At 39.2% G+C, this 72,089-nt stretch overlaps 1 protein-coding gene across 1 annotated transcript; it reads right to left on the bottom strand.

Annotated features, from left to right (window-relative positions):
* Positions 1–16,757: 16,757 nt before the first annotated feature.
* On the bottom strand, positions 16,758–57,140 carry TRHR (thyrotropin releasing hormone receptor). Its single transcript, XM_060128160.1, has 2 exons — positions 56,352–57,140; positions 16,758–17,165 (listed from the first exon to the last, which is right to left on the bottom strand). The coding sequence occupies exons 1-2, from the start codon at positions 57,138–57,140 to the stop codon at positions 16,758–16,760; spliced, it is 1,197 nt and encodes a 398-aa protein (XP_059984143.1).
* Positions 57,141–72,089: the final 14,949 nt, after the last annotated feature.

The raw sequence follows: 72,089 nt of genomic DNA, 5'->3' as shown, positions 1-72,089 counted from the left end.
TTGCTTCCAGCCTTTCTGAAAATCCTCTTGGAGCCACTTGTACTGTCAGTGTCTCCAAGTGGATCTGGCAGATGAATTAATGCCTCATTGGACAGCACGATCCCTTAACCTCCTTTATAAAAATGACAATTTATTTTGACATGAGTGTCCGTCTGGTGGATCTAGGGCAAGGGCTCTCCGTTTTCCCAAGGTGATCAGGGATCATCTTGTGAATCAGTTAAGGTAGAGTAACACTCGTAATCTACCGATGATTGATGGTTAAGTGGGAATAAGGGTTCAGTGTCTTAGAATCTAAGTCCTGTCCTTTATTGATTCCTACACCACTTATCCATTCTTTCCTGAAATCTTAGCAATTTTTCTGTTCATTAACATTCTTTGACATTTTCATGCTTGTTCATATTTTGTGCTTTGCCCATAACGTTCCCTTTTCCTGAAAAATGTATTTTTCAGTTTTTTTCTCTATCTCAAGATTTTACCTATTTTAAGGACCTTTCTTAAATGCTTCCTCCTTTGTAATGGCTGTCCTGATATCTTCAGGAAGAATTTACCATTTATTATATGTGATTCCAAATACTTTGCAGATCGCTAGGTTAAAAAGCTTATTTCAGTGTAGCTGTGCATGTGTCAATTCACAACTGAGGACGGGGGTGGCCTTGACCTTGCACAGTGCACACTGTAGGTGCTCAATAAAAAATTATTACTTAGTAAATGAGCTTTCATTATATAATTCACTGACTCCAGGTGGCATGGGTCGATGACTCGGAGAATGTGTAATCTAAGCTAACTCTCGGGAACTAACACTTGCAGACAGCTTGTATCTGAAGGATTTATAAACTCAAATCATTGCCTCAGATCGCAAAGTCTGATTTAAAAAAACTGGCCTTTGCAGTTCAACAGGCTATGCTCTAATCAGATCATATTCATTCTTCCATTCGGTGAAATGGATTTTTAGCTTGAACAATCATTTATTCAATTCTCTGCAGAGTACAGCTTAGACTTAGATATATGCAGGTTATTCTGTCATTCAGGTTTAATTCTGTTTTTGATGCTGGAGGCTGCTGACATAGTGGAGTCCCGGATGGAAACCTAGGCTGCGCACCCACAGGGGGTTCAGGACCAGGTGCATCCAGCCTTGTCTGAATGGCTGACAGTGGGGAGTCACCAGCAACTGATTTTCTGGAGGTTATTTGAAAGCCCCATTGTGAGGAGCTCACCCACAAAGAAGGAAAAGTTACAGAATGAAATCTTGGTGTGAATACAATGTGGCATTTTGAATTTAGGAGTGTGATTTATGGCTCAACCCTCTTAGCATCAATTAAGTTATCTGTGAACTCAGACCAGAACCATTTTTCTTTTCCATGCTACTTGCATACTGATGACAGAAATAACTGTAGACCTTTAGAAAGTTGCTCTTCCAAGTTGCTCAAAATAAAGAGGAACCCCTGCAATTTCCGAAATGTGTCCAAGTTGCTCAAAATAAAGAGAAACCCCCGCAATTTGCAAAATGTGTAAGCTACTCCCAGGTGGTTCTTGGTCCATAGTTTCTCTTTCCTACAGCCTCTTCCTCAGGAAAACAATCTCCCCACATGACTACTAAACCCAGGGCTGCTGGCTGACGGCCCTTCAACACACCTTCTTCCTTCCTGCCCAAATCCTGATTTTGCTCAGCTATCTATCCCTGCACCACACAGCGCACATGAGTAAGAGGAAACTGACACCATCTCCGGTACCAGGTGTGGATAATAATTAGCCTAAAGGAATCATCACATGGAATTCTCCTGGCAACTACTACTGATGCAGGAGTGGGCTTCTGACTTTAGTTGGCTCAATTAGATTAAAGTGAAAGACATATTCCTTCCTTGACAGCAGTGATTTCTCTCTCTCCCCCCCTTCCCCCTCCTTCTTCCCCTCCCTCCCTCTCCCCTTCCTTCTAGATGTGAACAAGAGACCACATGGCTATAGTCACTGCTGGCAGCCATCTTAGGACCAAAACAAGAAGGACCATTAGGATAAAGCAAACACTCTACAGACAGCAGAGCAGAAAGACAGAAAAATCTGGGTCTCTGATATTGTAGCTTGAGCCCATGAATCAAATCACCCTGCAGTTTACTGCCATACTTCGTGTTATGCGAAATAATACAGTTCCTTATTGTTTAAGCCTAGACGAGTCATGGCTTCTGTTACTGCAGTTGAAACCATACCAACAGATATATTATGAAAATAGCTAATTATGAAACTGCGAACACAAAATTTTGTGTTGTACTCAAACAAAACTTAAAGTCAACCTGACTCATTTAGTGATTTACATAATTGTTATCACACTGCATAATAATTAGATATAAATTATAAACAATGCACACAAATGACTAATTTCCCAGGGAGACGGTGGGAGAAGGTGACATGGAGCAATGAAAAGCTTACCTTATTCAGAACTATGGATGGAAATGTTCTACCCCACTTACTTCTAAGAAAAGGAGCTCCACATACATTTGTGATCAATAATCAGCTCCCAATTGGAAAGGGACTATGGCTTATTGAGTACTTACTGGAAGACGAGCAGTCTCCTGGGTGCTTTTTATATAGTTGGAGTCATGCAGTCATTGAGAGCAGTAGATGTGGAAGAGTGGCTTAGAACTTGTTCCATTGGGGCATGTGCTGGATGCAGCCAATTTTGAATTGAAAGAGCAGATGGGGTATACATCTTCTCTACTCTGCTTCACCCAAATTCCACACTTGGATTCCCAAGATGACTGTTCTCTTAGCGAAATCAATCTTTCCCAGAGCACAGCCACTTTGCCCCAAGGGGCTGGTTCCAGAGGAACTTCTGATATCAGCCACATACAGTGTCAGAATCAGCCCTCCCACATAAAACTCTTAGGCCCCAGTGTTAAGGCTGGATCAACAGCTGAAATAGCTACCCTTTTTGGTCAAGGTAAATTTATTTCAGGTGTTGCATTGCTTGTCGATGAAACCTGACTGGCGCAATCCCAGAAAGCCCCATCGGGTCTCACCAAGTTCTGTTCTCAGGAACAGTGTTGGATCTGTGGTCCCTTATTCCCCAGAAGTCCTCTGGGCTCCTAGGTAACGCTTTTGAGATCCTGACTTGATCAAGTTTAAAAAGCACTAATCTAAGAGTGCCTGCTTTCCTACACTTGAACAACCACGGGGGCTGCACAAGTGATTCAGCACTTTATAAAGGACTGTTAACATTTATATAAAACAACACATATTCAAATTATACACATGTGTATGTATGTAAAATCAGATCATTACACAAATGTTCCATATCTTTTTAAAGGTCTCATGGAATTCCATCTATAAGAATACCATAATTTACCAAATCAATCTTCTAACGTTGAACTTTTAGATTGTTTCTCTTTTTTCTCTTCTATAAATATTTCCTCACAACACCAAATGCGTAAGTTTAAACGTTCCTGGTAACATTTTAAAAGAACTATTCAAACTGACCTTGGGGAAATCCAGAATCATTGTAAATGAATATGGGGACTATTGTGGAACGTGTCACTAAGTCTACCAGAGAGATTACGAGCCAGAACCACATAGCTGCTGCTTTTCAGGGCAAACGCTACCCGCGTAATGGACCCTAATTCCTCTTCTTTGACCGTTTCCTTGCTGTGTCCTGTTGGGCCCTATTTGCCTCCCCCATCTACTTCCTCAGCTTTTCGTGTTTCCTCTGCTCTCCCCCCAGGTGACTCCTGACCAAGGCCTTGCTCCGATTCCGCCAGCCAGGCACTGGGGTGCTTCAGGGAGCCCAGTCCACGGCTCTCTGCTTTCTTCCTCAGCCTTTTTTGGAACTGACAGCTTACCCCAGCCCAGCCCTCTGTGACCACACGACGGTTTTAAATTGTTCTGAGTAAGGCAGGAGTTATGGGAAGGCTGAAGAGCAGTGCTGAGGCCGGGAAGTTGAAAACTTAGGGAAAACCCGCCATTGGGCTGCACCCACCGGCCCTGCAGGGCCTGTACTTGCCCAGCTTTAAGACCCAAGAAGGGGCCTGGAACCAGCAACAGAGACATCAGTGGTTTAATACGTGGGGGAAACTTACGTGTCTGAAGCAAGGTCCTGGAGCGACACCCCACCGTGTGCAGCTGACTGCGGACAGGACATGGCGGCATTCTTTGCGTTCTTCGCCGAAGATTGCTAGTTATAGGGGGAATTGACAGCAGGTGGGCTCATTAGTTACCAGGGAAACCAGCAGAGGGGTACGCCCCTTCCGGCCCCTTTGATGAGAACAATCACCAGCTGGGGCCTGGGGCAAGGACTAGGCAAGTCAGTCAAGTGCCTAGGGCTTAGGTGAAGCAGTCACTGGTCGAGAAGGGGATTACAGAGAGCGAGAGAACAGCCATGTTGAGTGGCCTGACCATACACCCACTTTCAGAGCACAGATCCCACTCTTTCCCTAGGTGCCTTTTAGCGATGATATTTGATATTCTACTTTATTTCATTTTTGCCCCAGGCTAATGTTTCAACGACTGCACCTGAGCTGCAAGTTTCATTTATTTTTATCTTCTGTTGGTAAGCATCTGGACCCTACATTTTGAGAGGCACTGGCTTCTGACTCTATTAGTCCTTCTAGCCCTCCTTAGAGCTCCTGGAGACCCAGGTGCTTCCCCTGCCTCTGCTCTCGCGGTAATGAAGAGGCTGTGCTGCTCAGTCATTTAGTCATTCATTCATATTCATAGAAAAGCATAAAGACAGTTTGCTTAATTACACGGCTTGATGCTGCCATGTGTCTCCCAATTTTCCGTGTGTGGTTTCATCAGTGTAACAGTCACTCTCCATGAATTTAAGACCTTTAATTGCTGGGGAAATTTCTCCAGGAGAAGTAAGGTGCAAAGAGGGAAATTGACTTCCAGGATTCCATTTAAAGGATGCTTATTTGACTCTGGTATTATTGAGGCTGAGATTTGCATGTACAAACCAAAATTAAACTTCTGGTTTGCATTCTTCATTTGCTAATGAAAGTTTGTATTTACCTGCAGGTGAAGATTTAGACCTCACTCTCTCCTGAGATCACTGTGAAAGAAGGGAATGAATAATTGGATGGTCTCTAAAACATGGAGAGAAAAATGCAGGTTTTCACCATAAAATTGAATTACGGGAATCTATCAGTTAATGTTTACAGGTTGCGAGGAAGTAGAGTGTAGCCTCTGTGACTTTCCTCCGAATGCACTGAACAAATCCAGCCGTTCTAGGTTTGTTGGGTAGAATGCTTTGCGATCTCAGTGCAGAGTCTATAGGATTTCAAAACAACAGCTGGGGGGACTTCCCTGGAGGCCTGGATTATTCTCCATTACCATAATGATCAAAACATTTTTTTTCTTTTAAAAACTCTATATAAGCCTCAGCATATAAAATGTCCTAAAACAAAATAATCCTTTCAGTTATTCTGTTATAAACTGTATGGGTCACTACTTGTGATCCCAAATTAAAATCTGTCCTGTTACTTGGGATAGATTTTTTTTATAATAATACACACACACACACACACACACACACACACACACACAAACACATACACAAGATTTTAATAATTTTTATTGGTTTCTGGGACATTTTTCATTCCTACTTTGGTGGTTAATCAGAATTTTAAAACCCGTAACTAAGAGGTTCTTTCTCTTCCCAATAAACACTTGTATTTAAAATATTTAAAACATTGATGATCAAATTCTTCAAACATGTGCCTGCTTTGCTCTGGGAAATACACAATCAACAGTTGGGGCAGCATGTGTTTCTGCTCATCCCATTCCTGAAAAGACACTGAAATTCCCCTTCATGTGAATAGTAATCACAATGTTCAAGTGAGAACATAGGAGCTTAATGTTGGTCAGGTCTGCCTGGTCTTTGAGTCTCTTCAGTCTCCGTTGTAGGGCTGGGGTCACTTGACCTCACTTTGAAAGCTCATTCCAGGCTCTCAAAGAAGTTGTGACTTCAGCTGGGTCTATGTAAACACTTACAGCTCGTGACTGTACTGCTCCACACAGCACCAAGTCACCCACACTTCAGCATGGCTCTGATTATTTACATTGATATTTGTCCAGTTAGATCTCTGAATATCATTAATTTCTTTCAAGTGCTCTCCTTGTCTAAGTCAATAAACAATTATGATGAACTTCCCAGTATCAAGTATATGTAGTGTAAGATGTATGCTACCAGTCATGGTGTTGGCACGTTGTAGATGCTTACTACCCATTTGTTGCCTTAAATTGAATTATGTAGATGCCATTTTTCCTAATAGACTGGACTCCCTCTCTGTTTCCACAGATGGATGGACCCTCACCTCAACTTCCTTCTCACAGTGCCTGCTAAATGCAGGAAGCAGTTTTAGTGCTGGGTTCCAATCTCTTTGGGTCTCCTAAGTGCCACTCTATTGATTATGTCATACCAGTAATAAGACATGGTCATATTAATTTTCATAAAATCCCAAACATATGTAACTGATATAAGAAATTAAAGGACAGCAATTCGTACTCATCGTATCCATTGCCATTTCCGATCAGTGAGCAGAAGTACAGTGTGAGGTATAACCTAGAAGTACAGTGTGAGGTATAACCTAGGAGAACAATATGAAATGTGGGTAAACTTAGCAAATGCTCAATTTGAAAGAAGCTGTAGTTCACCATTTGGCTTGAGCTGGTTACCAATATGGAAACTGGGGGCTGGTCAGGCTGAAGACCTTCTAAAGAACCTTTTGAAGATGCTCAGAAAGATGAGCATCTTCCACCAGAAGATGAGAGGCTGGCGCTTTTGTCCACTGGTTTTCATCCCTCACTGTCTTAATGTATTAAGATAGTTTTTTAAATTAGTCAAATGGCAAAATTAGGCAAACCTTCTTAACAAAACCACTAGCAAAGCTCATAACTGTCAAACCATAATTCAAGTGCAGGGATTATTTTTGCAAGGAGCTCTTTGAATGTCTCTCACTTGAATCAGTTAGCTTCATATTTTGTTATATAGTAGTATAAACCAGAAAAGCCCCATCCTAACCCCAAATACACACAAACACACTGCCAGATTACAGAATATAGAGAAGCATAAAATAATTAAAAAACCAAACTGACCATAGACAGCCTTCTTCGTTTCATCCATATAACCATACGTTGACTAAAATATATCATGCATCTACTACATGACTTCACAGGTATTATAAAATGGACACTAGTTGACTTCAAGGAGTTTCTAATGACTCTGCCATTGCCAAGGTACCCTCAGAGAAACTCCATCATTGTTGATTAAAACAGTGTTTCAACTTTTACCTCACACTCCAGACCTTGAAAATCACGTCTTATGTCTTCAGCTATTATGGCAGGTGACATGGTTGTGGCAATTTCCAAGGTCTAAGAAAGACTAACTCTTAAACTGAAAAAAAAAACCTGAAAAAGAGGTGACAATAGCAACAATTAAAATACTTGTTTGTTTGTTTAGCTTCTTAGTACTATTAGCTATGACTGGACAGAGGTGTACAGAAACATCTTTAGACAGTATCCCAACAGTCGAAGGGAAGAAATATAATAACAACAACTAAAAGGAAATAAAACAAGGATTAATGAAAATAACTTTTCCAAGTATATTGTGTTGGATTTATTGAAAGAAGTTCTTTCAGAATTTAATAACTTCTAATATAGCACAAAATTTATGAATCACAGAAAAAAAAAGTTGTTTCTCTATACTACTCTATACTACCATAAAGGATCCTGTCATTTCAATTCATCTTTTTTCTTCTCAATCTCTCTTATGTAATTTATAAGTATTTAACTCAGCATATAATCATTGCATTTGTAAAATGGAGATAGAAACATCTAAGTATGACCTAGAATGTTTCCCTATGAGATCCAGAATTACCCAAGGACATTACTCCCTTGAAGTCTATGCTCAAGCTGAGTGGCTTCCCACAGCTTTGAAGAAAGTTGTGAGGCAGAAAAGCAGAGTCACCTCGGTTTGCTGGAGCTGCGAGGGAAGAAATGTGCATGGAACTGCCCACCACAGCTGTGCTGAAATCACGGAAGCCAAAGAGGAGACGTGATGCAAGTCTCCACAGGTGGCTGCTACCACTGGTTGATTTGCGTAGATTCACCTAATATTATCTCACCTTTTATAACAAATCTATCAGCAGAGGTCACAGTTTTGTGGAGTGGATGGAGTGATCACATTTGGTGGATTTTTATCTTATTTTATTTATTTATTTTTATTTCTTAATTTTTTGACAGCACCGCACAACTTGCAGGATCCTAGTTCCCCGACCAGGGATCGAACCAGGGTCCATGGCATTGGAGGCTCAGAGTCCTAACCACTGGACCTCCAGGGAATTCCCTGGTGGATTTTTATGTCAGAGGAAACAATATTAAATCATGAAGCTGAACATAGTTTAAGGTTAGTATAAATAAGTGGATGGTATTTGAGACTGAGGAGATCTAAGACTTTCAGTGTCCACATGCAACTTATACTCTTAGTAGTTATCTGTGGCATAAAATGCTTTCTGTCCATTAAATTTAACCATTTGCTAAACATATTCATTCACATCCATTAACAGATACTTTTGGTGGGTCCATTATGTGCCAGGTAGTGTGCTAGTTGTTGCACTTTACTGACCATGGTGCATGAAAACGTGTCTTCATTGATTTTTATAGCATTTTTAGGAGATTTGGGAAAGAGGAATATGCTATTTGGTAAAACCCCACTAAACTAATGACCTGGGATGGGGGCTGAGGAAAAGTGACATTGCTGAAGGTGCTACCCATCATGATATAAGAACAAATGTTTTGGAAGATAAATAGGGTTAGTGGTGGCAAGGTTGTTTTATTCTTGAATAAAGAGGATTCAAAGAATCCACTGTTGTTCACTCAATGCTGCAGTGCTTCAAATGTTATTTTTTATTTTTCTCATGTTCTCCAAGTATGAAAGAATAAGGTCATTCCAGCAAAGTTTGAGATTTACTTAAGCAAGCATTTTCTTTTACATGGCAAGATGAACTTTATCAAATAGAGTCTGTATACTAGAGCAGTGGCCCCAGGAATAAGCCAAATCCACTTCTACAAGAGCTGAACTTTACAGTCCACGTATTTTTGCCTTGCTTATTCCAGGTAAGTTGGAGATTACTTGGAACTACAAAGGTAATGGAGCAATCTGCTTTTCAATGATACACACAAGTATCTGGGTTTACTTTGCTATTGTTCAAAAAGGGACAGACACCTGAAACAATTACTTCAGTGCTGTCCACACTTCAGCCACTTGTTTAAACCTCATGATTTTTCGTCTTACCTAATATCAACATCAAGCGAACTCATTAACATCATTGACATCGTGAATTTGATGAGCTAGTCATATTTGCTCCAATACACATTAAAATGACTATTGAAATGGAAAACGTCTATCTCTGTGTTACTTATAATCATCTCAAAAAACCACACTGGTACATGTTGGGTGCCACTGGATTAAAATGATGTTCTTCTGACCAAGTGATTAAGAGTCAAGTTGCACCAAAATGAAATAATTTGGGAGACAAAGGAAACTAAAGAGCCAGTTCTTTCAGTTTGATGCTTTATTGCTCACAAAACACATATTGGTACAGTTTCCCACAGCAGAGCACATGATACTGTACTTTCTTAAAGAAGAGTCCTTGTCCCACAAGGACACAGTGATTAATTCCCAAGTGATGAAATGAGTCAGCATACAACTTTCTAAAACTGATAGAAGGAAGCCAACGCATTCAGGAGCACATCAAAAGCAACATGCAAGTCCACGGTGTCACAAGTAATCTGAAACTAATCACTACTCGCTTTTCAATACAAAGTTAATCTTAAAGCTTAAGTTCATGAAAGGCCTAGGTCCCTGAGCTAGCTCTGATTTCTATGGTTAACATAATTGGATAAATCCAGGGTTGTTAAGGACCCCTGGATAATATACACAGGTATAAATACTTTAAAATATACGGTGATGATAAGATATAGAAACAAAGATATACATGTATATGTATATATACACATATTTTCCACTTCGAAAATTAAGACTATAAGAGTACTTTTGGAATTATAATGCTTATAAGACACATAGTGTACTATATTTTCTATACATAATAAATGAAATATTTAGAAAGTAAATATAGCTGACCTATATGCTTTTTAACTCTATATTCCAGTGTATGGGTGTATATTTCCTCACCAAATATAAGCACAGGTGGGTTCTTGACTTCCTTTACTTTTTCTTTACTTGGAGTTTTATTGGTGGTGGCAAATATGAAAGGACTAGCTGCCTTCCTTAATCTCTCATGAAATGGACATACTTTGGACCCGTATCCATAATGTCCAGAGCCTTGCGCTAATGTTTATTTGTACCTCCCTGACCTCACTCGTCTTATTTCTCCCACATGTATTGTCTTTTCTTTATCTAAATCAAACGTATCCTTGAAAGAAGTCCTGTGTTCTCTACAACGTTATCCTTAATGACTCCAGGCACCAAAGATGTCCCTTTACCTCTGAAGAGTTCAATTGTTTGTAGTCTGAAATCACACAATTTGGCTTCCAATTATGCATTCTGTATTTCTTATGTTTCTGTGTTAATATGTTATCACGAGATTGTAATCTCCTTGAGGGCAGAGGCAATGCATTAGTCTTGAATTATTAAATTAGGATGTGGAAGTGCTACTGAAATTGTCAAGCACTACACATACGTAAGGAATTGTTCTGACCCTCATCTAGCACACTTAATGTAGTGCCTTTCACTGAGCTGGGAGAACTGTTTAGAAAAATAAAAACCAGATAGAACTAGTTATCTTATTGTGTAGAAAGATTTAGAGGCAAATTGGACATTAGCAGAAAATTAAAAAATATATTAGCTTGCAATTCATTGATTTATTCATACATTTACCAGATACTTAGGGACATCATCCAAGTTTAGATAATTTGTGGAATACAAAGATGAAATAGACTTACTCTCAAGGAGTTTTTCATGTAGTTTGTTTATTAAGAATTATGATATTAAAGAGCCTTGAAGGTCTACATTGGGGGCTATGACTCAGTGGTTTTCAAGGTATGGTCAGAGGACTCCAGGGATCAAAATTACCTAGTAAGAATCTTGGGGCAACGTCAAATAAAGTGCATTTTAAGATAAGCTTCCAGGGCTTCCATGGTGGCGCAGTGGTTGAGAGTTCACCTGCCGATGCAGGGGACGGGTTCGTGCCCCGGTCCGGGAGAGGCCACAACAGTGAGAGGCCCACGTACCGCAAAAGATAAGCTTCCGGATAATTCTTATGTATATTAAAGTGGGAGTGATTTATTATTCTTGGCTAAGGTGTAAACATTTAGTCTCCTTACTGGGGCATTTTGTGCCATTTCAGGAATACAGAAAATGTTCTTAATTGTCTTCTAAATTCAGACCTGTGGTTAAGTTCAATCTTATTCTACTGCCATGTTGTGTTTATTTTTCTGTTCTGGAAAGTCTCCATCTTTATCAATATCAGTTCATAACATTCTTGAGAAAGTTCATTCTCTCTTTCTTACAAGTCAGAGAACGACCATATGCACAAAAATTAAGTCCATTATTCTGTGAGGAATGAAATATTCACTTATGGGTGTTGCTTAGAGGCTTATTAAGTTGCAGGAACTCTAGCCAACTCCATTGTTTTTAATCCCATCCTTTTAACTTGTATAACATTCAAAATACTTTTATTTCCATTATTTCAGTTGAGAGCCTGTAGTACGGACTTGACCCAGATGCTCCTCCACGAGGATATACAGGTGATCATTGTGTGGATTTGCTGTTTATTGGCCATAAAACTGTCTTTTGTTCTCTTGCAGGATCCAGATTTGACAGTTCGGACAATGTGCTGTCCCAGCTGAACTATTTCATCCAGCTTAATTTTTCCAGACGTAATCTCTAAAATATAAACCAATCACCTCATGTTGGATTTGCCATAAATGTACTTGGTGTAGAATAATGTAAACAAGCCTGACAACACTGTCTACAAACATTCTTGGCAATTCTTTTCACAGAGATGACTCGAATATTAAAATCAGAACCATATAGATTTAGTTTATATCAGCATAGTCCATTTGGTTCTAACCGTCTCAGAAACAAAACTATTCCCCAGTGGGCACTCTCGTAAATGAGCTTTTCTGCTGAGTGACTTGAGATTACAGACTAAACATAAAAACAAAATATTACAGGGCTGTATCTGACCTTTCTCCCCCGTGTGATCAATGAAGTTAAAAATTAATCAATATTTCTAATTATAGTTCATAAAATAGAATCATAATACATGAACGATCTTAATTGCTTCTTTAAAACATTTCTGTTTCTAATTCATGTTCTGAATATTGCCAAAATGTTATATCTTGAGATGATATTATATTGATTTAGTTTTTCCTCATTGGATTGTGAAATCCTTAAGAATGGGGAGAGCCTTTTATTTTCTTAAATTTCTGCAATAGTTTTTCACATATGGAGTATTCTTTTATTGATTTCTCAGTGAAGCTCTGAAATGCCAGACTTCCACTTATCTGTGAGGGAAAAAACATTGAGCAGCTCAACTCTACACATGACTCCCCACCATGAAAATTGGGAGATAAACAGAAACTTTAGAAGCATCAGTTCTTCCACAATTTGAACATGATTTTATGAAACACACAAGTGTTCAGAGCAACTATATATATACATATATATACATATATATAGATATATATACATATATATATAGATATATACACACACATACATATCACATATATTTGAGAGTACACTTAAGATAGTTCATGTCCAGGTTTAGTCTTGAATAAAGTCACATAAAACTGGCTGCTCTGAGGAAAACCATGTTTGCGGAGGGAGAAGAGTTTGATAGGGGAGGTGGGGAAGGAGAGAAAAATATATTTATTACTACAGAGTGCTGTAAGACTTCTTCATGTGTATTACTCTAAAAACTTACATTCGCTCAGCCAAATCTTGGTTTTGATGGTTATTTGCTGTGGACAACTACAGATAAACAGAAAACACATTGCTAGAGATGTCCATACTCTGCTTTTTCCAAGGAGAACAAGTGACTCCAAATATTTTAAATAAATGTCCTTTTAGCCTGGATGGACTGGTTGTCTGTGGCTGTTCCACCATTCACATCCAGTTCCCTTACTCCATGATCAAATAGTCCAACCCCTTTGTGAGCTGCACTTGGGAGACATAAATAATGTTGCATATATTATTTATAGAATTCATAGAGCCATGGGTAAGCTATTTAAAATCTCCTTTTCCTCCCCAAAGTTAATCTTTTATCTCTTCTCTCATGTTTATAGATTTAACGTAGTTTGGAATGATGTAACTCTTATTCTTTAAGAGTAAGTCCATAACCATGTGGACTCAGCTTTACTATGACATACTGTCATTATTACTCCAACACATTCTTCTGAAAATGAAACAATTCAAGTATCTATTTAAGACTTAGTTACACTAACCTAAGTTTTATGGCTATAGTTTTCTTTGACTTAACTAGCTGTTTAGCACAAATCAGCCATGTGTTTGGGTATATTGTCAAGGTGTACTGTTCCGTGCATTTGGCCTGTTTAAGAGTGATTACAGAGTTTTCACTTTTCTCATTTCTCTTTAGCGTTTAGAATATTTGTGTTGGAGTGAAGCTCTAGAACTAAACTCATAATACTGATGGAGAAGTCTTAAGAGGAAATTTATGTCTGCTTGTTTTATTCATGATCTGTGCCCTTTACCTAATTACCTCAGGTCCAAGATCTAACCAAAGACACTCAGCAATTAATGAAATTGGAAGTAATAAAATAGCTCAAGGAATTTTATTAAGGGAGGCCTTAATAACATCACTCCGTCAGCAATTTTTAATCTATTTTTCATCTGATGGTTTGTTAACTTTTGATTATTTATGGCAATATTTTATGATTTAGTACAGTGTGATAAAGAATACCTTAAAAAGTTATATTTCTGCTGTGTAAACCCAAATATCTATTGGATATTGCATGGGAACATTTAATTTCATAATGGCATTTGCTTTAGAGTTGAAACGCTATGAACTGTGTTCTTTTGAATTTCCCACGTGGTCTAAAACTAACAGATTATTAGCAAATAACTTTTTAAACATTAAAACAAAAACTGAGCCCATATATTAAATTTCCAAAGGTGGGAAGAGTATATTGTGTTCTGTGTATAACATATAAAACTAATCATAATTTTTTTCAACATCTGATATTACCACTCTGCAAAGAATATTTTTTAAATTATTTAAGCCATCAGGTCACAAGAATTTTAATCAGCATGCTGGCTTATAAAAAGAAAAAAGAAAGACATTTCTTCATTTTCTTTCCCTAATATCTATACAGTTTAGGGAATTAATTCCTGATCCCTGGTCTTATCATAAGAAAATCACAGCTGTAGTGAGACTGTGATGAAGATAATGTTGACTAAGTACCTACCAGCATGCCTGAGACAGAGTAGATGCTCAATGATATCAGTTCTTTTCCATAATGAAAAAAATCTAATATATTCCAATCCCCATGGATAAGCAATTTACGCATCCATGTGTATGTACCTGTATGCACCTGCATACGTGCATGTGTGATTTGGGGTTGGGTCACTCTAGTGCTCTATCTATATGATCCCCAAATTAATATTTAATCCAGGATGAAAAGTCAGTTAAAATAGTTTTCTTAGTGTCGTGCATATAGACCTTTAGTGTATTTCCTGTAAGTGTTTGCTTGCATTTGTTTACGGAAACAGTGACAGGATAAGAATGTTTTCATGGAGTAGATGAGGGCAATTTTCACCAAAGCATGTTCGGGACTGAGGTTCTGGGTGGCAGAGTCTCCATGAAGCAGCATTTAAAAACTGAAGTCTGAAAAATAGAGTGATATATTCTTCGTAAAGAAGGTGTTTATGTGGGTAATTATCATTAGCAATTAGGTTTCAGGGAAAAATCCACAAGATAATTATATACCCTGGAAAGGGAAAATGCCAGTCTATGGGGCACTTAGAAGTACACAGTACTTTTTGACCCAGTCATTAAAAGTCAGACACAGACCTACTAGAGAACGGACTTGAAGATATGGGGAGGGGGAAGGGTGAGCTGTGACAAAGCGAGAGAGAGATATGGACATATATACACTACCAAACGTAAGGTAGATAGCTAGTGGGAAGCAGCCGCATAGCACAGGGAGATCAGCTCCGTGCTTTGTGACCGCCTGGAGGGGTGGGATAGGGAGGGTAGGAGGGAGATGCAAGAGGGAGGAGATATGGGAACATATGTATATGTATAACTGATTCACTTTGTTATAAAGCAGAAACTAACACACCATTGTAAAGCAATTATACCCCAATAAAGATGTTAAAAAAAAAAAGTCAGTTATTACTGAACTGACACCAAGGACGATTTTTACACTTGGCCAAATCTTAGTAGGTGAGTCGATTGAAAGGGATTAAAGTAGGACCTGACAGATTCACATTCACAACTCTCTAATAATCACTGGAATAGAAGAGCAGGCCTTAGTCATAACTATAAAGAGATATTAATAATGAGATGAAATTAGTTTTAGCTCTATTGGAAATAAAGCCAACAAAATTTTGCATTGCTTTGATTTAGAATCTGTAAACAAAATGTCACAAGCATTTGGAAAAAAAAAAAAAAGAGAGAGAGAACCTACAAATGACAAGCAGGCAGGAAGGAAAGACACTTGCAGACAAGTTGAAATCCATAGGCTACAATGCTCAGTGGGGAGTCTTCAGCTGGAAGTGTAATAGTCAGCCTTTGGCTGACTTAGAATAGCAAGTAAGCTTTTGAGAATGTTTCAGACTTTTAGCTAGATTCAGCTAGAAGGATTTGCTTGACATGGCTCAGTAGTTTATAGGATTTTCTTCTCAAATGCTCAAATAGGATTTTCTTCCTTAAAAGTCTCAGAGGAAGAAGTAAAACCTTATTTTGAATACTTGGTCTTGTCTTGGCTACTTTTCAATGTTAATTATATGTTAGTATGTATCTTCACAGTTATTCAATCTTGATATTTCTCCTGTCTCACCCGTCGTTCAGACGCCTTGCAGAGTACAGAGCTGGATTTATCTAAATATCAAATCTACATGTCTTCTCAGTGAGTAATTTTGGCTATTTTGGGGTTTGGCTATTTACATTAAAGTTGAATGGTGACTCACCATCTACACTTTGTAAGATATAAAAATCAACTCAGAATTTTATAAGCGTTATGACTTTTTTTTCATATGGTGAATATATTTGTCTGAAATCTCATTTTTACTCCTCAAATTTTTTTTCTATTTTCCCCTGTAGTTTCAAATATTCATGAAACTAGCACTGTATTTTATTAAAATGAAATGCTAAATGAAAACATTAAAAATTTTCATGTTGCCAAATTACCACATGTATAAATAATTTGGGAGGGGTGAGAAAATACATTTGATAAAGTTATTTTGAATAAGGTAAACTGATGTCTAGATTTTATCTAAACTTCACAGCCCCAGAAAATGAAGTCTCAAATTAAATGGAAAATTTCCACCATTTGGGTCTTCCAGAGATCTGCTCAGTTTTTCTATGATATACATTTTCTTGATACGAGAAGGAAGCTGTGAATCACTCTAATGGGTTAAAGTGTCTTGGGGCAGTAGGTTAGAGCACTGGTGAGGACTTTATCTGCTCTGTCCTCACATACCAGTATTGGCTGTTTCCTCTCTTGGGTTGATAACTGCACAGATTCTAATTTTCTTTATCATCCATTTTCTTCTACTTCATGAATCAACTTTGGCTAATGGTTATTTCAGAAGCCAAGCAGGTGTCATCAAAAGACACTTTCGTGGCAGACAAGTAAGTGTCAGTGACAGTGATGTCATCAAGCTCTGTGCTGAAATGATCTGACTCCTTGATGACGCTGTAATTGAGGGCCACACTGTAGTTAGCCGGCTTCTCCACCGGCTTCTGCTTACAGTTGCAGAGCTTTCTGAAGGCTGCACGGAATTTCTGGGACATGAGATTGTAAATCACTGGGTTGATGGCACTGTTGAGATAAATGCAAATTCTGCAAAAGAGCAAGAACCAATTTTCTTGGAAAGGGCTGGAGAGAAATGAGTTGACAACCACAAGAGTTCTGTAGGGCATCCATAAAAGGGCAAACAGAATGACAACCACTGCCAGCATCTTGGTGACCTGTGGAGAAACAGAAATGCAAAGCAAACACAAATTAAAACAAAACAGAACCGAAACATGAAAATAAAATGACTCCGCCTCTGCCCTCCTCCAGCATTTGGTTCCCAAGATGTAGTCTGAGACAAGGACTTAAGTGTAGGCAGTTTACAGTATTTGGGAGATGAACCCAGGAAGCAGGATTAAAGGCATAGAAGAGAGTGTGAGAGAGGAGGAAAAGCCAAAATACGGTGTGTTTTTGAGACAACTCCCACTGCGGGCAACTGTGGATCAAGTAATGCGTTTCGGGATCATCTGTCCAGAGACAGGGAAGCTGAGGCATTTATCTACTGGCTGCCATCTCCCCTTTGTTGAGAGGTGCCTTAGGGGCTTTAAATGCATGGTACTTCCAAGTTTCACCTACCTGGAAACTCCTAGGGGCTTTAGACAGAACCTTGAGGCAGAGAAGAGGAGAGACAGTCAGGGGACATTGGATACCTGTAGTGCAGTGTTCTCAGCAAGCAGGAACCATCCACAATAGCCATGAAATCATGGCTGAAACCACAGTCTGTCTCAGAGGATGTGACCCAGGGCACCAAAAGTGTCTGCGGTGAACACTAGGACACCTAGGGTCTAATTCCATCTTTACTCACCTTTCCTTCAACAGCAACACTTTACATATTTTAAAATAAGTTTTTAGTATCTATAGTCTCTTACAGAGTTTGACAAATTTCAGCTTCCTCAGCCCAGACTTTCTAGATGTTCTGAACTTGAAAACTACTGCAAATAGAAGGAACTGATACTTCCTCTTTCATCCTTCCCAACCTCTCAGCTGTTTTCCTAAAGCCCTCTCCACCAGCCTCTATCTTGTTCTGGCATTGAGAGAGATCCTGTTTTTACACAGGGCTTTTAAAAGTTCTTTAGTGTAGACATAAGGATTCCACAGCTAGATACTCTGTCATTAGTATCTACTATAAATTCAGCTCCTTGTACTTAATCCTGATAATAGAATCCATCTTGCTCTCCTGTGTTAGAATACCTTCCGTTCCCCTCCTAGCACTCCTTCTGATACTGGGGCTCTGTCCTACCCTTAACCATATCCTGTCCACCCCAGGAACTCCCCATGAATCCCACATCGTGGGGGTAATGCTACCCTCTTGCTGTTATTCTATAGTAACTGCCTTCTTCCGTGGCTCATATCATTTGCTGTAAGACTTCTCACTTAGGGACACACAGAGCCTTTATCGTTTTTTGAACCACTACTATCTTTTTTTGAACAACTCCTACAACTTCTTTGCAATGGCACCTATGAGCTGTCTATCCACCTACTCTCAAGCTACTGTGTTTGCTCTTCTTCCAGGGCCATTTGATCACTTTCTTGAAGTCCTTCCTACCCTCTAAGGATGTGCCCCACGCCCTCCAGCTCTACCTCACTCACCGTTCCCTGAGTGACCACCGTTCATTGTCCTTCTGACTCACCGCATGTAGGATAATTACATTTTATATTTGGCTTACTGGGGTAGCGAAGTTGTTCAGTGGGAAGATATGATTTTCACATTGGTTCATATAATACCAAGTAAAACATTTCAGAGATTCTTGACTTCTTTCAGAGATAAAGAGGACCTATTCAGACAAGAGGTTAATGGAAGCCTGCTTTTTCAAAGCTGACTTTTAAGATTATGAGTAAATACTTTAATTGATCCTAGGAAACTAAAGGCTTAATTCAGTGATAAATAGTCTTGAGCTTTGGAAGGAGCCATAGTAATTATCATCTTCATCGTCATCATCATCACTCACATCCCTGCCTGATGCCACTGCCTCGTACTCCAGGTTCTCTGATATCAGGTCACTGCTTCACATTTACCAACATCCTCTCACTCCTTGCCAAGGACTAAGCATCTTATATTTGAGCCCCTGGTTTGATTTAAAATTGGATTGCTAGCATCACATTTGAGTCTTTATAATGGCCCATCATAAAGATATGTAAACATAATCTTATTTAATGCTTTTAATAACTCCGTGTGTAAGCTAGTATTGGTTCCTTTTTGCCTATGAAGAAATTGAGGTTTAGAGGATATATGTGATTTGTCTAAAGACACATGGCTAGTAAGTGACAGCCATGATTCGAGCTAAGTCTGCTTAAGCCAAAGCCCATGCTCTTTCCTTTATACTTTGCTCTCCCTGTGAAAGTCTTTTGCATTTTCATTAATGATATTTCTACCATGTTACTCCCACATGGTTGCCAAAAACATTTAATCTATTCTAAGTATAATTTCAACATACCTATTGCCGCTTAATTTCTGAACTTAAAGGTTGAATTTTATCTGTTTATTTTCCCCTACTATTTTCAGATGAAACACTGAATTCACATATAATATCTACCTCTTTTAAATTAATGTAAGGGGGCAACTTTCATTGTCTCAAAGAAAAGCAATCTGTTTCTAGGTTAGTATCTCTGCCATGCGCTTCCACAGGCCCCCATGCATACATTGGCATCACTCCCCAAACTTTTTATTGCAATGAGTTATATTTGTGCACCTGTCCAATAGATGGTGAGCTTCTTCAGGACATGAGTAAAGTTTATTCATTTCTCTTTCCTCAGGTATTTAATACAGCATGTGACATAAGATAGCCCTCAATTAATGTTGAATAAATTCAGGCATGGAAAGAATTATTTCAAAATATGTAATCATGATCCTTTTCTTTTTTTTTTTTCATTCAGTGAACATTTATTAAGCACTTGCCATATCCTAGGGACTTTTCTAGATGTTGGGGATTCGAACAGTAAGGCTCTCTCCTCTTTTCATGTTGCTTATATCAATGCATTGTGAAGTCACTGACTTTATACATTAAAAATAAGCAGACTGTGATATATGCCTTGTGATATATATGAGTCCAGGGTTCTGAGGAAGGATTAACTTTCTCCACCTGCAGAGAAGGGGAGGCTTCATGAACCTGGTTCCCTTGGAGCTGACCCCTCTCCTGGAGGAGACACCATTCCTCGAGTATTCCTTTTCTGGGTTTTTAATACTCCAACATATTGTTAGAGGATTTTTGCAAACACTTAATTTTTTAATATTAAAAAATCCCTTTTAAATAGAAATTGGTTAATTAGTAAAATGAGTCCTTAATATACTTCAGCTTTTTGTTTGAAATATACATTTTTTAAAGGTTAAGGAGATGTTAAAATAAAACAAATGCAGTGATGTTTCTAAGACTGTCCCGGAGGAACATATGTCTCCAGTGGGATAATAGAGAATACATTCAATCTCACTCATAATTATTTTTAGTTAATTCCAAATATCTTTGATTGAGCTTAATCACTTTCTAAAATGTTCCCAAGTTTTTGGTGTGGCCATAGCTTGGATTTTAATAGTTCTTAATACAGGAGCAAATACCTAGAAAGGAAATGTCCTAGAGATTGTCTTCCATACCCAATTAATTTCACTGTTGGTTGCTGAAGTTTTATTTCTGTTGTGGTTCCAAATAAGTGACAAAAATGCAAATTTGAAAATATCGTTGGGCCATTGTTTTTAGGCATTGACATTTTTACTGGGGAAGTGCACAGGATACAAAATGAGTTGAAAGATTGCTTATTTACAGACGCCTCTGCCCCAGGACCTAAAGGTCTTTGAGAAACAGCATGAAACAATCTTCAGGGGAAAATGATCTTACCATATATATATGTATATAACCATATATTTTTGATTGGGAAGGAATTAATTTACTCATTTACTCTAGGAGATTCATTGGCATTCCTACTGTGTACCAGTCAATGTCCTGGCTGTTGAGGATTCGACAGTGACCCAGAGACACATTGCCAATAGCTTCATGTATCTTATAATCTGATACAATGTGACAAATGCTAGGACGGGAAAGTTTTGGTTCTATGAGAGCCCCCGATCTGGACTTGAGGTTGAGGACTGGTGAGTGAGGATTTGGTCTCAGTGGTAGTTAAGCCGAAGTCTGAAGATAAGGAGAGGCAGGACAAGTGTTACTGCAGAGACTGGGTGTGTGTGACAGTCTGGAGGCATGAGATAGTGGGGCATAGCATGAAGACCAGAAGTAATTTAGTGTGCAAGTTCTGCAGACCATGGAAAGAAGTGGAGCGATCTCTTTTCTCTAGGAAGCTTGTGGAAATCATAACAAAATCCATCATTTTCTGTGGGGTGCTTGGCATTCCTTCTGCTAGGACAGAAGGGGAGATGCAGCTGCCAAAGGGGATGTAGAGTGTTGAGTCCTAAAAGGGTCAGCTCCATGCAGCTAAAAAGTCAACGAAGAAGTAGGCAGCCATTTTTGCAGAGTATATTGAGGGCAAGGAAAAGAGGTCATAAAAATCAGTTGATTAAAACATAGTGTTCAGCTGGAGAAACTGCTTACAGGGATGGCTGAGAAGAGCAGGGTGGGAACAGGAGGGTCTAAGGTGGGCAGGCCCCGTCCTTGGCCACCATGGTGAAGGGTTATCTTTTTCGTGAGTATCAGCTGGAAACTTTAGAATCAAGCCCTACTATATATATTTTACTCTTTATGATATTGAATTATGTGGAATAAGTGCCATATAGTTCTCACAAGGGAGTTTAATTCAGTCCTCAAAACATCATTTTGTAATCTATGAAATCTCTAGATAAAGACCCTATTCAAGGATTTCTTTTCTTCCTTTAAAGTTTTTTTTAAAAAAGACATGAACTGGGTAGAAGTCTATCTGACCGTTAAGGTTGAGATTACACTTCCCTGAGTGGACACAAGCTCAGCTTTGCATACGTGTGCTGTCAGTAAAAAACCAGAGGCGAACTAGTTTCTCTATTCTAGGCTGCTGAGGAACCTCGTTTTACTAACTACTATCTCTAGTACTAGTACTACGACTTTTACTACAAGTTCTAAAACTATTAGCTAACATTTGTATATAACCTTTAAAAAGATAGTGTTAGATTTATAGAAAAGTTGCAAAGTTAATACAGAGAGTTTCCAAATACCCTACACCAAAGTCTCCCTATCACTAAGAACTTACGCTAGTATGGTGCATTTCTTTGTCACAATTAATGACTATTCTTACACAGAATTAGTTAACTCCATACTTTATTCAGATTTCATTAGTTTTTCTCTAGTGCCCTTTTTCTGTTCCAGGATCCTATCCAGGATACCACATTATATTTAGTCATTACATCGTCTCAGGTTCCTCTGGGCTGTGACAGTTTCTCTAACTTTCCTTACGTTTGATGGTCTTGATAGTTTTGAGGAGAACTGGTTAGGCATTTTATAGAATGTCTTTCAACTTGAGTTTGGATGATGTTTTCCTCATGGTTACAATGAAGTTATGGACTTTTTGGAGGAAGGCCACAGAGGTGAACTGCCATTTTCAACACAACATATCAGGGGCGCAGGATATCAACTTGACTTATGACTAATGATGTTAACCTTGTACATTGCTTTATTGAGATATAATTTACATATAATTAAGTTCACCCACTTAAAGTGTTCAATTCAGGTGTTTTTAGTATATCCACAGAGCTGTGCAACCATTACCACAATCTAATTTTAGGACATTTTCATCATCCTGAATAGAAACCCTATACCCATGAGCAGTCACTGTTCACCTTCCCCAGCCCTAGGCAACCACTAATGTACTTTATGTTTCCATAGATTTGCCTATCTGAATATCTCATATAATTGGGATCATGCAGTCTTTTGTGTATGACTAGTGTCTTTCACTTAGTGTAATGTTTTTAACGTTCATCCATGTCGCGGCTTATATCAGTACTTCATTTCTTTTAATTGCTGAATAACATTCCATCCTATGTATATACCACATTTTATTTATCCACTCATTTGGGTGGTTTCCACTTTTTGCCTATAATGATTAATACTGTTATGAACATTGGTGTACAAGTTTTTGTGTGCATGTATGTTTTTATTTTTCTTGGGTCTATAAGTAAGAGTGGAATTGCCAGGTTGCATATTGCTTTTTAAGTTACAAAGTATTCAAGAATATTAAACATTTAATATTTGATGTAATTCTGAAATAATTCTGATAATTATTACAATGATGCCTAGTAAAAAGTACTAACTGATTTTACAGATCAGGACTCAAGAAAGATAAAGAGTAAAAGACAAAACTAAAATAGTTGGGACAACCCTCTTAGGCTACTCTTGTAACTTGGAGAACAACTACAAGACAGAATAGCATGAATAAGAGGAAATGAGTAGTTTTGGAGAAAAGCATTATTTATTTATACAAATAAAAACTTTAATTTATCAGGCAAGCCTGTTTAGAGTGGGTTCAAGAGAAGATGGGAAAAGTGGATAGTGATTATAAACATATCTTTTGAGTTTTTCTGGGAAAAGCAGTAGAAAAGCAGAAGGGCTGCCAGAGGGGGATGAAGAGTCTATTTTTCTAAAGATGAGAGCCATCACAGCATGTTTGTTTGCTTAGGGAACAATCCCCATAGACAGGGGAAACCCTATGATCCAGGAGAAAGAGAAAGAAGACAATTGGAAGAACTATGTTCTTGAATAGGGAACAGTGTCCAGTGCCCAAGTGGTGTGGTTGGCCTCTTCTCAAGTGCAGACACAAAATTACTTTTTCAATATCTGCTTTTCTTTTCTTTTCTTTTTTTGTTCTTAGCCACACTTGATCTAAGCAATCAAGATAATCTGGGAGAAAATGCCACTTTCTTGTCAATACCCTGAATCCTGAATGGAGTCCTGATAGCAGTTAATTGTTTAATTCCTTGGAATTAACAAAGTACTTTCATTGTCCTTAAACCATCTTCTGTTCATGTCCCAGTGAGATCTGTAGGACAGGTGTTATTATTCCCATCTCATTGATGAATGGAAACAGCTCAGAGAAGCAGAGAAATAAGGTCATAAAGCTCACATATAAATAGCAAAGCTAGTTATTAAACTAAGGTCTGTCAACTCTAAGTCTAGTTTTCTTTCTAGATAATTATAAAAATCAACATATATGGGAAGCTAAAGCCTTCAAATTTGCTGTAACATATATGCAATGGAATATTACTCAGTCATGAGAAAGAATGAAATAATGCCATTTGCAGCAACATGGATGGACCTAGATATTGTCATAGTGAGTGAAGTAAGTCAGACACAGAAAGACAAATATATGATATCACTTATATGTGGAATCTAAAAAAAATGGTACAAATGAAATTATTTATAAAACAGAAATAGATTCATAGATGTAAAAAAACAAACAAACATGGTTACTGGGGGGATGTGGGGGGGAGGGATAAATTGGGAGATTGGGATTGACATATACACACTACTATACATAAAATAGATAATTAATAAGGACCTACTGTATAGCACAGTGAACTCAGTACTTGGTAATGACCTATATGGGAAAAGAATGTAAAAAAGAGTGGATGTATGTATATGTATAATTGATTCACTTTGCTGTACAGCAGAAACTAACACAACATTGTGAATCAACTATACTCCAATAAAAAAATGTTTTTGAAGTATTTGGAAAGGATAACATTATCGGCAGGAATCATTGGTAGCCCTGGAATCACATATGATTTTTTGCCCCAAATTGGAGCATTACATTTAGAAAGTACTGATTAGGGAGAAGAAAATTGTCGTATGAAGGCAAATAGGAATCCTTCATACCAATTTCCTAGGGAAAAAACAAACAAAATTTAAAATGTGAAAGTAATAAAATAGAATAAAAAATAAAACGGAAGAAAAAAATAAAATGGAAACTTCTTTTTTGGGTTACAGCTCAGTTAATAGTATGCCATTTATGAGAATCTGCTTACATAGAACATGAGGACATTTTGATTAATTATCAGAGATTGGTTTATTAGTCTGCCTAGGAGGTCATGGAGAATGGTTGATACCTCAGTACTCTGGGAAATTTAGTTGGCATTCTTCTACTGATTCAGAAAAAAAAAATTGAGTTTTGATTCTATGTATGATTCAGAAAAAACCCTGTGCCTGGTCATGGGTCCTGCTATTATCTGGACATTCTCCCCTGGGAGATAAATGCTGTGGCATAGTCCTTTTGTGTGTTAGTGAGGGACAAAGTGCAGTGGGCATAGAAGGAGCTGGAATTGGTGTCCAGCATCTTGGTTTCACAATCCACCTCTGAGTTCTGAGGAGATTGGGCAGGTCACATGACTTACGTCTGAACCTCATATTCCGAGCCAGTAAATACACAATCTGGATTCCTCTCAAAAGCCTCTCCAGTTTGAACATTCTGAGAAAATTGAACTTATATGTTATTAATAGTAACACAATATTCAGACATGTTTGTGATCTTTTTCACATAATGGGATTTTGTTATTTGGGGATTATAAGGCCAGGCAAAGGGAAATAACACCAGGAACATATGTATCCCTCAAGATGCTGATGAACTATAGGAAGAGATTCAGTTCCCAATCACAGTGATTGTTGGTAATCATCTTAATTGCTGCATTCAGAAAGGTGATGCAGTTTCTTGAAGTGTTGAAGACATTACTAGAATTTATATTAATTTCCTGTGGCTATCTAAGAACACAGTGCATCTCTAGACCCAGGACCCTGGTTTCCAGACCAACTATTATTTCTTTTTTAAAGTTCATTATAGGGCTTCCCTGGTGGCACAGTGGTCAAGAATCCGCCTGCCAATGCAGCGGACACGGTTTGAGCCCTGGTCCGGGAAGATCCCACATGCCGCTGAGCAACTAAGCCCGAGCGCCACAACTACTGAGCCTGTGCTTAGAGCCCACGAGCCACAATTACTGAGCCCACATGCCACAACTGAAGCCTGCGTGCCTAGAGCCCGTGCTCTGCAACAAGAGAAGCCACCACAATGAGAAGCCCACACACTGCAACGAAGAGTAGCCCCTGCTCGCTGCAATTAGAGAAAGCCCGCGTGCAGCAATGAAGACCCAATGCAGCCAAAAATAAAATTAAAAAAAATAAAGTTCATTATAACTGAAATATTGTTGAAGACACGGAGTTATAGAAAGATATAGAGGTATCACTTTGAGAAGAAAGCAAATAATTAAATCCTTTTTTAGGGGTACTGTCAATTTAAAAACTGAATTTATAGAAGATTTAAAAAGAATAGCCAGACAAAAATTACTTAATAAAATGTACCAAGGCCCATGCAAACCTTTGGCTGTCATTTAGGGGCAGAATATCTAAATTTCAGGGCAATCTGAAAAAGCTTTCTTAGAACTAAAAAGGCAAAGCCATATTACAGGAAGTGACAACCACATCAGTAAATGTACTGAAAGAATATTTACCACTTTTTTTTGCGCAGGCCCAGTGGCCACAGCTCACGGGCCCAGCCGCTCCGCGGCATGTGGGATCCTCCCGGACTGGGGCACGAACCCGTGTCCTCTGCATCGGCAGGCGGACTCTTACCACTTTTATGAGTGATCATCAAGAGCATCTTAGGCTAACTTCAGTTTGTAAAGAGGCTCTTTATCAATATTGGATCCCACATTCTAGAATGCTAAAGCTCTGTTTTTGGCTTCATGAACGAAGTAAATGAACAACTAACTTTTGTAGGATTGCATAACAGGCTGGGAGAAGGCCTTTGTACGCATGCCTGTGATATAATAAGTGGTCAATTAACAGCTGAATTATTATTGAGTAAATACTTATTTTTTGCAAACGTTAAAATGTAATTGTGGAGGTCTGTGTGGGTGCAGGGCTCTTTAAATTAGCGAAGTGCTCTAGTTCTTGCACTTCTGACTGGAATGTCCCCATTTTCAGAAGTGTACATCCTTCTGGACACAGTTTGTTGGTTAATGGATATAAAAGTTAGCCTTTAGGGCTTCCCTGGTGGCTCAGTGGTTGAGAATCTGCCTGCCAATGCAGGGGACACGGGTTCGAGCCCTGGTCTGGGAGGATCCCACGTGCCACGGAGCAACTAGGCCCGTGAGCCACAACTACTGAGCCTGTGCGTCTGGAGCTTGTGCTCCGCAACAAGAGAGGCCGCGACAGTGAGAGGCCCGCGCACCGCGATGAAGAGTGGCCCCCACTCGCCGCAACTGGAGAAAGCCCTCGCACAGAAACGAAGACCCGACACAGCCAAAAATAATAAATAAATTAATTAATTAAAAAAAAAAGTTAGCCTTTAATCTTCTAATGCCACTTTTTGAAGGGTGACAATACATTCTGTGGTTGGAGACTATCCACGTTCTCCTGCATTGCTGCATATTAGCAAAGTGTTCTGTTACCGGGAATATTTTGCTCTCAGATGGCCTATGATCAATGTGATCGATGTCCTCTTGCATTTTGTTACATCAGTTGAGCCAACTGAAGGAAAAACTTGACTAGACAATTATATAAATCTGAATTTAGCCAAGCTTCTACACTGATTGGGGTGCTCTGGAATTTTCCACTTCCAGCTTGTTCTGCTTTGTTCTGACTTAGTATCTGCACAGGCAGTTTAAAAAAGACAGTTATAATCAATGTGGGGTGCTTCATATCCTGGTGTGAGATCATTGACGGGATTTAAAAATTAATGATGGGGCCAGAAAAGGCCTTGGAATCAACTCAAAGTCAGTTAAAGTATAATAAAAGTGAATAAAGGCTGAGTGGTGACTCATGGTGGAGAGACTGTGGACTGTCATATCCTGTGTTGTGGATTACTTATAGATTTCTTCACAAGAAGCCACACAGGGATGCTAATGCATGGGTTCTTGACTCCACCTGTCAAGTACTATATCTAAATGTTCTATTCAGAATAGCCATTCTGGCAAGAATTCTGAAGTGTTTTCTGGGCTCCGCTCTGATTAAAAAAGTCCATAAAAATGTTAGCAGAGGTTCACAGTAGAGAAACTGTGGTTGTATTTGGTGATGCTGAGGAAGGAGAAGTAGTGATTAAGTGAAAAAAATGGTGATACAAGATTTTTCAAGTATAAATTTGTAAGTGTGGTATATCCAGTGAAATTGAAAAAAAAAATTTTCACAATTCTAGGGGTGTTGAGGAAGGTGGACTTGTCCAGCAGATCTGTTTCTTGAGTGAGGCGATGTGGGGACAGAAACCTGGACTCTGTGTCTCAGGGGGGCTTCGTGTACCAGTAGAGCCACAAGTGGCCACTGCTGTTGGTAAGATACAAGAGCACAGATGAGAGCTGAAGTAACAGGGTGGCATATTTCTGTGCAGAAGACGATGTGACCCTTCTGTTGTGACACGTCCAGGTTTCCAGAATAATCACTGAGCGTCACCGAAAATACCAAGTGTGAGTCACTTCCTGTGGGAAACGGGCAGAGCTCTGCACCCACCTCTGATGTGGGATGAACCCTCAACTTGTACTTTCTTTCAAGAGCAAAGACAGGCAGAGGCACAGACACATGAAGCGTTAGAAAAAGTGATGGAATGTTGAGCTGTCCCCGTTAGTAGAGCTAGGGTTCAGGGTAAAATTACACCAACACCTCTCAGGGTAAGAGAGACCCTGAGTGGCCGGCCGTAAGCCTCACTTTCTGAGAATCTCTGAGAATCTGTGTCAGATGGGGACTGTGCAGTATTTCTTAACATGTTTCAATCTAGAATGAAGAAAACTGGATGAAAATGAAAGGTATTCCAATCTAGCAATGGGAATTGGTAGATGAAGGAGAGAAAGAGAATTAAGATTTATGAAATACTTACTATGTACCAGACAATGTGCTTGGCATTTTCTTCATGATAGCTCTACTTTATCTGCATTTTACAAAGGGTAAGACTGATGCTGAGAAATGTCATACGTTAAGGAATAAAGTCACAGTTTAAAAACATGTATAAACATGTATATTTGACTCCAAAGTCTCCTTATCCTCCTTACTATAATACCTTGAATTTGGGGAAGAAATACTTTTTTCCTGAAGTTTGCAAAACCAAAAAGAAAAAAAAAACCCATAAAACGTGCTGCTTAAAGGTTGGAATTGATGAAGGCTGTATGTGCAGGGGAGCAGGGAGGATGAAAAACTAATTCTTAAGGGAACCTTCCTACACTGTTGGTAGGATTGTAAATTGGTGAAGCCATTATGGAAAACAGTACAGAGGTTCCTCAAAAAAATAAAAATAGAGTTACCATACAATCCAGCAATCCCAGAAAAGACGAAAACTCTAATTCCAAAAGATACATGCACCCCACTGATCATAGCAGCGCTATTTACAATAGCCAAGACAATGGAAGCAACCTAAATGTGCAATGACAGATGATTGGATAAAGAAGATGTGTTATATATACACAATGGAATACTAATCAGCCATAAAAAAGGATGAAATAATGCCATTTGCAGGAACATGGATGGACCTAGAGATTATCATACTAAGTGAAGTAAGCCAGACAGAGAAAGACAAACACCATGTGTATCACTTACATGTGGAATCTAAAATATGATACAAATGAACTTATTGACAAAACAGAAATAGACTCACAGACATAAAAAGCAAATTTTATGGTTACCAAAGGGGGAAGGGGTGGGGAGGGATAAATTAGGAGTTTGGGATTAGCAGATACAAACTACTATATATAACATAGATAAAGAACAAGGTTCTACTGTATAGCACAGGGAACTATATTCAATATCTTGTAATAAACCATAATGGAATAGAATATGAAAAAGAATATATATATATATTTATCAGAATCACTTTGCTGTACACCAGAACTAACACAACATTGTAAATTACTTCAATTTTTACTCCAATTAAAAAAAAGGGCCGAGATGATGTTAAAAAAAAAAAAGAAAGCCTCATTCTTAGTTCAACACAGTGTTTATGTCTCAGCACCTAACAAAGATATTCCCATTCACACTGCAATACTAAGTCCGGACAGAACATATTTTTGGAATGTTTCTGATTTCAAGTTCTTCTGCTAAGAGTAGAAAGTAGCTGTGTGCTAGGTAACATGTGCAGCTGGACTTGAGGATTAGATGCAAAACTTGCTGCAACGCTAGCAACTACTGTAGGGTGGAGGTTTCGGTACTGGTTACAGAGACTGATTATTGTGCATGATGAAAGGCTGGCTTCCTTCCTGTGGCTTGGATGTTTTCTTGTTCACAGGAGGAGAATATTTGGAAACATGCTGGGAAGGGAAAAACTCAGCTGGCATACCTGGGATTCAAATTATAATAACATCTCAATTTAGAAAATGAAATGTCAGTCTGAATTCTTTCATGAGCCACGCTGGAACAATGTTGCCGTGGGTTGAATGTCCTATTTAGTCTTTTCTGAGTGTTCGCTCTTCCAGGTAAATTATTGGAGAATGGCTAAGCATGTGGAAAAACTTGTCTTAATAAGTCTTCCTTTGGTTTCCTTACCTTTGTACCTAGGGTATGTTTAGTTCCTTTGATCATTTTTCTCATTGGAATGAGACCTTAGAAATTCTGAATGAGGCATCTTGGCTGGCTCTGAGCTGGGAATCCGGTTACTGGCTATCACACATCTATGAAGATACTGATCCTTTCTGAGGGAGCTATTTCCCAATCTCATCTCTCCCTTGTGCTTCTCTGGCCTCTTAGGGGAGACACTGTAGACTGTAATACAGACAAGTGATCCCTCAGCTGCTCACCCACCAGGGGATGGGAAATCAATGAGAATATTTTAAGATGTAGAATATGAATGATGGAGGGGAAGGGAGGTAATCTCTAAATAGCAGTAAAGCTCTCAGGGCTGCCAAACTTTTAGTGGGCATTTAGTTGTCTTGCTTCTAAAGGTCTTGGACAAAGTCCCTTATCATGGGGCTGAGAGCACTTGGGAGGCAGCCAACTCCTTCTCTACCTGTGTCTGTCCCTGGAGAGACAGTCCGTACCATGCTTGGGTCCATCTGGAGTTACAGAGCTAACTTTCTAGCTGTCCCAAAAGAACCCACAGAGACAGCCAAAAATGGGGGAGATACGTTTCTTTCCTTCAGCAAGCCATAAATTCAGCATTTTCACTGAATTTAACTTTCTGATGTGTTAAACATGGGTCTTAGAAGATCTGGTTTGAAATTTTAGCTTCACTAGTCATTACCATTCAAAGCTTTCTGGAGCCTTGGTGTCTGCATTTAATATAGGAAAATATATGTTTGAAGATTAATTGCGAGGAGGACATGAAAACAATACTCTCTAAAAATAGAGAGTGGTGGGTATAAACCCTTCTCTAAGTTCCTTTCATCTCTTCCTGTTTATTTTTTCTGTACTAATAATCACATTCTGAAGAGATCCTGTTGCTTCATTTGGTTCTTTGCTTATAGTCTCTTTTTTGTCCTTAGAATGATGAGGCCTCCTTGAGGACCCCTGTTCTACCTTACATGCAAGGAACAACGTGAAGGTCTGGTACCGAGTAGGTGCAACAAATGTTCAGGAAAGAAATGAATGTACAAATGAAGAAACAATTCACTAACGCTATTCGAAGTTTTGCTCCCTCCATGGAATTCCACGTGGTTGTTTGATACTTCCAGCCCTAATTGCAAATGTCATTCTTATTTTGGGTCTGTTTTCTTTCCTGGTACATAAGGTCTTGATGGTGGGAATAACGTGTAGTGCACATTTTTATCTCTAGCCCCTGAGGCAAGGTCTGGCATCAAAAAATGCTTGAAGTTAAAAATTGAAATCAGTGTGTAAAGATTCAGTGTCCAGAAGGGTCATGATAGATCAGACTGAAATTATGTTGAAGAAAAATTTCTGGGGAATAGTCTGTAGAAATAAAGAATGGTTGGATATATTGTTATGAAGAACTTATGAAATGTAAAGAGCTAAAGAGATACTAACTCAATATGATTTATGCTGAGTTCATTTCCCATTATTAGATGTTGACTGTACTCTGTTAATATATACCAAAGCTTGCCTCCAAAAGATACAAATCTCACTTTACAGCCATTCGTGTTCTGTTCTTATCTGCTGCTGTCAAATTTAGTCATCTGTGGCTTCTCTGTCACTCATGAAACTGTAGAAAACTATTTTTCTAGATATCACTCTGCATCTTAAATTTGTATTTTTAGAGCCTATTGAAATCAAGGATCCTCCCATGTAACAGGCAAAGCATTTTCTTTAGGAGATACGGAGTCAAGTGAAGGCAGGAGATATACTAGCTGCTAACTTAGCCTGCCTGCGATAAGCTTGAACTTTTCTGTTTTGAGTAATTTTGTGGAATTCAAACATATTTATTTAATATGTACTTATCATTTGTTTTTGAACACTTGTCATTTACCAGTGCCTTTACTAAGTATATAATATTTTTACAAACTCTTTTTTTTTTTTTTTTTGTGGTACGCGGGCCTCTCACCGTTGTGGCCTCTCCCATTGCGGAGCACAGGCTCTGGACGCGCAGGCTCAGTGGCCATGGCTCACAGGCCTAGCTGCTCCGCGGCATGTGGGATCTTCCCGGGCCGGGGCACAAACCCGTGTCCCCTGCATCGGCAGGCGGACTCTCAACCACTGCGCCACCAGGGAAGCCCTACAAGCTCTTAAATAGGAATAGTTCAGAGGTCAGCAATCTTTTACTATAAAGGGTGAGATAGTAAATATTTTAGCTTTTTTGGGCCATATAGTGTTTGCCTCAACTACTTAACCTGGCTATTGTAATGCAAAAGCAGCCATAAACAGCACATAAATGACCAGGCATGGTTCTGTTCCATTAAAACTTTATTCAGAAAAACAAGCAGTTGAACAGGATTTGGCCCATGACTGTAGTTTGCCAACCAACTGAAGAGTTGAACTCTTTAAAAAAAAACAACAAATGGCATATAATGTATTTCAAACTATTGTTGTATTTTATGACTAATTTTTTTCAAGTTCTTCATTTCATTATCAACAGAGCTTATGAGAAACATAAACCAAATAATGCTGGCTTTTAGCTCCTGAACCAAAGTTTTGATTTAAAATTTGATTTCTCTTATGACAGAGTCATGGTTAGCATTACCTCTCTAAAAAACATCACCTAAAAAATGTAATGTTAACTCTGTACTTTCAATAATCCTGGGAGCTACTTTTCTAGAAGATATGGTGCACTCTCACGGGTGATTAAGTCAGGAGTGTTGCAGAAACCAGTATAGGAGCCAGTTGGAGAAGGTGCATTTACATGTGGATTGGTAGTTGGTCCTCCTGTCCCTAAGCAAGCCAGGCCTTTGGTTTTTATATCAAACCCTCCTAATTTACTAATGTCAAAGACTCTTCTTTTCCAACAGTCACTCTGTGTTGGTATCCCGGTCCCACCACTTACCAATTGTTAGACTTGGGCGCTACTGAAACTACTTCTGAGGCTCAGTTTTCTCTTCAGGGAAATGGTGAAAGGAATGTTACCTACCTCCCAGGGTTTTTGTGTGGAAACACGAGATGATGTAGATCAAGTGCTTATGCTAGGTCTTGGGACATAGCAAATGCTAGAACGGCGAAAGGTATTTTTGAAACTAATAATAGAAAACACTCATTACTTGCTATGCATCAAGTGCTGTTCTAAGGGCTTCATTTACACATTAGCTCATTTAATCTCTACAATAGTATCGTGAGGAAGGTACTATCGTCTCCATTTTACAAATGAGGGAACCCATATACCACTTACAAGGGGTAAAACTGGGATTTGATCCAGGCAATGTGTCCCAATCTGCTCTTTAACCACTCTGGCTGCCATCAAAAAAGTGGAATTCTCTTATCCTGTCCCTAAAAAGGCAACTGTCTCTTCTTTCCCAGTTGAGAAGGGAAGATAGAGGTTGTCAGACTTTCTCTTACAAAAATGAAGAGGCCTGACGCTGTATTTGGGTAAAGGAACATTTATCACAAACCTCTCTCAATCACTGACCTACCTAGAGGTCCCTATTCCCACCGCTGGGAAATACTTCAGTTCTGAATTAGAACGTAAAATTCATTTTCTTTTAGAATAAGTGTTATACAAGTTTATGAAATATAATTAAATAGTATCACTAATGCTATACTTCCTGTGCATAAAAGCCAAATGACTAATGTTAAGCCAGCCTGTTTTAACATTTCATCAATGGGAAAAACCCTGTTGTTTCAGGCATTGATTTATAAATGACATTTACTAATGCCTGCATATAGAATCAAAATAACACTGCACTCTGCAAATGGGCTATTTATTTGATATCTCTGACTGTCCTATTTAAAAGCATACCCCTCCTATTTCAAGTTTTCATATCCTCATTATCTGCTTAATTTTTCTCTAAAATCTGATACACTAGTGTGTTTGTTTATATATTATGTGTATTTATTCCCTGATTCCCACCTACCACTCCCCCTTTAGAATGTAAGGTCTACGGGACAGGGATTTTTGTCTTATTTTTTCATCTCTGTTTCTCAAGGTCTAAACAGTGTCTGGATCATTCAAGCAGGTGTTCAACACATTTTGTGGAATGAATGAATCAATTTAACTGTCACATATACAAGAAGAAGTTCCCCTTTTCTTAGGCAGATAGGCCTGCTCTATACCTAATCTCTGAGGTACTAGTACCATGGACAGGTATGTGAGGAAGCAGAGTGTAGCGTTGCTATTAGAGGGCTTAGATCAGATGTTAGGATTAAACTCTTTCCCCTCCTATTTTTGACTGGGGGCCCTGAGCTTAATGTTGCTAAACCTTAGACCCCTCACCTATAAAACTGAGATGAGAAAATAATGTCTATATCACAGGCAGAAATGAGATGAGATGTGAAAACCCCTGAGAAACATGCCTGGCTCAATGTAGCAAAAGCTCAATAATATTACCTATCAAAAAGGTTAATAAACAACTGACACCTAGGCAAGTGGGACAGACTGCTTGCTTGGTTACATTGGTGGGAAGAAGACAAGGCAAGTGGCCTGGGGCATGATTTTAACTGAAGAATCTAAGGTAGCATATTTAAACAGTGACTCTCCACCTAGGGTGGGGAGGCTTTGAGGAGGGTTATAAGAATCTCTTGGAAGTTTTAGCATTTTCCGGTAAGCGGCCTGAGGTGACCGCTAAAAATGGTTCACTATTCATTTGACCAAGAAAACCCCACAAAATCATGCGAGTCAAGAGGTTCAAATCTTTGTGCTCACTTTAAGAACACTCAGGAAACTGCCCAGGACATTAAGGGTATGCATATCCATAAACGGTTTTGTGAATTTTATCCTTGCTTATCACCATGCTTCAAGTTGTCTTCATGACAAATTATTGGTGTTTTTGAAAGAATAGTTTATATTCCTCCATGTTACTAAATAACCTGACTCTACCCTTAATCTTGGGATTGTACTGAGTCAGTTTAGTTGAGGCAGGAAGATGGCCTTATTGAATAAATAGAATTCTAGTTATAATATCTTTACTCTGTAACTCTTTAAAAGATAGCAGCAGCATCTGAAGGTGGGTCTGCATTAACATCAGTTTGCAAAAATTATTGTGCCTTCCTTAAATGCTACCAAGAGTTTCATAATGGTCATTAAAAATTATTTGAGAAAATTCATACCATCATAGTCTAGAAATTTCTGTCTTTTGGCTGAGTTTAATAGGACCATGAGTTTTCTTTTGGTGCCTCAGTTTTCATGATTTAAAAAAAAAAGTTCCAGAGTGCATGGATAATTTTCTATTTTAAAGCATGTTTAGAAGGGGACAGAAGCCTGGTATGATTTAATAACCTCTTTTGATTAATTATTCTGAGGAAATAGGTGGAGTTGGGGAGAAGCCAGCAACAGAAGCTGTTATTCATGAGCTTAAGAGCCACCGTGAATAACAGCAGTTTCCCACCTGTCTGAATTTTGGGTCTGCACTGGATTTTGAGTGGCTGGCACAGACTTCTTGAGATGGGAGAGCTCCCCTGAGGAATAAAGAGATATTCTGCGTGATGCTGAAGTGTGAAGAGTCGCACTGATAGAAGAAAGTGTTACTATGTGGAGCCTCTCTGGCTTTTCCCTTTAGCATCTCAAGAGTCTTGGTGAGGCACGGGAAGCTGGTATGCTTTGCATTTGGACAAGAAGGGTCAAGCACCCTTGATCGTGTGGATCCCTATTTATTAAGGGTGTCTGCACCTCATGATACCCTCTTTCTCTGAGATAGAGTCAAGAGCAAAGTTAAAGTAAAGGACTGTGTGCAAAATGGAGTGTGTTGCTTTTGTCCCAAGGCTAATTGCTTTTACGTGTGTTTCCAAAATCCTCTAAAGATAAAGTGGACAAATATCATATATCACTTATATGTGGAATCTTAAAAAAAAAAGGGTACAAATGAACTTACTTACAAAACAGAAGTAGAGTCACATATGTAGAAAACCAACTTATGGTCACCAGGGAATAAGGGGGGCAGGTGAGGGATAAATTGGGAGACTGGGATTGACATATACATACTACTATATATAAAATAGATAACTAGTAAGAACCTGCTGTATAGCACAGGGAACTCTACTCAGTACTCTGTAATGACCTATATGGGAAAAGAATCAAAAAAAGAAGAGTGGATATATGTATATGTATAACTGATTCATTTTGCTGTACACCTGAAACTAACACAACATTGTAAATCAACTATACTTCAATAAAAATTAAAAAAAATAAAGTGGAAAGAGCCAAGATGTTTGAGGGGAAGGAAAAACAGACTGAACACTAGGCATGTCAGCTGAGGATGCTGATAAAGGAGAGATCTGGCTCTAGGTGGTGAGGAGGGAGTTACTGCCCATGAGCTGGTCCTATTCACGATATTTTTTGAGTAAGGGGTTTATCCAGGCACCTGGCTCCTCTCCATTTGGAGGCAGGGCTCCCCATGGCAATTTTGGCAAATGTAGAAATCCCTGCCCTGTGGCAATGCATCACATCTGATGTGATCTGGCCCTTTGTCCTAAGATCCTTGCCTCAATGAAGGGGAATGAAGTGCTAAATGTGAAATTGTACCCATTGTGGATGTGTCACTTGCAACAGAAAAGGAAACAACCTTGAGGACAATGAAATGGCTCATCTAAATAGGGCACCACGCATAAAGACCTCTGATTGTCCGAACAAAGTGATGGATTTTCCTAATTTGCTGGAGAAGATGTTTACTGGAATAAGTCCCAGAGGAGGTCCACTGCAAGTACTCAGACGTCACTAAGAAATTAGATCGCCTGTAATTTACTACTGCTCCAGTTCATTTTTTCTAAACAAGAATGTGACTGAACACTGTTACCATTCTACCTGTCATCTACTTTTCCCATTTCCCACAACGAACTGCCATGTCCCCTCCCTCTGCCATTGCCCCTTCATTCTCAATCAATATTGTCCATCTTATCACTGAGAAAATAGAGACCAGCTTGTGAGAACTCACCACTTCCTGCCCCAGAACTTAAAACTGATCTGTAACATAGTCATCCTCATCTCTTTTCCTTGTATCTTATTCATTTCCTCTTTCATTCACTCACTTTTCCATTTATTTATTTAACAAACATTTATTGGGTACCTCTATGTGCCAGGCACTGTGCTAGGTGCTAGGTGACGTAAACGGGTCAGTGATTTAGAGACCAACCCTGCTGACAAGGAAAACAAGGAGGCACCCTTTTCTCTCCAAGGCTGACTGCTTTGCCTACACTCTTCATGGTATCCCTTGTTGCATCCTCAGGAACGGTGCTCTCTCCATACTCAGTCTCACTTGTGTATCTACAAATAATTCCTCCCACTCTACCAGCTCTTTCCCATCACGATTTATACAGGCTCAGGTTTCTTCATCTTAAGAAATAAAATACAAGTAAAACAAACATAAATACCCTGCCCTGTTTCTCACTGTCATTATTGTTCTCTCTCTCATCATCAAGTTTGTTAAGACAGCTGTTTACTCTTACTCTCTTTCCAGTCTTTTTCTGCTTAGAAATTCATTCACCAACTCCATGAGATCCGATTTATCCCCCCCTACACTTTATGGAAACGCTACTCACAAAGGTTACCAACGCATGTTTTAGGTGCTTTTTCAGTTCTTATCTTTTCCTCTTTATTGATCACTATTGAAAGTCCCTTCCTCTGGCTTTTGGGACTCTACTTCTCCTGTTCTTCCTTCTTCCTCTTTGGCAATTTTTTTTTTGCGGTATGCGGGCCTCTCACTGTTGTGGCCTCTCCCGTTGCGGAGCACAGGCTCCGGACGCGCAGGCTCAGCGGCCATGGCTCACGGGCCCAGCCGCTCCGCGGCATGTGGGATCTTCCCGGACCAGGGCACAAACTCGCGTCCCCTGCAAAGGCAGGCGGACTCTCAACCACTGCGCCACCAGGGAAGCCCGTGGCAATTTCTTCTGTTTATTTCATAGGCTGTTCATACCAGTCTCCCTACAATTCTAGCTACTCCAGGGTTTCCGTTCCATTCCACAAAATTTCTTCCTGTAATTATACTTAATCCGGAGTCTTCCACAAACCTGATTTGTTCTCAGATCTGTATCTCCAGGCCAGATGTTTCTTCTGGGCTCTAATTCTATATTTCTAACTGCACCCATGTATCCTACTGACACTTCAAATACTGCGAAGGCAGAATTGAATAACATGCTCACCCCCACCCCGTGAAATATGTTCCTCCACCAATTGTCTTCATTTAGGCAAATTGCACTCTCCAATTAATAATAACGTTTATTATTTTCATGTTCCAGGTACTCATATGGGCATGAGATTCCAGAATGCAGACTCTCAACTGTCATACCACTTTTTTTCTCAATGGTGCAGGTGTTTGAGTCCTTTCTCTCCCCCTTTCTACACATCTGCATATATCAAATCTATTGATTCTATTCCAGATGTATCTACTTTCTATCCTCACTGCTATTTACCTCATCATGTTAGGCCTTTGCAGAATTACTCCGATTATCTCGCCCATATGGTTGCAGCACTGTCCTAACTAATGCCCTTGACTTTGATCTAATCCTTTGCCTACTGAAAACAGTGATCGTCCTCAAGCGCAAATGTAATTATAATACACCTTGCCTTGCAGTCTTCCAGTGACTTTTCATAGCCTTTAGAATATTGTCCAAATTCTCAGTATCCTAGATTAAGACTTTATTTCCTGGTTTAGTCTCCTTTATTGTTGCCCAGCCTTAATGACCTACTTGCAGTTCTTTGGACTGATTGTGTTCTTTCTGGACTCCTGGTCTTCGACGGTAGAGTCTCCTTTGCATAAACCATCTTCCTTCCCTTCTTCACCTACAAAGCTTCTATTAATTCGCAAGGCTAAATTTAGGAGTCTTCTTTTCCAGAAGACTTTCTTGATGCCCACCTTTCCCCAAGCCATCTAGGTCAGGTAACACTAATCTGTGCTTTTTCCCATGATAACACTTATTCCTTTATGGCTTTAATGATCAGTTTACTTTCATGTTTTTTCCTGTTAGACTGTGACCTTTTTGTGAGCAGGAACTCAGACTTTTTCATTTTTATACCCTAGTGCCTAATACAGTGCCTGACATATAGTAGGTTTTCAATTGACTCATAAATGAGTAGGTACGAATTTGTCCTTACTTCCACTATTTTCCCATTCCATATAAGAATGCACTGGAAGGGACTGTAATAACTGAACAAGGCCATCTTTAATTCCAGGATCATACCTCCACTGTGCACTAGGGGATAGGGGTCTGAGCCTTACACTGGGCTCCTCCGCCCAGGGGTCCTGCACCGGGAAGATGAGCCCCGTAACAGCTGGCTTTGAAATCCAGAGGGCCTTATGGCCCGGAGAGCTGGAGGGCTGTGGAAAACTGAGATTTCACTCTTAAAGGGCTTGCACATAAACTCATTCCCTCTGAATCCCAGCACAGAGGCAGCAGCTTGAAAAGAACCTGGGTCATATACAAAGGAGAATCACTGACTAACATAAGGGCAGGCACCGGAGGCACAGGTATCTGGCGGCACTTCCTCTGGGGGCGAAAGCACTGGTGGGTGCCAATTTTCTTTTACTTCCCTTTCACCTAGCTGGCCCAGCGCCGGCGAGTGCCATTTCTGTCACACTCCATCAACAGCTAAAACCGTGCTCCCCACCCTGGTGTTCTCTGGGACCCACCTCACTCAACCCACCTGTCCTGGCTGGCCCCTCTGAAGTGGCTCTTGTCCTCCCCAACCTGTCAGGCTATTCTAGCTGGCAAAGTGCCCCTTCAAAGTGGCTTCAGCTACAGGAAGCCAGCCCTACAAATCGATGTACCAGCAGCAATCGAGGTTGGACCTCCCAGCCAGCTGCACTGAGGGCCAGCCCTCATATCAGCATGCCTGCAGCAGTTGCAGACAGGTTTTGTAGACATTTGGGACAGGGACCAGCCCTGTCCACCAGGGAGTCTGCAGCAGTTGTGGCTAAGCCCCACAGCTAGCTGGCCTGGGAAACAACTCTGTCCACCAAGAGGTCTGCAGCTATCATGGCTCTATCACAGTAGGAGGACATGCACATCCCACACAGGGGATACCCCTGGAGCACCTGCCTCTTTTGACTAGGTGAGATCGTACCATTGAGCCCCACAGAACACCTTCTACATAAGGCCATCCTTTCAAGACTGGGAGACATAGCTGATATATATAATATACAGAAACAAATGCAGAAAGTTAGGCAAAATGAGGAGACAAAGAAATACCTTCCAAATGAAAGAATAAGAAAAAACCTCAGAGAAAGAACTAAATGAAACAGAGATAAGGAACTTACCAGATAAAGAGTTCAAAGTAATAGTGTTGTAAAGATGATTACAACAGGAGTAGAATGGATGAACTCAGTGAGAACTTCAACAAAGAGGTAGAAGCTATAAAAAAAGAACCAATCAGTATTTTTTAGTAACTAACTAGAAATAAAAAATACACTAGAGGGAATAAACAGCTATTTAGAGGATGCAGAAGAATGGATCAGTGTTCTGAAAGACAGGGTAAAGGAAATTACCCAATTAGAAGAGCAAAAAGAAAAAAGAATAGTTTAAAAAATGAGGATAGTTTAGAGACCTTTGGAACAACATCAAGTGTACTAACATTCACATTATAGGGGTCCCAGAAGGAGAAAAGAGAGAGAAAAAGACAGAAACCTACTGGAAGAAATTATGGCTGAAAATTCCCTAACCTGTTAAAGGAAACAGACAATCAAATCCAGGAGGCAGAGACACCCAAATGAGATGAATTGAAAGAGACCCACACCAAGACACATTATAATTAAATTATCAAAAGTTAAAGATAAAGAAAGAATCTTAAAATCAGCAAGAGAAAAAAACTAGTTATGTACAAGAGACTCCCCATAAGTCTAGCAGCTAAATTTTCAGAAGAAATTTTATGGGCCAGAAGGGATTGGCATGATGTATTCAAAGTACTGAAAGAAAGAAAAACTTATAACCAAGAATATTCCACCTTGCAAGGTTACAATTCAGAACTGAAAGAGAGATAAATAGTTTCCCAGAGAAGCAAAAGTTAAAGGAGTTCATCACTACTAAACCAGTCTTACAAGAAATGTTAAAGTACTTCTTTAAACAGAGAAGAAAACGCCATAACAAGAAACAAAAAAATTATAAAAGAAAAAATTTTACTAATAAAGGCAAGCATACAATAAATGTAGTGGATCGACTATCTATAAAGCTAGCATGAAGATTGAAAGACAAAAGTAGTAAAAATAATCTATACATAAAATAATTAGTTAAGCAACAAACAAAATAATAATACAATGTAAAAAACATACAATGTGGGGTAGGGGAAGTAGCAAACTGAATTCAACAGTACATTAAAAGGATCATATACCATGATTAAGAGGGATTTATTATTATAGGGATGCAAGGATGATGGTTCAGTATCCAAAAATCAATCAAAATGATATACCATATAAGCAAATTGAAGAATAAAAATCATATAATCACCTTGATAAATGCAGAAAAAGCATTTAACAAAATTCAACATTCATTCATGCTAAAAGCTCTCAACAAAGTGGAAATAGAGAGAATATTACTCAACATAATAAAGGCCATATATGACAACCCACATTTAACATTATGGTAAAAATCTGAAAATTTTCTTCTAAGATCAAGAACAAGACAGGGATGTCCTCTATCAATAACTACTTTTATTCAACACAGTATTAGAATTCCTAGCCACAGCTATCAGACAAGAAAAGAGATAAAAGTCATCAAATTAGAAAGAAAGAATTAAAACTGCTGCTGTTTTCAGATTATATGGTACTATATATAGAAAATTCTAAGGACTTTACCCCAAAACTATTAGAACTACTAAATGAATTCAGTAAAGTTGCAGGATATAAAATCAATACAGAAATCTGTTGCATTTCTATACACTAATAACAAACTATCAGAAAGAGAAATAAAAACAACACTCCCACTTACAATTGCATCAAAAAGAATAAAATACTAAAAAAAAAAAAAAAAAAAAAAAAAAAAAAGAATAAAATACTTAGGAATAAGTTTAACCAAGAAGATGAAAGACCTCTACTCTGAAAACTATAAGACACTGATGAAAGAAAATGAAGATGACACAAACTAATGGAAAGATATATAGTGCTCATGGATTGGAATAATTAATATTGATAAAATGTACAAAGTAATCTACAGATTAAATGCAATTCCTATCAAAACATCAGTGGCATTTTTCACAGAACTAAAGCAAATAATCCTAAAATTTGTATGGAACCACAGCAGAATGCAAATAGCCAAAGCAATCTTAAGAAACAAAAAGAAAGCTAGAGGTATCACACTCCCTGATTTCAAACTATACTACAAATCTATAGTAATCAAGACTGTATGGTACTGGCACAAAAACAGACATGTAGACCAGTGGAACAAAATAGACAGCCCAGAAATGCACCCACACTTATGTGGTCAATTAAACTACGACAAAAGAGGCAAGAATAAACAGTGGGGAAAAGAAGGCCCCTTCAATAAATGGTGTTGGGAGAACCAGAGAGCTACATTCAAAAGAATGAAACTGGACCATTTTCTTACACCACATATAAAAATAAACTCAAAGTAGATTAAAGATTTAAATGTAAGACCTGAAACCATAAAACTTCTAGAGTACACTCTGACATCAGTCTTAGCAATACTTTTTTAGATCTGTTTCCTTAGGCAAGGGCAACAATGACAAAACTAGACAAATGGGACTGTATCAAACTGAAAAGCTTTTGCGTAGTGAAGGAAACCATCAACAAGAAGAAAAGGCTGAGTACTGAATGGGAGAAGATATTTGCAAGTGACATATCTGATAAGGGATTAATATCCAAAATATACAAAGAACTCATACAACTCAACATCAAGAAAACAGAACAACCTGATTTAAAAAAATGGACAGAGAAGCTGAATAGACATTTTTCAAGGAAGACATAAAGATGGCCAACAAGCATATGAAAAGAAGCTCAACAGCACTGATATGAGGGAAATGCAAATCAAAACCACATTGAGATATCACCTCATACCTGTCACAATGGCTATTATCAAAAAGGCAACAAATAACAAGTGTTGGCGGGCTTCCCTGGTGGCACAGTGGTTGAGAGTCTGCCTGACAATGCAGGGGACGCGGGTTCGAGCCCTGGTCTGGGAGGATCCCACATGCCGCGGGGCAACTGGGCCCGTGAGCCACAGCTACTTAGCCTGTGCATCTGGAGCCTGTGCTCCGCAACGAGGGAGGCTGTGACAGTGAGAGGCCCGTGCACCGCGTTGAAGAGTGGCCCCTGCTCGCCGCAACTAGACAGAGCCCTCGCACAGAAATTAAGACCCAACACAGCCAGCATAAATAAGTAAATAAATAAATTTTAAAAAAATAACAAGTGTTGTCAAGGATGTGGAGAAAAAGGAACACTGGTGCACTGTTGGTGGGATTATAAATTAGTTCAGCCAGCTTAGAAGACAGTATGGTGGGTCCTCAAAAAATTAAAAATAGAATTACTGTATGATCCAGCAATTCCACTTCTGGTTCTGGGTATTTATCTGAAGAAAACAAAAACACTAATTCCAAAAGATATATGCACCCCTATGTTCATTGAGGCATTATTTACAGTAGCCAAGATATGGAAACATAAATATCCATCCACAGATTAATGGATAGAGGATGTGAGATATATATATATATAGATATATATATATATAAAGTATCTATTATATATAATAGAATATTACTCAGCCTTAAAAAAGAATGATGTCTTGCCATTTGCAACACATGGATGGACCTAAAGGGTATTATGCCAAGTGAAATAAGTGGGACAGAGAAAGACAAATACTATATGACTTCACTTATACAGGCATACCTCAGAGCTATTGTGGGCTTGGTTCTAGACCATGGCAATAAAGGGAATATCACAATAAAGCGAGTTACATGTATTTTTTGGTTTCCCAGGGCATATAAAATTTGTTTACACTATACTGTAGTCTATTAAGTGTGCAACAGCATTTTGTCTAAAAGAAACCAATATACATACCTTAATTAATTCTTTACTGCTAAAAAATGCTAACCATCATCCAACAACCCAGGGTTGCCACAAAACTTCAATTTGCAAAAATTTCAATACCTGTGAAGTGCAAAAAATGAAGTATGCTTGTGTGTGAAATCTAAAAAAGAAAACAAACAAACAAAAGAAAACAGAAACAGACTCATAGATACAGAGAACAAACTGGTGGTTAGCAAAGGGTAGGGTGGTGGGGTGTTGGGTGAAATAAGTAAAGAGCATTAAGAGGTATAAATTTCCAGTTATAAAATAAATAAGTTACAGGGAGGTAATGTACAGCATAGGAAATATAGTCTGTAATATTGTAACAACTTTGTATGGTGACTGATGGTTACTAGACTTATAGTGGTAATCAATTAATAATGTATGTAAATGTTGAATAACTATGTTGTACATCTGAAATGAATACAATATTGTATGTCAACTGTAGTTCAATAAAAAGGATAGATAAATAAATAAATAAATAAATAAATAAATTCAACCCTAGTCATACCTTCTTTCCTTGATTCTACTGGTTCACAAATGCACATATCTGATTCTGACTACTCAACAGTCTAAATTTTTCCAAATCCTAAATACTTACAATGTAAAATTTCCATATCCTCATCTTAAGCTAAAGATTTCTGACAGTGTTTTTAACATCTTTTCCCTTAACATTTCTTTCAACAATTTTGCCATTTTTGGTCTCCTGAAAAAATCTTTGGAGTCATACTTGGTCATTCTACCTTTATATCCAGTCTTTACTAGTTTAGTCATTTATCAGTATGTCCCTAGGCACCATGACAGGCACTGTGGACACAAAAATGAATGGGATAATGTTTCTGCCCTTGTGGGATATACAATCTGGTGGGAGAGACATTTGAACAAATTACTACAGCAATGCGGTGCGCGCAGGCCCTCATTTGACCCTCTCATAGGTCATGACGCAGAGCAGGCTTCCTTTTTCTCCACTGGCAGGGATTGGTGTTTGTCCCTCCCATTTGTAGCATTTTGTTCTTGCATCTGTATGGAATGCTCGTGGCAGGGGGAGTATGTACACTGGCTTGGAGGCAGGAAAGAGTGTGGCCAGATAAGGAAACTGCTTGTAGAATGGTATGTGGGGGACAGAAAGGGGATGAGCTTGAGAAAGTAAGTGGGGAGCAGAACATAAATGTCCCAGTGTGCTATGATTATGACCTTGGATTTAAACCTATAGGGAAAAAGGATATTGGAAGACTTCAGGCAGCATGATGCTGTTATCAAGTTTGCACTTTAGATGATTCTAGCAGCACCCTGGGGGATGAATTGGAAGAGGGCAACTAAGAGGCAGGGAAGTTGGTTAGAATGCTTATGCAACAGTTTGGCGAGGCAGAGAGACCAGCCTCCTGGTCTACAGTGCAGGGAGGACATGAGACTGGAATTAAGGAAGTAGCATTAGAGAGGAGAGGTTGGATGTTGGGGGCAGATTTCAGAGGGAAAAAAATTCCAGGTGTGACAACTTCAGGAGAGTAGAAAGTTTTGAAATAGGCATGAAAAGAGGGAACCGGTGACGGTCCTGGAAATGGATCGGCAGAGGTTAACGAGGGCCCATTGGAAGAGAAACTCCAAGGCTGGGATAGCTGTGCCCTATAGAATGTGATTTCCCTGGTGTTGGTCACCAGCCTGATGACGGCCTTGGGGAGGCAGGTGGTGGTCCTGTGCTTGGTTTTCCGGTCTCACTGTTCCAGCCCCAGTCTACATGTCCTCCAAATTTATTTCCCATAAACTTTTGGCCCACATCTGACTAATCTCATTACTATTCCTCAGACAGAAAATGCTTTTTAAAATTCTGGGCTTTTTTCTCCTGTTGATAATACTGTCATATCCTTCCCATCTCCCTCCTTTATCTGGAACGACCTCTTTCCTCTCAGTCTCTTTAACCCGGCCCAAACATCCACCTCCAGGAAACTTACTTTAGCCCTCACCAGTCTCACCTTTATTTGATTTTCTCTTGCCCTGTGGTTGAAATGGAGCAGGTGTGCTGGGTCAAAATCCTGGCTTTGCTACAACCAGCAGGTCACTTTGCATTCATTTGCCTCCAAATTCTCTTCTACAGTTAGTTCCTACTTCTCAGGATTGTTGTGAAGATATATTGAGTTCGTTCATATAAACTTAATGTGCTTAATGTATTTCTCTCTGGGCACATAGCAGAGCTCAAGAAATATTAATTTGATCTTATGAATATGCTGTTAGATCAGCCTGGAAGATCAACCTCTATTATAACCTCCAAACTTTGTCATTTTGGGGAATTACCAGTCTGTATTTTTTGCTATTTCATGAATAAGGCGGAGTAAATAATATTTTAACTATAGCATATAATTTAAATGTGGTAAATAAGCATTTTTAAATGCTTACTATGTACTAAGCATTTCCTCACAGCAACCCTATGAGTGGGTATCATTAGTATCCCATGTTACATTTGAACAAACAAGTATCAAGAAGTAAAATAACGTATTCAAAGTTACAGAGATAGGAAGTAGAATTGAACTTACATTTTTCTGACTCTAGAACTCATGCTAGACTCTGCCTTCAGGTAGATGTCCAATGTACGGGACCCCTGGCTCTCACTGCAGCCTGAGCTGGGAACTTGAGCTTTTCAGAGAGGTGGGAGGTATGAAGAGTGGGGAGGGCTTTACAGGTGGGAAAAATTACATGAGCAAGGTTGCAAAATCAAATGAGCTTATTATACATGGGAGAATCTGGTGAGACACGCCCACATCTATGCGGAAGGAGTAAAGTTAAGACTTTAAAAAGAACAGTTAAGACTGTTCTTCCTCTTGTATTCTGTGCCACGCTTGCTAACACCACTGCCTGCCCAGTCACTCCAGGTGAGAATCTGGGACTCACTTTAGGAACTTCTTTTTCATTTGCCAGATTAGTAGTTAAATTCCACTGATTTAACTCTTGTATATCCTTCCTAGACTTCTCTACTCTTACGCCCTAATTCAAGTCTTCTTTGCTTTTTGCTCTAATTGCAAAAGCCTCATTTCTGTTTCCCTGGTTATGGGCTGGCTTCATTGTAAAATTTTATGAGTGAAGTTCCCGAAAGTCAAATCCGGTTTGCCACTGTCCTTATTAGAGTTCTTCAGTGGTTCCCTGGTGCCTTAGAACCAGATTTAGTTGCTTTCAGTGGCACACAGGTACTTCCAAGGTCTTACCCTGGGCTCTGCTTGGCTACGTAAATTCTGCTGGTTTCATGTTGGCCTGGAGAACACCTACTCGTTTTTCTAAAGTGAAGTGACTCTTCTCTGTTGAGGGCCTGCCCTCCAGCCTTATGTATGGTGTTCACTCATTCCTTGTTGCCTCTTCTGCACACTGTGCAACCTAACTTTGTATTTTCCAACTGTTTTTTTTAAGTTAAAAAAAATTATAGTTGATGTACAATATTATATAAGTTACAGGTGTACCATATAGTGATTCACAATTTTTAAAGGTTATACTCTATTTATAGTTACTATAAAATATTGTCTATATTCCCTGTGCTGTACAATATATCTTTGTAGATTATTTTATACCTAATAGTTTGTACCTCTTAATCCCCTAACCCTAACTTTCCCCACTCCCTTTTCCTCCCCCCACTGGTAACCACTAGATTGTTCTCTATATCTGTGAGTCTATGTCTTTTTTGTTATATTCACTGATTTGTTTTACTTTTTAGATTCCACATATAACTGATATCATACAGTATTTATCTTTCTCTGTCTGACATATCACTTAGCATAATACCCTCCAAGTCCATCCATGTTGCTGCAAATTGCAAGATTTCATTCTTTTTTATGGCTGAGTAATATTCCATTGTATATGTGTACCATATCTTCTTTATCCATTCACCTGTTGATGGATGCTTAGGTTGCTTCCATGTCCTGGCTATTGTAAATAATGCTGCTATGAACATTGAGGTGCATGTATCTTTTCAAATTAGTGTTTTTGTTTTTTCACACCTGTCAGAACGGCTATCATCAAAAAGACCACAAATAACAAATGTTGGTGAGGATGTAGAGAAAAGGAGACCCTTGTGCACTGCTGGTGGGAATGTAAGTTGCTGCAGCCACAGCGGAAAACAGTATGGAGGTTTCTCAGAAAACTAAAAATAGAGCTACCATATGACCTAGCAATTCCACTCCTGGGTATATATCTGAAAAAAACAAAAATACTACTCCAATACTATCACCATTTTTGAATGGTGATCTTTTGTATTTTACAAAAATTTCCCATAAGACAGTAATTATTATTGGTTTTCTGGAGTAATGCCTGACATGAAATTGGTGCTCAATAATTGTCTATTAAATTAAAGAAACAATGGATGAAAAAAGCCAGAAAAATGATGAAAAGGTCAGATTTTAGAGGGCTTTGAAAGCCAGTCAGAGGAGATTGGGGATGTTTCTTTTTGAAAGAAGATGATGTGTGCAAATTGTTTTAGGAAAATTAGCAACATAGGAGTGCTCGGATAGATTTATTCTCATTTTAATACTTCTGCTCACACTGTTTCCTTCCTTAAGTTGCCATCCTTCTGCATCTCTGTGCATTCAGTCCAATGTAGCTGTCTCATTGGGGAGGATATCTGAAAGGCTCTTTGGAAAGCCAACAGGATTCTATACAAAAAGTAAATTATGATTTGAGTCCGCCATGTTTCTAAGTCAGTCTGTTCTGTCTGGAAGGGGGAAATCTTGCTCAAAAGTCTTATCTAGTAACAAACTCACTATCATACTAGCTGGTTGCTAGTTTTTCTGTTTTGGAATTCAAAAGACATTCAATAAAAGACAATAAATTTTAATTAAAATCAGTGAAGGATATGGAATAAATAAACAATAATTTTTCAGGGAGCAAAATAGAGTGTTGGAATTGACTTAGCTCCAAAGTATTCGTGTATGTACTCTTTTACACTTTCATTTATTATGTATGATACACACACAGAGAGAAGTGTACTGATCAGTATTTAACAACTGGCTCTCCACAAAAAAAGGGAGGGGCCCTGAAATGTCATAGTTGCTGATTTCTGCAGTGTTAGTACTCCAACCATGACCAATTTTAAGCAACTAGTGTGATGTCACTGAACATAGATTTGGGAAGAAATGCTAGCCACCTGCTGTATTGCAAAGCCTGTACTCTTTGGCTGCAACACACGACTATCTATAAACTCTTCTGGGAGCCTGTGACATGCCAAATTCAGTGCTGAGGGCACTGGGGATTCGGGCCCTACTCTTACAGATGTTAGTGGCAATGGGAAGACCAACAGGTAACAATTATGATACATAAGAATTACTAAACCAGAAGTATATGCAATGTACTGTGGACACATAGGTAGAATACCTAACACACATGGTTATAGCTAGGCATCCAGTTACATAGATCTGCCTGAGACATTCAGGGAAGGCTTGATGGGATGCATGGGGGGCACCGTTTGATCTGAGACTTGGATGATAACTGAGAGTTTGCCAGATGAAAGGTATTCTGGCTGAGAGAACATAGCAAGTTCAGAGAACTACAAATAATTCAGTATCAGCAGAGCATAAAGTCTGAGTTAGGAAAGCCATAAGTGATGAAGCTAAAAACATATAAAGGAGCCAGGATCTTACTTGTTATGCTAAGATGTTTAAACTCTAGGCCTCTGGGAACTTTAAAGCATTTTAATAACATATCTGTATGTTAGAGAAACCCCCTAGTGAGAAATGTGCAGAATGATGTGGGGGGACAGAGGAATGGGAGTCAGAGAGGCTTGGTGAGGTGTGTCCTGAAATAGAGCAGGTGAGAAATAGTGAACTAGGACAATGGTAGTGTGACAGAGTAGGTCAAATAATGAGTTATCAGCTAGAGTCACTAGCACTTGACTATTACTTGGATTTGGGGTGAGTCTATAGGACAGAAAAGAACTTAGAAGGACTCCTAGATTTGTGGCTTGGGAATCTAAAATAGGAAAGAAAAAAAGAGGTAGGGGTTTACAAAGGAAAAAAGAATGGATTTAGTTTTAGACATATTGGATTTGATGTAATTACACGATGTCCAAAACTCAATTAGGCGTAGGGGTCAGGAAGATGTCTTTGCTAGAGCTGTGTACTAGACTCTCATAGTTGGGAGTTGTAATCATGGGTGTGGGTGTAAGTAGGTAGAGTGACAAAGGTCAGGCATGGGGAGGAGAGATGGGAGTTAGATATAGCAGGACCACAATCTGGTTCAGGCTTCCCTCAGCAGACAGTTCACTTTCATTGCCCCACTTCAATGATACTAGACTACTCTCTCCTTGAACGTGTCCAGTCCCTCCCCTATCTATTCCTCTCTTTCTGTTGAACTTTCTTCCTTTTCTCTCTGTCTCCTTATTGCTGCTTTTAGACATTCTGCCCATCTTTACAGGCCCAGATCAATGCCATGTTCTCCACAGAGCTTTCCTCCATTCTCCGCCATTTTGCTTTTCCCCTCATGGAGGCTTCGTTCTCTATTGTAGAACATAATGGTCTGCTCAGGATTATTTGTGTACATGGCCAATAGTGAGCCCCTTGAAGATGAAGAGTGTGTCTTTCTATATCCCAGTAGCGCCCCCACCTAGGACAGCACTTGGTGCTTTTAGGGTTGTGAGTGAATGTTTCATTAAGTTGAGGAGGACAGTGAATATAAAGTGACCTACTGCAAAATTCTGCTTAATGTTGACCTAGCTCTAGCTTTTTACCTTTCACCCTTCCCCCAACTCATAAAAAAAGTAAAGGAGACTAAGAACATGGTAACAGCCCAGACTTAATCTGTCTGGAACTTGGAATATCTGCAATTTGAAGAATTCACAAGAGGCTACGTAAAGAAATATACTTTGTCATTTTCAAGGTTAGCTGATTTTAAGGTGTTTTTTGGTGTGTGGTAAAATCAAGAATTCTGTGCGAGTGCAGGTTTTTCCCTTTTTGTAGGCATACAGGAAAATTTATATTCCTTTACTGGTGAAATTATGTCTCAAAGCTGCAGGCGTAAAATTGGGAATACACAATGTGCGCTCATCTAACCAAAGGACACAAAACATGTAACTGCAGGACACTTTCACTGAGGCAATTTATGACATACGTAGTTTTTCCTTATATAGGATGTGAATTGGAAAATGGAAAACTTTTCTTTAATAATAAAATAAGATTGCACACTTAGATAACTCTGTGCTAAGTTACAAAAATTGCACTTTTTTCCCATCTAGGAGATCTTTATACTATTAAGGATATAGTTGAACCCAGAAAAATGGAACAAATAAAACAATTAAAAATGAAAGGTGGACCTGTGAAAACAGTACAAAAACAGTCCCAGTAAACTTGAGGAACCTCTGATTTAGGCCTAATGCTGGAGAGTTTAGTATCATTAATACACTCTTTTTTGTTGTTTTTTGCCGCACCTGCGGCAGAATTCTTAATTTTCCATGAGCACATCCTACTCGGTTTACTCAGAGTCAGAGTCAGGAGGCTGCCTAGGGGAATGGAAGTCACTGAGAAGTAAAGGACTGATGGAAGGGTAGCTGATGGTACAGGAGGGAGGAGAGACAAAAAAAAAAAACCCCACAAATTTTGTCTGATGCATCTCATCTGATTTGAGTAACTCCATGAGGAATTGTATCATTTTATTAATGAGAAAACTGTGGCTGAGAAAAACTGACTCACAATCTTATCCATTTTCTTTTACTCTGTGCTATCCTTGAGAAGATTAATTTCACATTTTGTGTAAAAACAGCATATAAAATTATATATCTGTATATTGACTATAATGATATAAAAAAGATCAAGTGAAAATATGAAAATAAATATGACTAAATGCTAATAAATTGTGGGTTTTGCGAGATGGGGGTAAAGGATGCCTTTTTTCTTATTCCTAGTTTTCTGTGTTTTCCATAATACATGACTGCTTTTCTATCATCAGCAGCAATAACACCAACAAAAGGCATATATTGCTTTAAAAGGAAAGCTGCCTTTGTCTCTTGGGCTACCAACATTCCTCTAGGAAGGTAGAAGTCTTTTAAGAAATTTATGTAAACAAAGACTGTTTGGCATTTCAAAGGTTTTTTAAGCCAAACAAAATCCATAATGAAAATTTTGCCATAAACTTTTGGAGTTGCTACTTGGACTATGTTGCACAGTTTCCCACCAGATATACTGTAAAAAACAAACAAAAAAGTGTGTTAGTGTGACTCAATTGAAACTGATAGCCCGATCTGTAAAATATTCTGCATACCCCGTATCCTATGGAAATAATATATTTGAATTGAATGTGTTTATCCATAGTGTAGTCCTTTACCAAGATATTTCTGTGTCTCCAAAATACTGAAAGAGCCAATCAATTCCTTTGATATATGCAGTCAATGATAAAGATATTTTATCTACACAATGCTGAACACCTAAACTGACTGAACAGAGAGAGATATTTTGGGAGTGTGTAGAGCTGAAATGGGAAAAATGTGACCATTTAAACCATGTCTCCATTATCATCACAGGCAATTGTAAAGCAAAAGATTTCGTCAATCAGATAATTCTTTTGTCTACACAATTCCAAGCCATTATTCTGAGTAATTTGTTTCATTGAATTTACCAAATATTTAGTTGGTTTCCTAAAACATAATTGAATCTGAATAATAGGAAGAAAAAAGATTCTGGTCTGAATTTTCTGCAGAGGGGATATAAGTTAAAAGCAAACAAATGAACGAACAAAAACCCCACACTTGTCCCTTACATATAAATACTCTCTTATTTCTTCTTAAAAAGTAGTTCTTTTAGGCTATGCACATTTGACTTTCATTACTTGGTTAGAAAGACCTGGTCCAGACAGAATATTTATTAAAATGTACATTAAAATTGCCTGAAAGAAAAAACATGCAGAGAAAATATTAGAATAATAGTCCTTGGGTTATAGGAGGTGGAATTAGAACCTTTGGAAGGTTTAAGAAAAGAACCGTTTCAGAAGAGAAGAGCCAGATCAAAGGGTCACTGATTCTGGACAAAACTGACTCCCCTTCATGGCTCTCATTCCATTCATTGGAGGCACTACTGTTCTTCCAGACTCGGAACCCTGAAGCCACATTGAATTGTTCCCTCTTCATCCTTTGTATCTGATATGTTCACATCTCACCCTCTCTTTCTTTGAAAGCTCTCTCTGGTTCACACCTTACTTTACATTCTCCTGATAGAGAGTCGTACTACTTCATGCCTGAATTACTACCAACAACTTCCAAAGTGGTCCCTCTGCCATAAGTCTCTCAGCCTCCAATCCTGCCTGGTCCACAGCTGTCAGATTTATTGTCCCCAAACATCACTTTCCTCATTGCTGCTGCCTGCTCATCACTCACTTTCTTCATTGTCCCTGCACTAAGTTCAAACTCCTTGCTCTGCCTGATAGCTGGGACTCTCTACAGCCCTTTCCCCTCATTCTCCTTCTCTCTCTCTCTCTCTCTCTCTCTCTCTCTCTCTCTCTCTCTCTTTCTCTCTCTCTCTCTCACACACACACACACACACACACACACACACATCAATCCAATCTTACTTTTTGCTGTTCCCCAAAGACTTCATTTTAGTCAACCAAATCACTACATACTATAAAAATCCCCTTCCTGACCCCTTCTCCAAATCCATACCATTCTCATCCCAGCCATGTCCTCTCTGTGTAAAGTGCTGTCCCTCTTGACTTTTACTTTCCAAATTATCCTCATCCTTCCAGAGCCTTCTAAAATGCCACCTCTTCCATGAAGGCTTCTCTGATCCCTCTAGACCCACAATTTCCTTTCTTTTCTCTGAACTCTCCTCCTATCTATAATCAAGACTGAATTACATGACATATTACTTCAATACACTTCTTTTGATTTATATGGCATCCCTTGTTACTCAAGGAGGGTGTTATTGACATTTGTAACAGGGAACTTCATTGTGCAGGGCTGTCTAGCACATTTCAGGTCATTTGGCATCCCAGGCTCCTGACGCTAAGTGACAGGGACGTTATTGTGACAACCCCAAATGCTCTGAATACAATTCCAAATGCCCTAATTATTAAAAAGTTCCTTGGAGAAGTTGCTATATCATATACACACCTGCTCAACAAACGATCTTTGTTTAAATGGTGAATGCATATTTTAAAGAATAAATATTTCCCTTACAGTTGCCAACATATTAAAAAAACTCAGAATGACACTAATTAAACATTCAGATGAACCAACACTCTATTTTAGGTATTTTTCATAAGGTATTTCATTAAACCCTCACACCAGCCTTGGTTGTTATTTATCCTTATCCTTAAAGATGAGGAAACTGAGGCTCAGAGAGTTCTGCTTACCCAAGGTCACACATCCAAGCTTGATTAGAGCCCTGGCCTTTTAAAGCCCAGGGTGTTTGGACTCAAATCTTTGGCTTTTTCTCTTACCACTCAGCCTCTATAAGGGCAGCCTATTTGTAACAGCTTTGAAATAAGAGTGTGAACGTGTAACACAATTAGCAATTTGAAGCACATTATTAATGCTGATAGGTGCTAATGACTATAATTGAAAGGGAAGATATTAGACCAGACAAACAATTTTTTAGAATTTAAAACAAGGATCTAAATTAGAGTCTAATGAATGAATCTAGTCCTTGACCTTCTTTGCTACAGACATTACCCCATGTTTAGTCTCTAACTGAGAGGTACGTATTCTTTACTCTCTTATTGTATTCTTTACTCTCTTAATGTTTGTCTTGGCAGATGGCCAACAGATCTCTCTAAGTTTCCCTTAATCAAGTTTTGGGTAATAGATGCCCAATACAAGGCCCAGTAAATATGCCTTGTATTAGGTAGTACTGCTAGACTCGAACAACAGAAATCTAAGAGCTGGCAATAGTTGCTCAACTCTTCCCTAGTTGCTCAAGTCTTTTCTATCACCTGGGCATCTTTAATACTAAATGTTATATAAATCAAGTATCACGGTATCATTTAAAATGTTGTATATATTTCTTTCTAGTGACAGTTCCTTATTCACTTCATGCATGTCTAACACACCTACATTTATTAGTAACTTATTTCACTATGTGCCCAATGTCCAATTACAGTTCTTCATATTTCAGCTGATCTAGAGTTTAGGAAGTGATAGTGTGGATGATTCATGTGCTTACTTTAAAAAGTACACTCATGGGCTTCCCTGGTGGTGCAGTGGTTAAGAATCTGCCTGCCGATGCAGGGGACACGGGTTCGTGCACCGGTCCGGGAGGATCCCACATGCCGCGGAGCGGCCAGGCCCATGAGCCAGGGCCACTGAGCCTGCGCGTCCGAAGCCTGTGCTCCGCAACGGGAGAGGCCACAACAGTGAGAGGCAAGGGCTAAGACCAAGCTCAATTTGTTGCAAATAATATTGAATTTTTTTTAAATGGAAGTCCTGGTGTTAGCCTTTTATTAGAACATTTCCTGAGCAAAGTGCATTTTGAACTGCTACATGCTGGGACACTTTGTAGGGAGGTGGAAGAGAAGGTAATAGAATCTTTCTCCACTAAGACTAAAAAAAAGGAAAAAGTCAGTAACCCCTCTCAGTTTCATTACTGTTTTGACTCATCTTTTCTCAAACTATCTTGTCAAATATTTGTCAGACGATAGAATTCTTAAAAATATACAGCTGCTCCCTATAGAAGCCAGAAATGGTCTAAATATTTTGATAACATTTCCCAGAGAGGCGCAAACATTTTAAAGGTGGAATTCTAGGGTTTTTGTTATATCTCCTTATATCCTAATAGCACGTGAACTGGTATCTGCTGATGTGCTATCAACATTTTCCCATCTATTTTTAGATCTTCAGTTGTTTTAGAGGTGGATTTAATATGTAAAGCAGAAGCTTACACTGTGACACATTTGCATGATTGTGTTTTAGTTTTACCATTAGCTAAGTAGGGCAAAGTTGATCCCATCTCACAGGGAACTCTCTCCCACATTTCCTCTGTGGACTTGGAGGTTCAGATTTGCTTACCTGCTTCCTTGAAGATACTGTGCTGTTGAAATATCTACTAGAGGTCTTTGAATTCAAATTCTTGGTCTGATGGGTTGAGTCATTTTTCCATGTCTTAGAGTTTTCTTTAGGATCTGAAGGAATGGGATTTAAGAAGAGGATCCTAGCTATGAATCCATAGAGGACAGTGGCCAGGATCATTGGAACAACATAAAAGACACCAAAGTCCATTAGGTAAATAGGTGAGTAGTAATTCCTGGAGATCTTGTAGCCACAGGACACCACAATAGCATCTTTATAGGTGCTAATATTGAGATCCAGCAAGAAGAACCACAGCATACAGTAAATGGATGTGAAAGCCCAGACAAAGATGATGATCTTTTTGGCTCTGGAAAATGTGCAGAGAAACTGGGCTTTGATGGGGTGACAGATTGCTATGTACCTCTCAATGGTAAATGCTGTGATTGAACAAGAGGATGCATTAATGCCCAAGTACTGGAGGTAAGTGATGCAGAGGCATCCCACGTAGCCATAAACCCAGGAACCATAGATACTGTCCGTTATGTTGGGGAGGCCTGCGGCCACCAGGACCATGAGATCAGCTACTGCTAGACTCACCAGGTAGCAGTTTGTGGGCGTCCTCATGTGCTTGGTTCTCATGACCACCAGGACTACCATGATGTTGCCCACGATGCCCAGACCACAAATAATGAGCACAAGTAAGATGGTGACCACTTGGTATTCTAGGGCCACCACGGCTCGAGGCTGAAGCTGGGTTTGGTTCAGTTCACTTACTGTCTCGTTTTCCATCTTTAGTGGCTTGAGGTTTCTCTGAAACACTTCTCAACACATCTTCTTGCCAGTGCCCTGCCTTTATCACAGTGGTTCTCTCCCCCTGTGAAGAATTACAATTCAGATTCATTCACAGCATCACCAATTCTGATCAAGTCACAGTCACTTACAGGTAATTCTCCTCTCCTTTCATCTCCCATTTTTCCGCAGCAATAGGGCTCATATGTACTCCCCGAAACTCCTTTTACTGCAACTCTAGTGTAGGATGGAATAACTGTTTTGACTACCTTACCATAAGAGGGACCGTTTTTTTTCTTAATGGAGAAAAATGCTCAAGAAAAGAGACACAGAAAATGCTCCTTGTTTTGAAAGAGTGCTCAATGGAAAAAAAAAAAGAAACAATATCTGCTACCTGAAAAATAAATACAAAGACATCTCTCAGATGCTTGGGAAAAGTACAATGGAGAAGAAAAAGATACGAGGGGGGAAAAAGCCAAGAGGCTCAATGATCAAGCTTGACAGAAGATTAGCATCTGCCTCCTCTGCTCTCAAAGGGTGAGATCCCTTTGCTACAAAATAGCAAGCCTTTGAACCTACCTCTCCCCATGCCCTCTGCCCTGCAGACCCAACAGAGAACAATTTCTTCTCTTACCTTTTCCTCTGTAGCGTTGCCTGCTTTCCCAGGTAGATGAGGCAGTATTAAGCGTGAGTTTCCAACGCTGCAGAAAACCTCGTCTACTTTGTTTGACAGGGAGACTACTTAGCAGTGCTCTGTCTTCAGAACTGCGGTTCTTCTAAACCCTTGCAGCCTTTCCAACTGATGACAGACCATACAGCCGCAGCAGAAGCAGCAGCAGAAGCAGCAGCAGAGAGCCTGTCAAATCGTAGATCGTCCCCTAATGAGAACATGCTCGCTCTCTGTCTCCCCCCGCCCCCCTCCCACACACGCGCAAACACACACACTCACAATGGCAAATGCCAGTCAGTCCTCACTGATTCATAATCTTCTCCCCTTGCAGGATTTGCTTTTAAATGTGCTAGTGATACAGTTCTAATCTGGAAGGCTGAAATCACCAGCAAGGGGTCCAGAGGCAGCTGGTCTTATAGTTGTTTATAGTCTAAGTTCTACAGCAACTCCAGTACCTGAGGCAGCCCTGAAATATATTTACACTCCCTGTTTGATAGGACTTGGGGGTGGCAAATCCTTCTCAGTCCAGACACAGCCCTTGAAGCTTGAGATATGTGACTGAGCTGAAATCAACTTCTTTCCCTACTAGGGAAACCCTTAGACTATTTCTCCAGTGAACCAGTGAAATTGACTCCCTCCTCTCATATTATATGAATGGAAAATGAGTTGAAATGGATTTTAAACCATTTCAGCTGCAATCTTCTGAGGCTTATAAGGATTATTTTTTAAAAACCTGTTGGAGCTAAGAACATCAATCTAAACCCACAGATGATCTGTGGACTTTGTTTTTCACCTCTGGCTCTGCGTCACTTACTAGGATCTCTCTAACCGCTCTGGACGCCTCTCCCCTCTTCACCCACCCTGTGGACTGCCAACCAACATGTAGCACCCAGCAATGTTTTGTGTCAATTTATCTCTAGGTGGAAATCTAAACCAGGGCCACTCTGGTAACCGCCTCTGAAACAAAACTTTATAAACAATCTTTTTTAGGAAAGTGTACTTCGGCTTGATTTTTATTTCTCTGAAGTAGCCCATGGGCAAATCTTTATACTTTTTAATGGGATCTCAGAAAATATGTCTTTCTTCTCCAGGCACCAACTGAATACACCAAATGTTAATGTTTGTCTGCTGTTATTTCAGACTGACAACGAATAACAGCCCTTAACTTAATGCCCTATAGAGTGAACAGGTTGATTCTCTACTCTAAGAAGTTTAGATGTTCTTTTTTCTAGAAGATGTCAATGGAAGAATAGATTCGGTGTAGACAGGACCATGAAGGAATCAGAGTCACGTTCAAGGCTAGGTAACAATGGGATGAAGGCGAAGCTTGGATCGTATTGAGTGAATTCCACCCTCTGAACCATCGAGGGCTCCTTGAGTATCTACTTCTCCTTCTAAATCAACCAGAGTTACAAATTAATGACCCATGACTCAGATTCAGGCTTCAGAAATGTATTGTTTGGCCTGCACAATGTAGGCTCAAAGGTAGACTATCGTCTGTCTACCTTTCAATATTGAGAGATTGTATAGTAAATCTGGATTTCTGCCTCTCATAAACATGGAAAGATCTGGCAACCAAGAGTCCATATTCCTGCTAGAAATAATCATCTGAAGCTGAGTAGTGGTTGTGAGTAGCAGTCTGTGGGGGGACAGGATGTGTCCTCTCCTCTTTTCCTCCCTCTTTTCTGTCACACAGGCCAGCTTCACTCAGTAATCCTGCACACCTGGCCTCTGTGAGTCTTGACTCTTGTATCACATGCAGTTCCTGAGAGAGACAGTGGAGGGTACCAGCCAAATACAAACTCTTTTACCCTGAATAGGATCTCTGCCCACCTTCTAGTTTGTTCCCTAAACTGGTTTAGCAGATTGGGTGCCAGCTTTACTCCTCTCCCTGCCCTAGAGGACAGAGCTTACTCTGAACACCTTGTTTCTGGTCGAGTCCTCTGCATTTTGGAATGAAAAGTGCTTTCTAAGGTGAAAGCATTGCCTCCCTACCCCATCCCAACCCCACCACCTCCAATCTGAAAGGCCTCTTCAAAAGTCACACTTCATAAAGCACATCTTCCCCTCTCATTATCCCCAGGATTTTCGTCAGCTTTCAGGCCTTCTGAAGAGACCTTATTTTAAGTCTTGGGTAGTAAACATGAGGGGAGAGAACATCTACAGTGCTACCTGCCCTGGCAATTCCACCTCCCCCCAAATCTTAGCACATTCTTCAGCATTTCTATGTAAGGACACCATTCTGAGTCTTCAGTTTCGTTGCCTTGGGGCTGGGAAACCATTTCTCCAGGCTTCTTCTCCCCTCCCCTGCCCCCCTTAGGAACAGGATTGGCCTCAGCTTCTGGGCCTATCTGCTGCCTTCCTTCTACTTCCTATTAGCTCTTCTGCTTTCCTTTGAGCTGTGTTGGGCTTAGGGAATCTTAGTTTTTATTTCCCAGCTCTTCATTTTTTTCTTGTGATTTTTTTTTTTTTTTTGCTTCTGAGAGAGCATTTGCCTTTTTTCCCCTTTCTTCCTCTCCCAACATAACAATTGTGGTGACAGAATGCGACTGCTGATTTACTGCTGCAGACTGCTGCAGTCTTCATTCTTTCAGCACTTAATTGTTAAGCTCTCACTATGTACCAGGCATCTAGTATATAACATTTTGTTTTTACCTTCAGATAGGTCACGGTGTATTGGGAGAAGCAGACTTATGAACAGTTACAAATATGCATAGATATGTTGAGAGGGCTTAGGTTGTGAAGGGGAAAGCATTTGTGGGCAGTAGGCACAACAGACGGAGGGGCCAGTGAGGGCTTCCGAGGCGAGGTCACATCTGAGAACAGTCTTGAAGAAAAGTATAGTTTCTTTTTGAAGGGTGGGATGAGTGAAGATATTCTGACTGGAGGAGATAGAATATATAAGGCCCAGCTGTGTAAAATGGCAAGGATTGTGGGGGTAATTTTCTGGTTCTGCTTTGGCTGTGAGGCGTATGAGCTGGTGACCGCGAGGCAGCTTTCAGAGTAATGAGCGCTCCTTTCTGCTCTGACTCACACCACCCCTGGCTCCTCCTTCCCTCCCCTTTAGCTAGTTCTTTCCTCTCTGGAGAGTACAAACTTCTGCTTTCACCATCCCAGACTTGCCTGTCCCTTATGGTCCTGTCTGTTTTCAAGCTAATTTATGCTCTTTGCAAAATTATATTTTCAAAGTAACTGTGATTTCATAAGGTAGGTTTTTTATTTGTAAAACTCAATCAGATAATATCTAATAAATGCTCCCTAAGTGTAAAGAGCTGCACAGAAATGGACCTAGAGTCTGTCATACAGAGTGAAGTAGGTCAGAAAGAGAAAAACAAATACCGTATGCTAACACATATATATGGAATGTAAGAAAAAAAAATGTCATGAAGAACCTAGGGGTAAGACAGGAATAAAGACACAGACCTACTAGAGAATGGACTTGACGATATGGGGAGGGGGCAGGGTAAGCAGTGACAAAGCGAGAGAGAGGCATGGACATATATACACTACCAAACTTAAGGTAGATAGCTAGTGGGAAGCAGCCGCATAGCACAGGGAGATCAGCTTGGTGCTTTGTGACCACCTAGAGGGGTGGGATAGGGAGGGTGGGAGGGAGACGCAAGAGGGAGGGGAAATGGGGATATATGTATATGTGTAGCTGATTCACTTTGTTATAAAGCAGAAACTAACACACCATTGTAAAGCAATTATATCCCAATAAAGTTGTTAAAAAAAAAAGAAATAGTGTACAACTAGATTACACTTTACATTTTGGGTTGAGTTTTTTTTTCTCACAATAATATCTTAAATTCTAACCAACTGTGACTTCTATATCTTTTGAGTAATTCTGACTAGAGAGAAATGCATCCTTTGAAAATAGTTCAGTGGCGTCTGTTTTGAAAAAAGGTTGCTAAGTCATGGTTACAGCATGTAGATGGTGCACGAACTTCTCACTGCCCACTTTCAGTTTTGCTCCATTTCCTCTGCCCTTTAGCCAGGCCTTCTCAGTCGTGTGCCACTTGGCTAGCATCAATAAGAATGAGCACCACACTAACAGGCTCCTTTGTAAGAACGCCCTTGGACTCCAAGCTGGGACTCTTTTTTTTTTTTTTGGCCTGGCCTCAGACTTGACCCTCAAGCTTCAGGAAAGATTTAGCACTTCTGCTTCCCACTGTTGGCATTCCCACCCAGAGAGCTTGCTCTTGGTATCTGGCTTTCCCTTTCTTAGTTACCCCAGGAAATCATCTGCTTGGCCAAGTCTCTGTCCCTGAGACACCGTGGCTGACATGATTTTACACAAGAGGAATTCTATAAGAATTCTACATAAGAGGAATTCAGGAAAGCCCTACCCTGGTCTCTGAAGGTGATCTTAGCTGTCTAGGTAGTAGCTGGCTATCAGCTGGTTGTCATGAACCCTTTAGTAGAAAGATGATTATTTATGCTATCAGCATTTCTCAAACATTAGCGTGTATCTGGATCTCCAGGAGAGCTTGTTAAAACCGTCCCCAAATTGCTGTTTCAGTAGCCCTAGGGTGGGACCTGAGTATACGCATTTCTCATAAACTCCAGGTGATGCTGACGCTGCTTGTCTGTGGACCACACTTCGAATAACCTTGTACTATATGATCTAGCTCAGCGGTTCTGGTGTGGGAAGTGGGAGCAATGATGAATCAGAATCACCTAGAGAAAGTTTTAAAAATTTACATATCAGCTTAGCCCTCCTAAGTATTTTGGGTTTTGGTATATGTCCTCAGATTGGACTAGGACCTGAGAAAGAGAGTGGGGCTCTGGACAAAAGCAATTGACTTGCTCTCCTCGGTATCTATCACTCTTTTTCATCTCCACTATCATACCTGGAGCTTGGCTTGGCAGGTGGGGGATTGCTGCGAAAGAGAATATCTATGGTACTGTGGTCAAGTGGCACTGGGGTCAGAGATACTGTAGAGCATCCAGCTAGGTCAGCGGTTTGCAGGACCCAGACCATGGTCAGGAGAGGGCAAAATTTAAGGGGGTACCCCAAACCTCAGTAATTTATACCATCAATATTTTAATGCAATATTTTTTAAATTAAAGTTTATGCAAAAAAGTCTATGATGAATACAATATCAACTTTTTAAATAAAGACAGCATCAATATTATGAATTTTCCCTTTCCGTCCCTTGTTGAATTTCAGAATCGTCTAGGGAGTTTTAAAAAATATAGATAGTTAGGTCCCTTTCCCAGATATTCTTATTTAATTAGTCAGGAAGTGAAGCCTAACCTTTGGTATGTACAGTGATGATTAAGAACCACTCAGCTACACCAACCAATGTTGGTCTCTGGAGGTGAGGGAGTGGTGGTATGTGGGCGCCCAGGCTGCGGGAGGGCCAGGGAGGTGAGTAAACTAGGTGCGGGTAACCCACCCAGATTTGGAAAGGTGACAATAGAAAATGTTGGCAACAGAACACTAGCACAGACTCTGGTTCCTGAGAAAAATTATATAACTATACAGGTTTCTAGATTTAGAAGAGCAGAGTGAGGTACAGCCTATCGAGTTGAGATTCTGACACAGAAACCACAGAAGACTGGGTCACTGGAACTGGGATAGAAGGTTTGGGTTCTGGAAGTAGTAAACAAAGTCAACTCAGGATTTGATGCTAAGTCACCTAGATACCGAACTAAGTATCCTTCAAAATTTCCCTGTTCAGGTGTAAGCTTGGTCACAGAGCTTTGAGTAAAAGAAAGCATTTGGCAAACATTATAGAAAAGGTGTCAAAATTCATTTTCACTGAAATTTAAATGTTAGCTAGAGAAAACTGTTGGCTGTTGATCAACAAAGAAAAATACTTTATGAAATGGGATTATGAAGTTGTGTTTGGGCTTATTGGAAAAGGTACAGAACCTGAAAGGTAAATAAGTTGTACAGTAATATTGTATATTTTGGGCAACAAGTGCCCTTCCTTTCTATTTCTCAACCATATACACTCTTATTTTTCCATTCCCTAGTGTCCACATTTCTGGAGAAAATAAGATCTTAGATTTAAAAATGAAGTACAGTAGAAGTCAACCTAAAAATATTTTAAAATGAAAAAGTAGAAACATATATACATAGCTTCTTACCCTCTGCAGTCTGTAGCATTTGTTATCTGGTTGGGTGAAGCATGTTCAGGAAGTGTTAACACCAGTTACAAAAGTTTCCCCAAAGTGTCATGACCTACACAAAAGATTGAAGAATAAGAATTTTAATCAAAACTTCTGAGCTCATAAATCAACTATACTTCAATTAAAAATAAATAAATAAATAAATAAAAAGAAAAAACTTCTGAGCTTCTGATTATTTTCATTTATTGCATGTTTTATGGAACACTAAAATTATTTTTAAAAATTCATATAATATTAAAAAGTTACTGTAATTTAGTTATTATAAAATTCCATTTTGTAAGCTGAACATGGCTGACTCTGGCTGCTAGGAATTTCAAGTCCGAATTTGTATCCTTACATAAATGGTTGTGTAAGACTTTATCAATAAAATGTTTTTTTTGCTTACTAAGTCTATCAACTTTGTATTTGACCTTCAGTTCCTCCTCTGCTCTTATTTATTATGTCAGACACACAGATGCAGACACATAATACTGCTTCCCAGATATGTATATATCATTTAAAAAATCAATTTTATCGAGGTACAATTTACATAAAATAAATTCACTTTAAATGTAGAGTTTTGTGAGTTATAGCAAATACATATAACTTTGTAGCCATGACCACAATTAAGATACAGAAAACTTCCATCGTCCTAAAATGTTTCCTGTGTTCCTTCCCATGCAATTCTGTATTCCCCAAACAATTCTATGTTCAGGCAAATGTTGCTCAGCTTTCTATCTCTAGACTATATTTATCTTTTGAAGAGTTTCAAATAAGTGGAATTATACAGTACGCACTCTTATGCACACATAAATCAGCATAATGTTTTTTATATTGACCCATTTTGTTGCCTGAATCAGTAGTTTGTTCCCTTTTATTGCTGCACAACATTCCATCGTATGGCTATACGGATATATCATATTTTATCCAATCGCCTGTTGGTGGATATCTCACTTGTTTTCAGGTTTTGGTTAATATGAGTGAAACTTCTATAAATATGCATGCAAATACAATGTCTGTAAAAACATTCTGCCATTTTTCTTGGATAAGAATTACCAAATTCCAAGCGTGAAAATTGTTGGGACATAAATTTAGTGTATGCTTACATTTTTAAGAAATCACCAAAATGTTTTCCAAAATGATTGCACCATTTTCATACAAATTTACATAATGTTTTGTTTTCATAGAAACCTACATAATGGCTACATATAAAAAATTCAAAGCAGAAAGTAACTGTACACATTTAGGGTGAAGTCTGCTTTATGTATTTGTTTGTCCCCCAGGATGCAGCAGAGAGAATGCATAGAGTATACAGAAAAGGCAGTTCGTGAACAACATGAATTTGTTGTATGAATGAGTGAATTAATTTTCCCAAATGATTGCCTTAAACTTAATTCATAGAACAGATACGCTGAGTAAATGACATAATATATATCAAGCACTCAGTCCAGTACTTGGCACATAATAAAAGTTTAGTATATTTATTATTCTATAAACACAATGTGTTCATGGAAAATAAAACTGGTATTATTAAATTTGCTAAAACACCACATACCACCTTTAAAATTTCTAAGTTATAAAATATGTCTTGCTGAATCCAATGGGGTTTTTTAGTGGTTTGGCTAAGATATATCTCTGTGGAGATCCTAGTGCCGTATCTCTCTTATTCTTCTAAAACCCAGTAAATGTGAATTATAACATTAAATGTTTTCATGCCTCCATAATTGTTTATTAATTAATTAACAAAATACAAGCATTTGTTCATTCACCATAATTACGTTCATAATGAATGAGGGAATTTGTAGAATTGAAATTCTTACTGATGCCTTCGAAATTACAACTGTGATAGGAAACGTTGAAAAAAATGGCGTGTTTTAGTTGTCAGGAATTGTTGGCTTACATAGTATGCTAAGACAGAAAGGAGAGCACAGAATACTGAAACTGTACATATTTAAAAAAAAAAAGAAAAAGGAAAATGAAGACAGTAAGTAGTTAAGAATAAAATCCGGTCACTTAATTATTAGATTGTAGTGGCAGCTGACTATTTGGTGTTACTGATGAAATCATCCAAGCACTGATGTGCAGAAGGGATGCATCTCCCTGAGGAAATGTTTTCGGATCCCCGCACAGGTGGCCCAAACCCTTGGAGGTGGGTGGGGCTTGTTGGGAGTGACGGTGATAGGAAACAGGGGTTTGTTTGAAGGAGATAAGTAAGATCTGCCAAAATCAAAAGTATAGCATCCTAGAGAATCAAAGGCCACCTCAATACCGAAAATTATTTTTTTTTAAATAAAAAGAGGCATTAATGTGGAACAAATTTTCAGTTTGTGACATCGTCATAGTAATTTCCTCTAAGGTGAGATACTTCTGTAGTATTTTGTTACAATGTTTCTTAAACTTTCAGTCTTCTGGGAAATACTTTTCCAAGAAGAATGGCAAGAAAGAAGTGTGGTGAATGAATTAAGAGACAACATTGCAGAGTGATTTCTCACCTTCAGTGTGGAGGTTCATTTGTCAGTCCACCTGCTCATACATTCACACTTGTTAAATGCTGCCTTATTGAGTGCCAGTTATTTGACAGGCTCTCTGCCAGACTCTATAGATAGAAATGTGAATATGAAAAGCACAGAGGAGTTCCCAGCCTGGCAGGGGTGACTTATACAAACTGCCAATTATAATGTAGTGTGTTAGCTGCTATAATTGAGGTATGTACATATTTTTAAAGCTGTAAGGTGTTAGGAGTGACTAATTCTATGTGAAATGGTATGGAGTAAATTCACAAGACCAAGGAGAAGGATTCCTTGGTCCAGGAGAGAAAAAAAGCAATAAAGAGTTGGACAAATGGCCCCTGACCAATCAGCTGGGGTGTAGGGAAGCTACCATGCATAGAAAATTCTCAGTGGACAGCAGTAGGTGCCACGTTCTCCCTGAGGATGTCCCATGGTGAACGCTACTCTATCACACGTGCAGTGCCTGACTCCTCCACCCTTGGACAAACATAGAGCCCAATGCAAAGGCATATACAAAGCCCATGGTTCTTGACAGACTGACTGGGTCTTTCATCCCGGTTCACTTACTGTCTGTGTGACTTTGGTGAGTCATTTAACTTTTCTGCACGTTAATATCTTGATTTGTAAAGTAAGGATAATAATAGAAGCTATCTCATAGGGTGTGTGTGGGGTTTTTTTAGGATTAAATGAAGTAACACGAGTTAAAATTATTAGAACTATGCCCACACAAGAGTGTACTGAGTAAATGTTAATGGCTACTATATTTAGAGGAGAAGAAAAAGACTGTTTTCTAAATCTGCTGATTAAAAAAAAAAAAAATGTATTTATTTATTTTGGCTGCGTTGGGTCTTTGTTGCTGTGCGCAGGCTTTCTCTAGTCGAGGTGAGCGGGGGCTACTCTTTGTTGCGGTGCGCGGGCTTCTCACGTTGGAGGCTTCTCTTGTTGCAGAGCACAGGCTCTAGGCACGTGGGCTTCAGTAGTTGCGGCACATGGGCTCAGTAGTTGTGGCTTGCGGGATCTAGAGCGCAGGCTCAGTAGTTGTGGCTCATGGGCTTAGTTGCTCCACAGCATGTGGGATCTTCCCAGGCCAGGGCTCGAACCCGGGACCCCTGCATTGGCAGGCGGATTCTTAACCACTGCACCACCAGGGAAGCCCAAATCTGCTGATTTTTGAGGCATGGTCCTCTGAAGTTGTACCCAGCTAAATTCTTGTTGATTTCAAGAAGTGGCAGGGCTGTCTACAGAAGCTGGATGCTCATCTGTATTACAAAGAAATGACAAAGCAAAGACAGGATTCGAATCTATTTAATGATGAAAGGAGTGGAGAGCGTAGCTCCTTTTTTGCTGAACAAATTCTTTTTTGTTTTTTTCAAGAGGCAGTGATATTTTATTTTATTTATTTTTTGCATCTCACTCTATTTATTTATTTATTTATATTTAACATCTTTATTGGAGTGTAATTGCTTTACAATGGTGTGTTAGTTTCTGCTTTATAACAAAGTGAATCAGCTACACATATACATATATCTCCATATCTCCTCCCTCTTGCATCTCCCTCCCACCCTCCCTATCCCACCCCTCTAGGTGGTCACAAAGCACCAAGCTGATCTCCCTGTGCTATGCGGCTGCTTCCCACTAGCTATCTATTTTACATTTGGTAGTGTATATATGTCCGTGCCACTCTCTCACTTCGTCCCAGCTTACCCTTCCCCCTCCCCGTGTCCTCAAGTCCATTCTCTACGTCTGCATCTTTATTCTTGCTCTGCCCCTAGGTTCTTCAGAACCATTTTTTTTAGATTCCATATATATGCATTAGCATACGGTATTTGCTTTTCTCTTTCTGACTTACTTCACTCTGTATGACAGTCTCTAGGTCCATCCATCTCACTACAAATAACTCAATTTCATTTCTTTTTATTGCTGAGTAACATTCCGTTGTATATATGTGCCACATCTTCTTTATCCATTCATCTGTCAATGGACACTTAGGTTGCTTCCATGTCCTGGTTATTGTAAATAGAGCTGCAATGAACATTGTGGTACATGACTCTTTCTGAATTATGGTTTTCTCAGGGTATATGCCCAGTAGTGGCATTGCTGGGTCATATGGTAGTTCTATTTGTAGTTTTTTAAGGAATCTCCATACTGTTCTCCATAGTGGCTGTATCAATTTACATTCCCACCAACACTGCAAGAGGGTTCCCTTTTCTCCACACCCTCTCCAGCATTTATTGTTTGTAGGTATTTTGATGATGGCCATTCTGACTGGTGTGAGGTGGTACCTCATTGTGGTTTTGATTTGCATTCCTCTAATGATTAGTGATGTTGAGCATCCTTTCATGTGTTTGTTGGCAATCTGTATATCTTCTTTGGAGAAATGTCTATTTAGGTCTTTTGCCCATTTTGGGATTGGGTTGTGTGTTTTTTTGATGTTGAGCTGCATGAGCTGCTTGTAAATTTTGGAGATTAATCCTTTGTCAGTTGCTTCATTTGCAAATATTTTCTTCCATTCTGAGGGTGTCTTTTCATCTTGTTTATGGTTTCCTTTGCTGTGCAAAAGCTTTGAAGTTTCATTAGGTCCCATTTGTTTATTTTTGTTTTTATTTCCATTTCTCTAGGAGGTGGGTCAAAAAGGATCTTGCTGTGATTTATGTCATAGAGTGTTCTGCCTATGTTTTCCTCTAAGAGTTTTATAGTGTCTGGCCTTACATTTAGGTCTTTAATCCATTTTGAGTTTATTTTTGTGTATGGTGTTAGGGAGTGTTCTAATTTCATTCTTTTACATGTACCTGTCCAGTTTCCCCAGCACCACTTACTGAAGAGGCTGTCTTTTTTCCGTTGTATATTCTTGCCTCCTTTATCAAAAATAAGGTGACCGTATGTGTGTGGGTTTATCTCTGGGCTTTCTATCCTGCTGAAAAAATTCTCGAAGTAAGTCAGAGAGACTAGGATGCCCATTCTTATGACTCCATCTGACTGAGGCTTTATAGTCCCTCTGCCTGTTCTAAAGGGATTCTCCCAAATGACTGATGTTTACCAAGCTCTATCAAATGAGTGTTTAAAAAGAGTATGAAATTGCTAAGCATTGTTATCCTCAAACTGCAAGCTGAGATGCAATACTGAGTTGTGAAATCAATTTAAAATTTCAGGACAAATTTTTTTTAGATTGCAAATAATAGGGGTATTATTTCATAAACTTCTAGTTTCACTTAATTTATATAAGCAATAATATGATGGCAGACGCTGTTCTAAGAACTTTAATGTATAGTAACTCAGTTAATTCTTATAACAATCCTAGGAGATAAAGCTCATTTCCAACTCCATTTTGCAGGTGAGAAAACCAAGGGGTTAAACAACTTCACAAGGACAGAGAGTTGATATATTCCAGAGCCAGGGTGCAGACCTGGAAGTCTGGCTCTAGATGGTATGAGGTACATGGTGATAATATATAATATACATCTTACCGTGGGTATGGGTCAAATGGGTTTGAAAGCCACTGTGATGCAGAGAAGATAGGCAGCCCGCACCATACCAGCATCCCTGGGCGAATGCACTAGCTCTGTAGAATTTCCAACCTCTTGGCAATCACAGCCAGTGTTAATATTCAGGTTACTTCTGAATCTTAGCCAAATGATTTAATCAATTTAAGAATGAAAGAGGAAGGTAAGTGTATGCAAAAGAGTAAGATGTCCAAGTCGTCAAGGGCATGCTTTTAGGGAGAGAAAATGGTGAACTGCTAAGATGTGCAGATTACAAAAAATTCAGTTAATATCCCGCACAAAACATTATTTCAGAAAATAAATGTTAACTGTGCACCTTCTTATTCTAAGGATTGTGGGAAGCAAAGATAAGCAGAACAGGGTCCAATGGGTGAGACAAGCAAGCACAAAATCTGAGTTATACTATGACTTGTAAGTTCAACAATAGAAATGAGAAGAAATGCAGTGAGCTTCAGAGTTGTACATAAGAGTGGCCACCAACTTGGCCTGGAGGATGAAAAAAGCTCATGGAGAAGCCAATCCTGGACCTGAATCTTGAGAGTAGAAGGAGGAGGGAGGATTTCAGGCTGAGGGAAGAATGTGTGTAATAAACTGAAAGGGTGGGAAGGTGGAGCATGTTTCTAGAACTCTGGGTTGTCCCAACTTACTCACTACCATGTTCCCTAGTAATGAGAATGTCTTTGGGAATAAACATTCTATTTTTTTCTACAACATCCTAATATTTGAAGACGCACTGAACCTTGCCAAAATAGCTGCATTCTCCTAGGCTCTATTGCGTGTGCGTAACTGAATACTAATGCAGCTGGAAAAAGAAAATTTCTACAACATTATGCCTGTCCCTAATAAATTCTAGCTGAATCTGCTTACTTAAGGGCTCAGTGTACTTCAAAGATCGAAACTCGATTGATTGATTGATTGCCTTCCGTGGGAGCTGCTGCAGGCAGCAACTTTCCTTGCTGGTCTCAGATTAGGGCAAGTGTTCGCCACCTCTCCAGGGCAGAAGAAGTCATGGGAATACCTTCTCCTCATTCTAGACACATGCTTTTAACAACATTTCAACAAGCAACATTAGCTTTTTGAAAACCAGGTCCAGTATAATGTGAAGCGATCCAATGTCATATGAAAAAATAATTGGCTTCATGCTAGGAAGAGCAGGGAGGCAAGGTGTATGTGTAATGGAAAGGAAAGCCTTGAGTGTCCCATAAAAGACTTGAGTGTCCCATAATGAGCCTGGACAATTTACTTCAATTCTCTGAGCCTCAGTTTCCTCATCTATAAAATGAAGATGTTGGAATAATTGACATGTTCTTGTTTTAAATGTTTGATTTTGAGGTTATTTTAGACTCTTGTTGAGAATCAAAAGAAATGATGTTTAAGGTTCAGGTAGCCCAGAGTCCTACCCTATTGCCTCTCCTACACCGACATCTTGAGGGAGCCAAAATGGAAAAAGTGGGTTTCCTCTCTAAGCTGGACAAAGCTGTCCTCTGGACCTAGGCAGGGAAGTGGGACCCTCTGATTGTGCCCCTGATATTTTATCATGTCTGTAAAACTGCATTTGCTGGCAGCCTACAAGCTGCTCTGTTTGGGTCTCCTGTGTTGGTTTACCTCAGTGTGGAAAATGCCCAAGTTCTTGTGCATCATACACGTAAGGCCGCTAGCTTGCAGAGACTGCAGAGGCTAAAAGCTGCATAAGGGAACGGAGCAGAAAAACCCATGTGATGTCAAAGAATCAAGCTCTTGGGGACCTTTAAACCCACTGTACATATGCAGATAAATCCCCTTGAGAGTACAGGGTAGTATCTCCTCTTTGGAGACAATTATTATATTTACTTCCTTGCTTTCTGTTCTTATGGAATGCACATTAACACAAGAGAAAGCCAGAGCTCTACTGGTCTAATGATGTATATTTTATGGTTCTTTTGTTGAAAGTTCACCTCTTTTATTGGTTGTCTACTTGACTGTGGTTAAGGAAATGCCAAATCCTGCTCCTGTCCTGTTGCTATAGTGATTCCTGAGAGATAAAAGCCAGGCATGAAATATTCAGGGGCAAGTTTTATTAAACTAATGTTTAAATTAAAAATGGATTTTAATTTATTTATTAAAATATTTGAAATTCGGTGATCATGGAAGCTTTACTTTCCAATTTACT

Source organism: Lagenorhynchus albirostris, chromosome 17 (assembly GCF_949774975.1).
Source record: "Lagenorhynchus albirostris chromosome 17, mLagAlb1.1, whole genome shotgun sequence".
Lineage (NCBI taxonomy): Eukaryota > Metazoa > Chordata > Mammalia > Artiodactyla > Delphinidae > Lagenorhynchus > Lagenorhynchus albirostris.
The sequence above is the reverse complement of the archived record's forward strand: the minus strand, read 5'-3'. Positions and strand labels throughout refer to the sequence as shown.

Bases quoted from the DNA above. Each gene is read 5' to 3' on its own strand.
- TRHR (XM_060128160.1), bottom strand. From the start codon at position 57,140: ATGGAAAACGAGACAGTAAGTGAACTGAACCAAACCCAGCTTCAGCCT. The intron at 17,166-56,351 runs GTAAGCAAATCT...GTTTCTCCACAG, and splicing joins CAGTATCTTCAAGGAAGCAG to GTCACCAAGATGCTGGCAGT.